We start from the raw sequence: 72,089 nt of genomic DNA on the forward strand, positions 1-72,089 counted from the left end.
GATGAATGTGCTGCCTATGAATGGTTTTCAATCTCTTTGTAGCTCCCTAGATATCTCACGGTCCTTGGCAAAGACTGTTAGTCTTCCTTAGACTAGGAAAACTGCTACATTGCCTTAAAAAGTATACAGACTCGGGTAGATGTGCCTACTAGCTAAGATGGCCGCATCCCACATTGGAGAGCGTAGATTCAATACCTGACTCTGGCGCTGGACTCCAGCTTCCTGCCAAGGTAGATTCTGGAAAGCAGTTGTGCTGGCTCAAATAGTTGGGCTCCTGCTACCCACCTGGGAGATCTGGATTGAGCTGTGGCTACCAGCTTTTATTTGGGTTTTGTGGGCATTTGCGAAGTGAACCAGCAGTGGAAGCTCTCTCTCTCTTTCTCTGCCCCATCTCTATTTCTGTGGCATGCTCGCTTGCTCGCTCTCTCTCTCTCATACATAAATTAGAAGACTTGTAGGGAAATGGAATTAAGTATTCTTAGAATTATATCTATAAACTACATGGAAAAAAATCTTCAAGTGTAAAAGAAAAGATGAAGTTTAAATTAAAAAAAAAAAAACTAATTGTCTTTTAGGTTTTACAGATTCCAAATAGCCATCACCCTAGTTATTCCTAATTGGTTAATTTCCATTTGGTGATTTTGCTGTAGCTGTGTGTGAATGACCACAAAAAGTCTGATCATAGGTTCTTATCATCACTGTTTTACTTTCCTTCAAGTTCTGGTTTTCAGTCTTTGTCCTTTTACCAGTTTTAAAATTAGGTGAAGAGGGCTAGTGTCTGTCTCCAGCTGTTTTTGAATCATTAATTCTATTTTTACTACAGTAGGTTTCCTATTCATTACAGAATAAAAATGAATATGCCTGGGGTACTTCATGCTCTCCAAGGCTTCTAAATGTTTTTTAGAAAGCACTCCCTGTAATTCCGCCCACTAAACATGTTCTCTGAGCTAACTTGTGTCTGGCGATGACATGCGTATATTGCTAAAATCAAGGCACTTCCTACTTTAGACAAGTTTCATTTAGTCAGGTCAAAATTTTTGAGTCTTTCTAAAACTGGTCAACAATATAGACTATACTGTGAACCATACAACAAAGTTATTCTGTACTTTTACTGAGAGACTTATTTCCTTCCTAAGTCTCATATACTGTTATATTACTCACCTAGAAACAATTAAAATTCTTATGGAAAAACCTGGCTTTTCACTAGTAAAATGAGGAGGAAAAAATATAAGGCAGTTAGAATTAATAGGGAAGTAATGCTGGAGTTGAAGGGAAGTTTTATAAACTTTATAGTAGGAGTCAAAAATTCAAGTCTTTCTAGGAATTGACCACTAACTTAAAGGTGTCTCACAGTCCAGAAAAAAGATATTGGAGGCTGGAGGGCAAAGTTGCACGGAGATCAAATGCACTGTGTAAGTCACTCAGGTTCAACATTTAAGAACACAACAAAAAGCAGCAAAATATACAGGTTGGACAAATAACATCTCTGTGTCAGATATGGGCTGTGGACCATCTGCTTAGAAACTTGGTTAGTGACCAGATTAACAAGGAGTGGAGACGGCTTCTGAGAAAGATAACCAACTCCTACTTGACTTTCCATTCATTTGCATTTGTCTTTGAGGTTGGCCATTTCATTACCTAACTTGTCAGGTTCTTCCTTGGTTGACCATAAAGCTATTTACAGAGCACAATATACATCCTAATGTCATATATTCATTCAGCGGTCCTTGAACTAGATGGAAATTTGGCCCCATGCCAATGCTTGCATTTCTCCTTTCTTCATCACATTTTTTATAACCTACTCTTGTAAGCTCTTTTGTCCTGTAATATTTAATCAACACAATTTTGAAAAAAGAATCATGTATATGTGAACAGTCGTGCACCACATAGCAACATCTTTGTCAACTATGGACCAAATATACAACAGTAGTCCCATTGGCTTGTAATGAAACTGAAAAATTCATATCATCTAGTGATACTGCACTCATTGTAATGTGATAGCACAACCACTCCTCATTTGTCTGTAGTGTGTTGCTGGGCAGGTGGAAGTCTAGCACAAGAATTACATATAGTACATAATACTTGATAATGATAACAGTGACTATCAATGGTTTATATATTTCATGTACTTTCCATCACTGTTTTTCAGTGTATTCCTTTTGCTGATTAAGAAAAAGAGTATGCTCTAAAACAGTAAGCAATTGGGCCGGCACTGTAGTGCAGTGGGTTAAAGCCCTGGCCTGAAGCGCCGGCATCCCATATGGACACCGGTTCTATCCCAGTTGCTCCTCTTCCGACCCAGCTCTCTGCTGTGGCCTGGGACAGCAGTAGAAGGTGGCCCAAGTCCTTGGGCCCCTGAACCCGTGTGGGAGACCCAGAAGAAGCTCCTAGCTTCGAATCTGCCAGTTCCAGCCATTGCTGCCATCTGGGGAGTGAACCAGCAGATGGAAGACCTCTCTCTCTGTCTCTGCCTCTCTCTGTCTTTCAAATAAATAAAATAAAAACTTTATTAAAAAATAAATAAGTGATTTTACATGATCAGCAGTCACACTGGTGCATCTTTATCAGGTGTCACTTCATTCTCTCGAGAGGCCAAGTGGAATGACTGACTTGTACCATCAAGGTTTGTGTAAGTAAACTCTACGATATTCCTGCAGTGGCAAAATTGAGTAACAGTGCAGTTTTCAGAATGTATCCCCATCACTGAGTAACACATGACTCCACATGTGCCCATAGGTATATCAAGTTTTCACATATAATGCCTCTTTTTATAGCCATTCATGGATATCAAAGACATTGACTCTTTTTTTAAAAAAAATTATTTTATTTATTTGAAAGACAGAGTTATAGAAAGGCAGAGGCAGAAAGAGAGAGAGAGAGAGAGAGGTCTTCCATCTGCTGGTTCATTCTCCAAATGGCTGCAATGTGCCAATCTGCAGCCAGGAGCCTGGAGCTTCTTCCAGGTCTCCCATGCAGGTACAGGGGCCCAAGGACTTTTGCCATCTTCCACTGCTTTCCCAGTCCATAGCAGAGAGCTGGATCAGAAGAGGAGCAGCCAGGACTCAAACTGGCACCCATATAGGATGCTGGCACTGCAGGCAGCGGCTTTACCTGCTACGCCACAGCTCCGGTCCCAACATTGACTCTTTCCCAGTCATTTTTCCTTTTATTTGTGCATGGAATTTTCCAACAGACAAGAAAGCCATGAATCTGGAAAACCTCTCTTTAATAGACAAGAAGTGGTCAAAAATTTTTTTTCTTTAGCATGGGTTTGAAACTAGACCTAGAACATTGGAGACAGTTTTAATCATCAATTAAATGGTGGATTCTGTAACAATGAGATGTGTTTCTTTGATGGATGAGTAAAAAAGTTTCCTGGGGCAGACTTTTGGCATAGCAGTTAATATGCCACTGGGGAGTCTGCATCCCACATCAGGAAGACTGAGTTCTAGTCCTGGCTCTGCCTCTGATTCAAGCTTCTTGCTCATCTGCAAGGTTGTGGCTCAAGTAGTTGGGTCCACACTAATAAGATCCAGACTGAGGTGCCGACTTCTGGCTGTGGTGTGGCCTAATCTCAACCATTCCAGGCATCTGGGTTAGAAACCAGCAGATGAAAGAGCTCCCTGTGTCTGTCTCTTTCAAATAAAAATTTTTTAAGAAAATTGAAATCCCCCTGCAGTGGTTCCCTTCTTTCCGTTAGCACCCCCATTGCTTAGGGTATCAGTATTGTGAATGTTAGCTTCTGCTTCCTTAGCAGTATACTCAAGATGTCACACTCTAGCCTCACATTTTGCTTTTCCTTTAACCCTACGCTATCAGAACTATCTGTGTGAAAGAACAAGTCCCACGTTCTTTTCCACTGGGTCCTATTTTCCATTCTTCTGGATCCCATCTGTGAATGATTGTTGGTGGCTGCATGTCCTATCCATGCTCATGTTCAAGCTGATGAGGTAGAGATACGCTTCTTGGCAGTCCTCAAATCAGATTTATTTAGGTAACTGACTCTTAAACAAAGGATTACCTCCATGAAATGTACAGTGCAGCATAAGAAAAATGTACATTGCAACATGAAAAAAATGTTTTCCCCCAATCAAATAAAACCTAGAGCAGCAGTTTTCAAAATAAAGTCTTCACAGGAGCTGGGTTAATAAGCCAATGCTTGTGACTCTGGCATCCCGTATTGGAGTGCCGGTTCAAGTCTTGATTTGTCTGCTTCTGATCCAGCTCCCTGCTATTGCACCTGGGAAGGCAACAGGTGATGGCCCATGTACTTGGGCCCCTGTCACCAACATGAGACACTCAGATGGAGTTTCTGGTTCCTGGCTTCAATCTGGTCCAGCCCCAGCCATTGTGGCCATTTGGGGAGTGAACCAGCAGAATGGAAGATCTCTGTCTCTCTTTCTTGTTCTGCCTTTCAAATAAGAAAATAAACTTTTAAAAAATACAGTCTTCAGCCAAGCAATATTAGCATCACCTGGGGGCTTGATAAGAATACAAATTTTGGGGCCCAGATACAGACCATAAGAGATGGGGGATGGGTTCTAGCCACCTGTGTTTTTCTAAGCCCTGTAGGCAATTTTGAGATATGTTTAGCTTCCAGAACCATATTAGAATATTTCCCTTTGCAGGCATGCTGGTTTTGTCTGCCAGTTTCTCCAACCAGACTAAATTCCAGATGAGCAGGGAGCTCACTTGCTGGTTCAAATGAACCCTCTAGCCTCTAACATTAATGCCCATCACATAGTGGATGTTCAGTACATGTTTGTTGACTGTATAAGTGAATCCATTGCTTAATGGCTAAATGTGCACATCTGTAGAGGCACATGATGCTTACACAGAATAAGTTTGCTGGTGGGACGGTGCAGGGTTAATCTTGCTGCCTTTACTACTTGAGTTTAAACCATTGTACCACCTTCAATCAAGTCTATAACCTTTGGCAAGTTGCTTAACCTCTCCTCTGGCCTGGATTTTCTCATCTGTAACATGGCTTGATACTAGTACATCAACCTCATAGGCTTGAGTTTTATTTATTTATTTATTTAAAGATTTATTTATTTATTTGAAAGGCAGAGTCACACAGAGAGGAGAGGCAGAGAAAGAGAGAGAAAGATCTTCCATCCGTTGGTTCAATCCCCAAATGGCCGCAACAGCCGGAGCTGCACTGATCCAAAACCAGGAGCCAGGAGCTGCTTCTGGGTACCCACGTGGAGAAGCAACTGCTTTCCCAGGCCATAGCAGAGAGCTGGATCAAAAGTGGAGCAGCCAGGTCTTAAACCAGCGCCCAAATGGGATGCCAGCACCACAGGCAGAGGCTTTGCCCGCTATGCCATAGCGCTGGCCCCTATTCACTTATTTTTTAAGATGAATAAGTTGTGGTGGTGGTGTCTGTTTTGCTTTTTTACTGCTACAGTGCCTTGCTTCCTAAATGGCAGTCAGTCCATTCTCTACCCAAAGCTGCAGGGTGGAGAACTCACAAAGTCTGGAGAAAGTGTGCCTTGCCCCTTTTGTAGCATAAATTGAGGATCAGGTGAGGCCCGCAGACTTCAGCTCAATTCCTAATTTTATTACTGTCCTCATCTTAATTGTCTGCATCAGTTATTACTGCTGTTAATATGTACAGTCTCAGATAACGCACAATGGGACTACTCAGGTGCACGCTTTCATCTGGTTTGCATAAACAGTGTCTGTGATCTGGCATGATTTCCATGGTGAGGCCTCTTTCCGATCTTTTCTGGCTTCTTGACTCAGGCCGGTATTTCTATTACCTTTACTAAGATCTCAACCCGTTGTCATGGTTAAACTATTAAAATACACAAACAAGCTGAGGTTTTTTTTTTTTTTTTACTTCTGCCACATGCAGTAATGTGCTATTTATTATCTCTTTCTGACTAATTCTCATTTTGTTTGTAATACTCAGCATTTTCCTTTCTGTGGAGAGCTGTAGATTTGGCAGAAGTTCAAGCTAAGGCTGAAAATACTTCTTAGAAACTATTTTAATCCCAAACAGTTAACGTTTGGAGAACAGGTTGAAACATATGTAATATAGACGCCAAAATGTAGGCAATTATCTACAAAGGGCAAAAGGGGACAGAGAATAAGGGCCAAGCTGTTCTGAGATTGAGGGTAAAGAACTGAAGAAATTGCCTTCTTTGGTTTTTCCAAGGGTCCTAATGTCAGCTAAAGAATGAAATGATAAGACAAATGGAAGAGCTTGATAACACCCAAATGGGTTTATTCACATGGTGAAAGCCTGACTGTTGGAGCTCTTCCTGTTTGCTGACAACCATTCAGAACATGATAACAAGATCCAGAATATGATGTCTAAAAACTCTAAGTATACCATGTGCAAAGTGTGTGGCAAGGCAGAGGAGAACACATAAAATTTTAGGCTCAAAAATAATGGCCTTTCAGAGGTTCTTAGTCTTGGCTTGAACCTTTGAAAAATACAGCGTGTGGCTCCTATCTAATGTTCTTGCAGTTACTTGTAGATGTGGATGTCCCAGGATTAGACCACTCTCTGTTTAAAAAAAGGCATTTATGCTGTTTTTGCAGTATTGTATGCCTCTGGTGTTTGTTTCTGTAGTTTCATCCGTCATTTAACCCCAAGTCTTCATGTCCACACATTCCTCAGCAAAGGGGACTACATGAGGGGACTTCAGAAAGTTTGTGAATAATACTCATTCTGCAAACACCATGCATGGATTTCAATTTCTTTTTTGTACCCAAATCAACTTAGCTTTTTTTAAAAAAAATTTTAAAGATTTTATTTATTTATTTGTGAGGTAAAGTTACAGACAGTGAGAGGGAGAGACAGAGAAAGGTCTTCCTTCCGTTGGTTCACTCCCCACATGGCTGCAACGGCTGTAGCTGGGCCAATCCGAAGCCAGGAGCTTCCTCTGGGTCTCCCACGTGGGTGCAGGGGCCCAAGCACTTGGGTCATATTCCACTGCCCACCCAGGTCATAGCAGAAAGCTAGATTGGAAGAGGAGCAGCCAGGACTAGAACTGGCGCACATATGGGATGCCGGCACTGCAAGTGGAGGATTAACCCATTGTGCCACAGCACCAGCCCCTCAACTTACTTTTAAATTCCTTTGTTCCTTGAGCTTTTGAAAGTATCCTAGTGTATTTTTGCATCAGCATGAGGCAATATTAATTATTATGCAATGTCTACAAGGCAGCTGTTATACACTGTGGTTTTTCAGAAGGGAAATACACTGTCACACATATAACACCACATGCAGGACCAGGTGGGGGGACATAGGAGTGAAGGAGGTGGAACTCCTTGCTTGGTATTACAGAGAAGTTATGACAAGCTGTGAAGACTTCCATGGGTTTGTGTAGCATTCAGATCTTTCCTTTAGGACCAACTTCTATGAAAGAACACTACGCCTGGAATTTGCCCTGTCAAAGCCAGACATATTTTTTTAATTGAATCTTGCTTTGAGAGTAGTGAATTTCTTTTTTTTTTTTTTCCTCATCTGTAATTTGCTTTTTATGTGACAGGAGAAGCATTCTGTTTTTCTTCTTTGGAGAATTGTCATATTCCTGTAAAAACAATCAACGTTGGGCCATTTATCTCCTGCTCCATCAAACTGTGATGTGGGATCTAAGTATGTGTATGTTCGCAATATAGATTTTTCATTGCTATATTTTACAGTCATATTATTGGCGAGTGGCCTTCATTTGTTTTCCAGAACATTTCTAGCCCGATGACAACTCTTTAGTCTTTGTTTGTTAACTGTGTCCTGCCTGTCTACCTTTTCATGCAATAATTGCTTTCAGGGAATAAAACAGAAATGGAATATTGCTTTCTTTAATATTTTTTAAATCAAATACACCATAGCACAACCATGTGTGAAAATACGTTTCGGCTTCCATCAAATTCTACCATGGCTTCTTTGAGGATTCATAATCCTTTCACATGGGTGTGTTTCTACAGCTAATGTAATATTGTTGGGCAAAAACTAGGTAATATTTTTTGTTCTGATTCAGGTAGAAAAGAAAAAAAAACTTATGGAGGAAAATAATTTAATATTTCACTTCTCAATTTTTGTAATTTGCAGAACAAGTGCTTTTGAAATGGAAAATATGGTTGGGAAGCTTTTCTTAGTGGAAAAGGTGGAAGGAAAAGCTATACTCACTTCTTGTATCAATGGAATCTAATTCTCTACCTACAGGAGCACAGACCCTACTCACGATGCAAACTGAGTAGTTCATTTCAAAGGCCTCTTTTCTTTGGTTCATACTGGTTCATTCTGGAAAAAGAAGTTTGTGTCTCGTGTGTGTGTGTGTGTATTTTAAGACTTATTTATTTGAAAGGGAGAGCATCAGAGAGAAAGAGAGGGAGAGAGATAGAGAATTCAAAGGTAGAAGCCAGGAATATCACTAGGGTCTCTCACATCCATGGCAGGGGCTGAAGCATTTGGACCATTATCTGTTGCTTTTCCATTATCAGCTCCCTCCCCAGGCACATTAGCAGGGAGCTGCATCAGAAGCAGAGTAACTGCGACTCAAGCCTGCACTCTGATACAGGATGCCACCATTGGAAGCAACAGCTTAACCTGCTGCATCACAACACCAGCACCTCAGCTGTGTTTTGCCAGCAATTGTGATCCTCATTTCTTCTGCTTATCATTGTCAACCACATACCACCCTCCTCCCCACTGGTTCCCCAAAATTCCACTAACCCATAGCTATTGCAGGTACAAGGGCCTAGCAGGTGGGGCTGCAGGCTGTGATGTGGGCTGCAAGGTAGAATAGAACACAGAGCAACTAGAATTTTGTTAAGAGACTTCACTAGTGTTCAGAATGCTCTGACAACTGCTTTGTCTTAGTGAGTTCAGCCTCTAGAACCACATACAATAACTTGGGTGGCTTACAAAGAACAAATTCAGTTTTACTTTTCTGGAGGCTACAAATGTGAGATCAGGGTGCCAGCATGGTAAGGATTCTCATTAGGTTGCAGATGGCTGATTTCTCATTATATGATCATATTGTATAAAGTGTAAAGGAGTTTGCTGAGGCCTCTTTTATAAGGGCACTAACCCCATTCATGGGGGCTCTGTCCTCATGGCCTAATCACCCCCACAGGCCCTACTTTTTATACCATCACATTGAGGAGTAAGGATTGCAGTGTACGAATGGAGCGGTGTTGGAGGAAACAAACATTTGGCCCTTCACATTCCCTACCTGGTCCCTTATAATTCAAACTCTTCTCACAAGCAAAATACATTCATTCTTTTACAGCAGCCCCCAAATTATTATCCTAGCATCAACTCTAAAGTGTAAAATCCAAAGTCTCATCCAAATACGACATGGGTGAGACTCATCCTTAGGGAAAATTGTTTTCCATTTGTGAATCTCTGAAATGAACTGAGTTTTGTCTTTCTAAAACACAGTGACGGGACAGGCATGTGACAACAATCCAATTCAGAAAGCGAGAAACCAGAAAGAAGGGAGGAATATTGGTTGTAAGCACAACAAGATCATGGTAAGGCAAAGCCTGTGAGATCTTAAGCCTTGAGAATTATCTTATGTGGGTTTTTTTTTCCCATGCAGAGTTAGACAGTGAGAGAGAGAGAGAGAGACAGAGTTATAGACAGTGAAAGAGAGACAGAGAGAAAGATCTTCCTTCTGTTGGTTCACTCCCCTAATGGCCGCCACGGCTGGCACTACGCCGATCTGAAGCCAGGAGATGGGTACTTCCTCCCGGTCTCCCATGTGGGTGCAGGGATCCAAGCATTTGGGCCATCCTCTGCTACCCTCCAGGGCCACAGCAGAGAGCTGGACTGGAAGAGGAGCAACCGGGACTAGTACCTGGCGCCCCAACTGGGACTAGAACCTGGGGTGCAGGCGCTGCAGGCAGAGGATTAGCCAACTGAGCCGCAGCGCTGGCCTAGAATTATCTTTTGTGGTTTGATGTGGTATCTTCAGGACCTATGGGGTGACAGTGTTACCCCCATAGTCTGGGGTGCCCATGTTGTGCCTCCTGAGGTGACCCTGCCCATGCGAAGTTCTACCAGGTCATACTTCCAAAAGAAATTTCTTAGGGGCTAGTTAGACTCCGAGATTCTGAACTTCCAGGGTAGTGCTAGAGCTCTTTCCTGTGAATTCCTCTAATTCTCTAAGATTCTTGACAAGAAACTAAGGACACACCCAAATGTGAGAATTGAGGAGAGTTTAGTGAAAGTCATAGACAAGTACAAGGGAATAAACTATGTACAGCCAATTTTGGTATAACACTTGTTTTGAAAATATAGATTTGTTCCTATGCTAGTGAAGAATTCAGGAACTATTGGTGCAGAATTTTGCAGTTGCTTGTGTGGCAAAAAATTCTACCTAGTTGAACTGGGCATTGTAGGAATGTATAAAAAGCACACGACTCAAGCATCTACCCTCTGGCTCAGTTCATGAGTGTTATGAACCATGCATATCCACATCAGATACTACAACTTTCCTTCTGATTTCAGATGACTTCCTATCGTAGCTTCACAGTAACTCATAAGGAGCACCTCTTCCACATCCATTTTTTGTTTTGTTTTGTTTTGTTTGTTTTAATTTGTTAAACAGAGAGACAGATGCACAGACAGAGCTCCTACCTGCTGGTTCATCCTCCAGAATGCCCCCCCCCAATACCCGTGGCTGAGCCAGGGCTGAAGTTAGGACCTGGCTAACTGGACCCACAGGAGGGTGACAGGAGCACAACACCTTGGCATCACTGCTACTCTCCAAAGTATGCATTCATAGGGAGCTGGACTAGGGAGTGGAGCCAAGACCTGAACCCAGATACTCTGAAGTGGGACACAGGTGTCTTAACCAATGTCTTAGCCTCTAAGCCAAATGACTGTTCCTGTGCACTGCTTTTATTAGATTCCCATCCTTTAAAATTTTGTATATCTATACCTTTTGTATTTGTTTTCTACCCTCTTTTTGTCTGCCAGGGTTGGGGAACCTTTTTTTCTACCAACGACCATTTATATATTTATAATATCATTTGTGGGCCATACAAAATTACCAGCTTGAAAATTAGCTTGCTATAGAGATTAGTGAATTTTAAGTCCTACTTGCAGTTGTCTTGGCAGAGCCAGACCAAACGATTTCATGGGCTTTCTATGGCTTGTGGGCTAGACGGTCCCCTCCCCTGCTGCCGTTGTTTTTCATTGCCTGATTTTGCATGGCATCATGATGTTCAAGAACGCTCAAATCATGTGGTAGCAGAACTGCCTGTATGTTGGAGCACTGTGGCTAGCTAGCATCAGCAGGGAACTATCACCATTCACAGGCTGGAAGGACAAGAGCAGAGGAGTGTCACTGGAACCTCCAGGGAGAGAAGGCTCCTGTGGGAGAAGGAAGCCCGGCTTCCAGCAGTGCAGTGGCACTAGCCAGTGGCCCAGCACGCAGACAGCCTGGGAACAAACACGCCACAGCCTTTGGCTGGCACCTCCTGCTGGCAGAACCGAGCTGGAAGTCAGCAGATGCAGGAGTGTGCTTAAGGCAGTCTATAGCGATCAGGCGAACGTGAGGCAGAACAAATACAGAGAGGTACTTTTGCCCACTGCCATTGGATAAATTATTTTTAAGGAATTATTTTTATGTTATTATATAGATCAGCTTTATTTATTTATTTATTTTTGTTTGCAAATCCATAGTATCCATTCTGGTGATAGGGGTGGCAGTGAGTCAGGTATGGCCATGGGAAAATAAAGTGTATTACACTTGCACTCATAGGTCCTACAGGTAGGAGGTCCTACAGATAGGAGGTATAGGGCATAGAGCACCATGGGAAAGATGTCAGGGTGGTGGTCAGAAGATGGGAACACATGAAGGGTGAGAGGAGTGCTAAGACCACTGCCTTTATTGGGGTTACCAAAGAAAGGCAAAGCAGGGCAGAGTGAACCATTAAGGACAGGCTCTTTTGAATAATTGCAGTGGGCTCTAAGTTCTGGGAGTGGTCACTGGTTCCCTGGTTTTTTTGTTTGTTTGTTTAAGATTTATTTATTGATTTGAAAGGCAGAGTTACAGAGAGACAGAGATAGAAAGAAAGAGAGAAAGGGAGAGAGAGAGAGAGCCGGTGCTGCGGCTCACTAGGCTAATCCTCCGCCTTGCGGCGCCGGCACACTGGGTTCCAGTCCGGTCAGGGCGCCGGATTCTGTCCCAGTTGCCCCTCTTCCAGGCCAGCTCTCTGCTGTGGCCTGGGAGTGCAGTGGAGGATGGCCCAAGTCCTTGGGCCCTGCACCCCATGGGAGATCAGGATAAGTACCTGGCTCCTGGCTCCGTGGCGGCCATTGGAGGGTGAACCAACGGCAAAGGAAGACCTTTCTCTCTGTCTCTCTCTCTCTCACTGTCCACTCTGCCTGTCAAGAAAAAAAAAAAAGAGAGAGAGAGAGGTCTTCCATCCACTGGTTCACTCCCCAGATGGCCACAACGGCTGGAGTTGTGCCAATCTGAAGCCAGGAGCTTCTTCTGGGTCTCCCAGGAGGGTGGAGGGGCCCAAGGACTTGGGCCATCTTCTGCTGCTTTCCCAGGCCATAGCAGAGAGCTGGATCAGAAGTGAAGCAGCTGGGTCTCAAACCGGTGCCCATACGGGATGCCGGCACTGCAGGCGGCAGCTTTACCCACTATACCACAGTGCTGGCCCCGTGTTCCCTGGTTTTTGGTACTGGGATGACTAAGGGGAAGACTGCCTGCTGGGTGTGGCGGCCGTGGAGAGGAGGGCTGGCTCTGGTTTACTTAGTTTGCATACCACAAACAAGCTCCCTTGAGAACTGGGTAGCACTGGGAGGATTGTTCTCTCCATAGCTGAAAAAGTTTTCTAAAGCTTCTAAGACATCATGAGATCCATAAATAATATGTATATATATGTATATATATACACACACATAATATAAGGAGACATGTTAAGGTGTTTTTCGAAACAAAATGCAATTCACTGCCAAAAAGAGAATCTGTACTCTTCCAAATATAATCAATTCAAACTCTAGTCAGTTTTTAAAAATCACATATCTTCCCCACTTCTCATTATGTGTTCACATGTATCTGTATTCATGGCACCGCTTTCTAGGGGCAAATATGTTTTTACCTTTAATATACTTGGATAGTGATGAAAAATATCAGCATTTTGCCCAAATTGGTTGGTTATTGTTAAATGATTGCTTACCTTTTGTGCTTGGTTACTACAGGGAGAAGATAGCTCTAGAACTTCTACTCTACAGAAAACATGAAAATAATGTTTTGAGTCTGTGTGTGTGTGTGTATGTGTGTGTGTGAATGAATGTGTATGTGATGCATGTCTCCTTTTTAGCCACACCATGGAGGAAGAGAGAAATACCAAGGAGATGGTATAGCCCACTTGCCTAGACACCTCCCCTTGGATAGGGAGATTAGTTTTTTTTTTTTTTTTTATTGTCATATTACAAAGGATTTTCTTCTCATGTTCCGATAGTGGGCTGGAAAGAAGCTTGAACTGACCATGTGTGGGTGCTACCTCCCAGGGGTCCCCACTTGATCTGAATCTCAGGAGAGACCATGAGATCACAGTCTGAAGGGCAATTACACAAAGGAATGTGGAAACTTAAAAGGATCAATTCATTATTGATTAGGATTTGTCTTCTCTGCCCAGAAACAGCATGCAAATAAGAGAAGACATACAGAGGTATATCTGGCAGTCATGCAGGCTTGAGATGTTTGGATAAGAAAAAACATAGAGGCTTGAGCCTTACAAATAGGCATAATATATATATATATATATATATATATATATATATATATATATACACACACACACTTTTTTGACAGGCAGAGTGGACAGTGAGAGAGACAGAGAGAAAGGTCTTCCTTTTCCGTTGGTTCACCCCCCAGTGGCCGCTGCAGCCGGCGCACCACGCTGATCCGAAGGCAGGAGCCAGGTACTTATCCTGATCTCCCATGGGGTGCAGGGCCCAAGGACTTGGACCATCCTCCACTGCACTCCCAGGCCACAGCAGAGAGCTGGCCTGGAAGAGGGGCAACTGAATCTGGGACAGAATCCGGCGCCCCGACCAGACTGGAACCCGGTGTGCCGGCGCCGCAGGCGGAGGATTAGCCTATTGAGCCATGGCGCCGGCCTAAAATATGTATTTTTAGAAACAATTTTCCCCAGTTTCCTCTTTCTTTTGGAAAGAAGAAGATTCAAGTCTTGTTCTTTCTTAAACTTACTCCAGCACTGGCCATAATTCACTGTTTTGTGCTAACACAAAGTATAGAGCTCATACAGGTTCACTTATGACCAAGGAAGGTAATTTGAAGATATTAATACTAGCAATAGGGGTAAAGGAGATGAAGATTTAGATTGTATTGGAGGCTCATGGATTTCTATAAGTCCATATGCCATAAAATCCACCCCTTTAAAGTGTACATTGTTTATGATATTTACAAACTTGTATGACTATTACTACTAATTTCACATTATCATCACCCCCAGGAGAAACTCAGGACCCATGAGCAGTTCATTCTGTATTTTCCCAGCCCCTGTCAATCATCTGTCTTCTTCTGTTCTATGTATTTGACTATTTTGCACATTTCATATAGATTTGTGTGACCTTCTATCTATGGCTCTTTTCACTTAGCGTACTGCTTCAGAGTTTCATCCGTGTTGAAGCATGTTTCAGTACTTCAGCCTTTTTAATTGCCAAATAATATTCCACTATATGGATCCATATTTCATTTATCTGTGAATCAATTGATAGATATTTAGGTACTTCCAGTCTTAGGTTATTATGAGTAATGCTGCCATGAATATTTGTATCGAGTTTTTGTGTGTGTGTTCTTTTTAAATATTTATTTATTTGAAAGGCAGAGTTACAGAGAGAAAGAGAGACAGAGGGAGAGAGGGAGAGACACACAGAGATCTTTCATCCACTGGTTTACTCCCCCTATGTCCACTGAGCTGGACAGATCCAAAGCCAGGAGCTTCTTTTGGGTCTTCCACATGGATGGCAGGGTCCCAGGGACTTGGGCCATCTTCCACTGCTTTCCCAGGTGCATTAGCAGGGAGTTGGACTAGAAGTAGAGCATCTGGGACTCGAACCGATGTCCATATGGAATGCTGGATTCACAATACCACAGCACCAGCCCAGTATACATGTATGTTCATTCTCATCATTGTATAGCAAATAGTGGAATTTCTGTACTATATGGTAATTCGATGTATAGCCCTTTGATAAATGCCAGACTACTTTCACAAATGCAAAGTTCTACATTCTCACCAACAGTCTATGCCGTTTTGAGTTTCTCCATATCCTTACTTACATTTGTCAGGATCTATCTTTTTTATTAAAACCATTTTATAGGTATGAAATCATAACTCATGGCTTTCATTTGCATTGTCCTTGTCACTAAGAATTTTGAGCATCTGTTTGTGTGCTTGTTGGTCACATGTTCATCCTTTTCAGAAAAATGTTCAGATTCTTGCCTCATTGTTTAAATTGGGCTGTCGTTTTATTGTTTCATTTTAGAGAGATTTATATACTCTAGCTACAAATCCCTTAAAAACAGCTAATGTGTGAATAAGACAGGATTTGCAGATGTTGTCATTCTGTGGATTGTCTTTTCACTTTCTGAATGGTACTCATCAAAGACCAAAAGATTTTAGATTTGATGTGGTCCACTGTATTTATTTTCTACTTGTGCTTTTGATGTCATATTTAAGTCACCTTTGCATCATCTAAGATTTGAAGATTCGCCTATAGTTTTATAATTTAATAAAATACTTATAGTAATAGTTTTATAGTTTCATCTTTGTTTTTTAAGTCTGTGATCCATTCTAAGTTCATTTTTTGTGGAAGGTGTGAGGAAGGGCTCATGCTTCATCTGTTGCATGTGAATATCAAGTTTTCATAATCTGTTGAAAAGACTATTCCTTTCCTGTTGTGGACTATTTGTTTTGTCCTTATTTTTTGGGACCTCATTGAAAATCAAGTGACTAAACATAAGATTCTGGACTCTCAGTAATATTCCAGGCTCATAGGCTTTTATAAATATGCAGGCCCTTTCAGCTTGGCAATGTGGGAATCACACACTCAAATGATAGTCAGGGGTGTGCAGGTAGATAACATAAATGAAAGAAGTGGGCAGGGCATTCTTGGACAACCTTGACTTCATGCAGTGGGTTGCCTGATAGAAATACTGGATGAAGTTTATCATATCTTCTGATTTTTCAAAAGAAGGCAGAAAATGATGTTTAAAGAAAAATGCCTAAGCATAAAACGAATTCATTTCAGCAGATTTTAACTAGCCAAAGAAAACATACTTGGCCCATCAATCACTACTTTTTGATCTGTGATAAATGCTTTAAGTCTTCATTTTGTAGATAAGGTTACTAGGGCTTAGAGTTTAGGTGGTTAATCCTGGGTTGGAAAAAAGTACCTCCCAGTTCAATAGGACTAATAGGCTGACATCCTGAGAATTCACTGTTTTTCCCACGAAATTTTCTTCTTAGCATCACCAGAGATAGTGCTTTCTTGTGATATGTTAAAGAACAGCATTGAGACCTAAGCAAGTGTGCTCCTTAGGGAATTATGTCAGTAACAGTTCTTCACTGTCATCATTAAAAAGAGGTTACTAATCTAATTTTCAGATTTATAGTAGAAAACCTTTGTTTCCAAAAGTAAACAAAGCAATACAAAAACAAACAAAAAACAAAACAAAACCAAGTTTTCTCTAGAACACACACACTCACACACACACACACCCTCTCCACCCAGCAATGAACAAAGCATGTTTTTTAGTTCTTAGCGTCTTCCTCCAGTTGGCATGGTTATAAATAAACACACATGGAAAGGTTAGAACTCACTATTCCCAGTTTTCTCTGCTATGTTTTGTGTTCAACGCCTTTGTCAAGAGCAGACATTTCCTTCCCTGAGACCCTCTCATGGCATATTTTCCTATTCCAGTGACCCCTCCTGGAAGGAAGTTCTCAACTCCTGTGACAGAACCTATTCGTGAGCTATTTGTTTTCTGGAATACAAATGTACCCATTTCTCAGCTCTTTCACATTTGATTCAATCAGCTAATATGTGATAAACACAAACATAGTGTGTGGAATAACGACGGGACTACTCAAACAAATACGAAGTGTGGCAATGCAAGAGATAAACATATTAAGCATAAAGAATAGAGCAGCATCTTCTAAGCAAGACTTTCCTTTGTGTGAACATTTGTACATGCAGGATGAGGGAACAGCAGCCTCCAAAACTAAAATGAGCACCAAGACTCAGAGCTAATGGGCTTTGTCTCTGCTACGCTGTCAGGCCAGTGATTAATGAAAAAACTTGGTCACCCTGAATCCTTTACCTGGTTAGCATCAGGCATCCACATGTTTGAGAATTAGATAAAGCAATTGGGTAAGGAATGGACTTTTACTTCTCATTCAGAATAACCATTATAAAGTAATACGGCTAATCATGAGATAAATTTATTTCCAAGTGGTAGAGGAGCAGCCTGTAAACATTTTCGTAATTATCTTAATGCCAGGTACTTTCACTGCTTGTTGTTATTCTTAATTTTTGTCTTACCTTACCAGAGGACCACAGTGTTCTTGAACATTTGAGAGAAGATGGTATGTTATCTGAAAGCAGTTGCCAAGATGAGATTAAATGAATGAGGATCTAATTAGATGGGGCAGGAGACAGTGAAATTGAGTGAGTGAAGGGGAGGTCAAACAAGTCTGGCTGAATTAGGTATGAATGAAGATTGAGGGGAAGCATCTTAAACTGCTGTGCTCTCCAAGGGCTAGGTGGCTGCAGAATCCTTCAGCCAAAGCTGTCTGTTAAAGGAGTCTCTCAAGGATGGGACTACTTTAATATTGCCACATGTCCACTCATGGTCTGGTAATGGCTTGATCTGGGTGCAAATGTGGTGGTAGAACTCAGTTGCAGCTGCTGGCCTTCAATAAATTACACTCCCTGTAGTTGGAAGTCTGTGGGGCACAGACTCATGTTAGACAAAAATTGTTCTTTTGTTAGGATATAGTTCTACTGTAATAAGAGACCTCTAAATACAGTGACTTGAACAAATTAAAATTTTTTGTCTTTAAAATTGGAAGCTCAAGTTGGGTATTGGGTCCCAGGCTCCTTCTGTCTTGTTGCTCTGTATCCTAGGATTGTTATTGTTCACACAATCGGTAGTGGTCCAGTATGCATCCAGTGACTGAATAGAAGAGAGAGAGGAAGGTCCTACTTTTCCATTAATGCCCTTAGCTACAGGTTGGATACCAGCTGTCCACCATATATTACCTGCCAGAACTCAGCTGTTTAAGTTTCTTGTGGCTGCTGCAACAAATTACCATAAATTTAATAGCTTAAAACAATAGTTTTATTCTCTTGCTATTCTCTTTCACTCTCACTGAGGGAAGTCAAGGTATCAGCTGGACTGTCCTGCTAGAGACTCTAGGAGACATTCCTTTTTTTGCTGTTTCCAGCTTCTGATGGCTCCCTACATTCTTTGCCTGTAACCACATCTGACTGGTTTCTACCTCTACAGTCACATTGCTTTTTCCTGTCCAGTATGTAATCTCCCTCTGCCTCCTCCTGATAAAGGCATTTGTGTTTGCAGTTAGAGCCCACTCTAATCCAGGATAATCTCCCCACCTCCGGACCCTCAGCTCAGTTGCATCTGCAAAGATGCTGCTCCCATATATAGTAAAATTCTTACCCATCAGGGATTGAAGCCTGAATATCCTTGGAGGCCATAATCCAGTCTATGGCAGAACTCATATGGCCACATTTAGATACAAAGTTAGTTTTTGTTGGACAGCTAAGTACCTATTCTAAGTTAAAGAGTTCTATTACTCAAAATAGAAAAGGAGGATGGTTATTGGGTAGTAATATTTTTATATAGAAGTTTCAGAAGTTTGAATCTTGGGGTAAAAAACTTCCTATCATCAATTACAAATTCTGCATTTTTGTATACTTTTGAACTCCAAGAGAAGTTGGAGTAGAAGTTTATTGCTTTTTTCTGCCTACCTTTATCACCATTTTCTGTTTTTCTGGTGAGAGTATCATGATTTTCCTCTGGGCAAACACCCCCTCCTAAATGTCAGTCCTTGTAATATGTGATGAGAGAAGTCTAGACTTGTTGGTTCATATTTCCTGTTGTTTCAGGGTTGGGCCTGAGATCTCTAACAGAAGACCATGGGTCTTGTGTGGGAACCACTGGGAAAGGGAAGTCCTCTTTCTACTGGCATGGCAGAAAAGATCAACATAAACTGGAAATGCTGATAACTATCTTTACATAGAATGTGAAATCCTGCCTGAACTTGGAGGCAACCTATAAGACAAAAGGAACTAAGCAGTGTGGAGAAACGTGTTCTTGGTGACATCATTTAAGCACCTGTATCCAGCTACATTTGAACACAATATACTCCTGGACTTTTTATGTGAGCCAGTAAGTGGTCCTGCCCTACACTGCTTTCACTTGTTCTTTTGCCAATTGGATTAAGTTCTGACACTTGTAATCAAGAGGTCCATCTTTTGAAAATTTGGGTGATTTGCTAAAGGAAATACATCAAATAATAGGCAAAGTCAAGGCTGGAATTAAAGTATTCCTTTTAAGCTACTCAATTATGCTGCCTTTCCTGTATTGCACATAATGATTGTTGACCCGTTTCTTCTGATTCCGCTATAAAGTGGAAGTTCCTTAGTCACTTCAGTCAATCTTGATTTTTAAAGATGACTTTAGTTTTTATGTGATTTCCTCTCATCTGGCCTACAAGTTCCAACAGATTATCAAAGAAACATCATTGACAAATAGGATTTGTGATAACACTGAATACCATACTTTTGTTTGTTTGTTTGGATTTGTTTGAAGATGAGGAGGGAGTTGCTAAAAAGCCAACAAGAAGTGTGGAAGAGGTTGATGCCCTTTTTTATTGTTGTTTCCAGCAGATTTATAATGCAATAAAAAATTTGTTTTGCAATCATTTAGCCCATGTGGTCGATATTAGACTTCTCAGTCAAAACCGTTCATGTCTTTGAGAGGCTCTGAAGCTTTTCCTTTAAGTGAAGGATGCTGTGAAAATGTTGAACTCAACCTTCCCCCGGAATTTCTTTCAAGACTGTCCTTATGAGTAGTTCAATTTTAAGAAATTCCAGATGAATTGTGCAAACCAAGATGAAAGATGAAGCACATACACAGCTGTGCCCAAGAATTATGCAGAAGTATGCAAATTCTAACCCCAGTGATGATGGAAATGTTCACCTTATGTTGCAGTAATAACAATCACCACTCTGATCTGATGGCGAGCCAGGAGGCACAAAGGGCACCTGGAGTCAAGAATTAATAATAAGAGGGATTTTTTTTCTTCTGCTGCTGCAGAACCTCAGCTTATTTGAATGCCTTATTGTGCAGTGTAGTTTGACATGGAAACTAATATTAACAACGACATGTTCGTGGCACAGATACTTATCATTGAATGTAAACCCGTTTTAAAGAATTTAGAGACTTAAACAGAGTCCTGATTTATTTTTATGAAAGCTGAATACTTGAACTTAATAAACCTATGACTGTATGAGAAGTTACTGGTAAGTGTGGGTCTATGCTTTCTATGTTGGCAGGGAAAAAGTATAAAACTAAGGAGCTTGAGGAAATGGTGATAAGAAGGTTCCAGTACAATAGGCAAGTGCTATAAAGTGCTGGAAATAAAATAGGTGTCATTCATTGAGTCCTCACTGTATGCCAGGCACAATGAAGCTTTTAGAGTTATATCATTCCACCTTAGACTTACAGCTTAGGCAAGACATAGGTTTCCCTGAGAATTCAAAATGAGAAGAGGCAGGGCAACACTCACTCATGGAAATGAGAGTTCTTCAACCCTTTATGACAGAGGTGGGGGTTGGCACTGTGGTGTAGTGGGCAAAGCAGCGTCCTGCAGTGCAAGCATTCCATATGGGTGCCAGTTCAAGCCCCAGCTGCTCCACTTCCCATCCTGCTGCCTGTTAATGTGCCTGGGGAAGCAGTGGAAGATGGCCCAAGTCCTTAGGCCCCTGCTCCTAAGTGGGAGACCTTGAAGAAGCTCCAGATTTATGACTTTGGATTGCCCAGCTCCAGCCATAGAGGCCATCTGGGGAGTGAACCAGCAGATGGAAGATATCCCTCTTTCTCTGCCTCTGCCTCTCTGTAACTCTACCTTTCAAATAAATCTTTAAAAAAAGACAGGGATGGGGAACATCTGGCCCTCAGGCCATATAAGGCTTGGGAAATTACTTGGTCTGGCCCTGCCAGGCAACCTTAGGCATAACTCAAAATTTGGTAAATCTATAGCAGGCTAATTTTAAATTATTAATTTTATATTGCCCAGGAATGATGGTATAAATATCCAAATGGCCCATGGCAGAAAAATTTTCCTGGATAAGACACTGGTAGTCTCAAACCTCAGCCTGTGATGTTACCATGCCACAATCTAGGATAGTATATTTCTCTCTTGTCTAATCAAATTTTGGTAGACTGTGGAGTAGTTTCTTCTTTTCAAATCTTATTTTCTTTCCTTTTGATTTCCTTTAGGTTTATAAAATTAATGTTTATTTTGCAAACAGTATGTAAATGCAGTCATTTATAAAAAAAATAGAATGCCACATGGTAAGTCTGGAGGTACATCTGTTACTAACCTTATTATCTCATTGCTTTTCTGCTGGACCTCCAGGATGACTGATCTCCAGAACTCAACGTGGCCATCTTTGACACTGATTTTTCAGACTGGGAAAAGTTCGGGGAAGCTGTCCAGTGAGACTCTAACTGGGTTGTGCCTCTTTGCTTGTTGGTCTACCATCTGTGACACAATCCATTCATTTCAAAATCCAGCATTTCCATCTCCTGATATCATGTTGACTTCCTGCCAGGAGGTGTTGAGAAAGAAGGAACGACAGGGTAGTTTCATTCCCTTTAAAGCTGAGCACTAAAAGGTGCAGGTATAATGTCTACTCACATCCCTGCTCTGCAAAGTGGGATCATATGGCTGTATCCCTCGAGTGTTGGTATATATTTTGATAGGTATATATTTTGATAAGTGTATGTTTTTGATATGTAATGTGATTAGATCCGCAGTATCCCTTCTATTGCTCTCCTTTTCTCTCTCCCTGTTTCCTTCTTTCTCTTTTCTTACTCTGTTTTTTTTTTCAGTAATGAATTCTTCTATCCATTAGTTCGTATGTCAGTTGCCTACAGCAACCAGACCTATACCTTGCCACATTGATAGTAGGGACTTAAGTGCTTGAGCCTTTACCTGCTGCCTCTGAGGGTGTGAATTTGCAAGAAGATGAACTAAAGATGCAGTAGCCAGGACTCAAACCAGGCGTTCTAATGTGGGATTCAGGCTTCCTAGCCAGCAACTTAACCTCTGTGCCAAATATCCTTTCCAATAATAATGTCTTTGAATGGCTTCATAGACATTTTGCTTATTAAAAAATCTGACTATTGGGCATGTGTTTGGTGTAGTAATTTAGTTGCCAGTTGTCTATGTCCCTTAGTACCTGTCCTGTCCTGCCTCTAGCTCCTCATTCCAGCTTCCTGTGAGAGCAGACTCCGAGAGGCAATGGTGATGGCTCAAGGAGTTAGGCTCCTGCCACCTATGTTAGAGACCTCCATTGAGTTTCTGTCTCCTAGCTTTGTCCCTGGGCCAGCCTCAGCCATCAGAGACATGCAAGAAGTAAACCATTGTATGGGATATCTGCTAGTCTGTCTGTCTCTCCCACTCTGTCTCATGTCCTCTAAATAGTGAATAAGCTAAAATAAAATGAATATTGACTTTTTTTAAAAAAAGGAAACTTCTTTTTAGTCTATGGAGGAATCAGATTAATCCACTTATAAAAATAGTGTCCAGCATTTACAAAGCACTTTCCATGTGGCTATCAGTATACCAAAAGCTAACTGTGTAGATTTTCTCAAATAGACCTCAAAAAATATGACATCAACAACTATTCTTAATTGGTTGGTGAGAAATTTAAGACTCAGAAAAATTAAGGAACTAGCAAGGGCACCTAGTATATAACTAGCACAACGAATAAAGAAGCTAAAAAGCAGGTTTGGGTCCTTAAATCAGAGTGGAGTGGTCTCTTAAGGATAATTCCTCCTATATTGCTTGCATTAGAAAACAAGATAGGTTGGGAATGAAGAGACTTACATTCTGATCTACACCCTATACTCAGAGTGTTAGTTGTGAGTTTGTTTGCTCATGAACAAATAAGTTTTAAGTGCCTAACCGATGCAGGACCACTACAGGGAATGCTGGAAGAGTACACAGTCCTGTCCCTTGGGAATTTAGTCTTCCAAGGAGGGAAGAGGGTGTCATAGTGACTATTGTAGGTGCTGGAGAAAAATCTGTTCAAGTTCTCAAGTCTTAGTTGTGATCTGTGGTTTTCTTTATGTACAAAATCTAGTGTGAGTATTTTATTCTTAATGGTTAATACTTCTTTACCTTGGCATTTGACAGAATGGAAAATTCCCAAGACACTTCCTATGGGCTATATTAAGTGTTGAAGACAAATGCATTGGTGATTCTGCTCAAGGTACTTAATTATCACCTAAGCATTTTTTTGAAGCGTAGATGTTAGCAGATATATTTTTGAGATAGAATTGAATATGAAAATCTTCAGGTTAAAGCACACTTTTATTATTTAGTAACTTCCATTTTTATAACAGTGAAAATGGGGTTATTTAGGTTTTTGACACTGGTGATGTTCTTTAAAATGACTATGACAGTGAATTTTATTCTAAAATCATCCTTTGATACCAAAAACAGCTTTCTGTTTTGTCTGTAACATTTGAGTTACTTATCTGTCTGTAGACAGAGCAAATTATTTGATTGCTTTAACCTAGTTAAGTCAATCCCAGTCATGGTGCATCTTATGCACTGGGGAGGGGGAGTACTATTTCTGTCCTCAAGTAAGTACCCATTATGAGGTTAGCTCATCCACTTGGCCAAAACGATTTCATGAGCTTGCTCTGAACACAGTGTTACTTTGCCAGGTCAGTATCAGGCCACAGCCTGATTTTTTCTCCGGTCCAGAGGTTCTGACCAGGCCTGAAATCATATTCATAAGTTACAGACATTATAAATTGTATTCTAGATCAATGAATCTCATGCAGGAGTGGTTTTCCCCTCCAGCCAATGTTGGGCAGTGTCTGGAGGCATCTTTAGTTGTTGCAGGTGCAGTGGGGGGATGTTCCTGGCATCTTATGGGTAGAGGTCAGGGATGCTGCCAAACACCCTGCATTGCAAAGTGCAGCCCCACTACAAAGAATTAAGCCACCCCGAATGTCACACTGTTGAGTTGAGAAACTTGTTTTAGAAGGAAAGACAGCACATTCAGTTACTATTTTTTTCTTTGTTAGTATAAGTAGTCTTCCCTCAGATCCCCATAAGAATTGGTTTCACGATCCCCAGGGATCCCCCAGTCTGAGAAGATTCAAGTCCCTTATATAAAACGATGTTGTATTTGCATATATTAAACATATCCCCCATATAATTTAAATAATTTCTGGAGTACTTATAATATCTAATAAAGTGGAAAAACTATATGCACACTGTTATACTGTGTTGTCGAAAAAGCAATTACAAAAAATATTCTGTACAGATTTGTTGCAGAAACATTTTTTCTGATACTTTCTATCCATATTTGGTTGATTCCATGAATACAGAATCCATGGGTATGGCAGGGTGGAGGTGGGGCTGGCCATACATTGAATATGTAAGAATATTTAAGACATTTGAATTTAAGGTTCAAGTTGCATAGTCCAGTCCACAGATATCCCAAGACAGATTACATCTATGAGAATGGCTTTCCTAATTTATTTAACCTGCCACGGCCTTTGGTTATGACAGGGACACCAACCCCAGAACCAGCCCTTAAGTTGATAGGGAGAAAAATTCTCCTAGACCCTCACTCTTCCTCCTCCTTTTTGCTTTTCTTTATTGACCCTATGTCCATTTAACGCAGCTCTGTCCAAAAGAATCTTCCATAGATATGAAAACTTACCTACATGAGCTTTCTACAGTGGTAACTGCTTGCTATACAGAGCTATTACACACTTGGAATGTACCTGGGACATCTGTGAACTTATAACAAATAGCTACCTGTGGCTGCTGGCTACCATATTAGACAGGGCAGATTTTATGTCTTCATACTCACCTCTCTGGGTCAGATCTCTTTTCAGATTTGACATCAGGCATAAATTGTCATAATTGTTCTCTTTCCTGCATTTTGCATCTGGATCTTTGGAGAGGTATATTTGGGCCATGAGAGGAAATATGGGGGAAGAGACTCCCATGTGATTTGGCCTCCTAAAAGATATCTATGAAAACAAACAAACAAAAAGAAAAACAGATATTTCAACTCCAAAAGTTGTACTATGAGAATTAATGGTAAAACTACTACTCAAACAGTACTCTATACTTTGTGTGTCTTTATGGGTGCAGTCTGTTGAAATCTTTACTTAGGATATACTAAGTTGATCTTCTGTATATAAAGATCAGGCCCAAACACTTGGGCCATCTTATGGTGTTTTCCCAGGCATATCCCCACCTCATTGTATGTACATACTCCACTGGGACAGCTAATCTTTTCTTTAAAAACATTTCAGAGATAAACTTCATTATAATTCTGGTAAAATGGCCTCAAATTTCCAATTAAAAGGGTGGAAACTAATGTCACTTTCCTAGATACCATCTAAAATTCTCCTTCCAGGAGTATTCATTTACATGCAGATAGAACATTCATTAACGTTAGTCTCATCTATTATTAAGGTAGGTTTGGTGGGATCTTAACATCTTGTTGGCAATTCAATCCTTGATTTAGGAAATTGAAACTTTAAGTCTTCTGAAAAGTCTTTTAATTCAAATATTTCATTAAGTCTGATAGCTTTACACCATCTTGTGCTGAGAAACTCATTTTAGGTTGGTAAGTAATGAGAGGACTGCCTTATATGCCTTTTTTACCTCAGCACATCTGGTACTGAGCATCCATTTGTTCAAGAAACATTGATCATTCGTATGCATGACTTTGGCGATACTAGGGTAAATGAACTAGCGTAAATGAAAGGTAAAGCTTATACCTTCTTGGGTGATATATTTAGTATACAAAAGTATAAATTTAAAAGTTACCAAATGGAAAGTATTTAGCTTAGCAGTTAAAATGCCACCGAAGACATTGCATCTCATATCTGAGTGCCTAGTTTCAAATCCTGGCTCTGGCTCCAGGCTCCTGACTCCAGGTGCTTGACACTGAAGACCCTGGGAAGCAACAGTGATTGCTCAAGTCACAGTGTTCCTGTCACCCAGGTTGAGACCTGGATTGTATTCCCAGCACCTGACTTTGGTGCCCCAGCTCCACTGGAGGTATTTGGGAAGTGAACAAAAGGTGGGAGTTCTCTCTCTCTCTTTCTCTCACTCTCACTCTCGCTCTCGCTCTCACTCTTGTTCTCTCTTTCTCTGTTTCTCTATTTCTCAAATGCATTAATTTTTTAAAAGTTTACAAAAGCATGAAGAATCTAGTAGGACGACTGCTAGGCTAAAAGAATTCCAAAGAGGTGTTAGTTCATCTTAGTCTAGGAGCCAGTGATACTCACCTACAGAGAGATGATTAAGTGGAAATCTGGGGAAATAATGGCAAAAATTCACTCTAAGTAGAAGGAATGCACAGGTTTAGGAATACATGAGCAAAGTCTGGGGATTGGGAAGAGCTGAAAACACTTTCTAAGGTACAACATAGGAGGGAAATTAGTAAAAAAAAAATTCCTCTAACATTCCTTGGAACAATTTTAAGTGTACTTCATTAAGGGCAGAGGTCCTACATGGGGAGCAGGTGCACAGTGACTCCCGTTGTTGATTTAACAGTTGACACTCGTATTTATGACATCAGTAATTACCCGAGGCTCTTGTCATGAGCTGCCAAGGCTATGGAAGCCTCTTGAGTTCACCAGCTTCGATCTTATTCAGACAAGGTCATAGTCAAAGTGGAAGTTCTCTCCTCCCTTCAGAGAAAGGTACCTCCTTCTTTGATGGCCCCGTTCTTTCTACTGGGATCTCACTCGCAGAGATCTTTCATTTAGTGTGTGTGTTTTTTTTTTGTTTGTTTTTTTGTTTTTTGCCACGATGTCTTGACTTTCCATGCCTGCGAAACTCTCATGGGCTTTTTAGTCAGATCTGAATGCCTTAGGGGCTGATTCTGAGGCCAGAGTGCTGTTTAGGGCTTTTGCCATTCTATGAGTCTGCTGTGTATCCTGCTTCCCATGTAGGATCATTTTCTCCTTTTTAATTCTATCAGTTATTTGCAGACACTGGTCCCATCCATGCAATCCCCTTGACACTCAATCCCATCCCCCTGATCAACCATGAACCTAAACTCATCACTCCAACTAGTAAGATGGCATTGGCACATGCCACATTGATGGGGTTGAATTGGAATCCCCTGGCACGTCTCTAGCTCTACCATTAGGGGTAAGTCCGAGTGAGTTTGTGCCAAATTGTACATCTCCTCCCTCTCTTATTCCCACTCCCACATTCAACAGGGATCTTCTTGTGTTTTTAAGATTTATTTTTATTTATCTGAAAGGCACAGTTAGAGAGTAAGAGAGAGACAGAGACAGAGAATATCTTCTATCCACTGGTTCACTCCCCAAATGACAACAAAGGCTAGGGCTGGGCCAGGCTGGAGCCAGGAGCTTCTTCCAGGTCTCCCATGTAAGGTGCAGGGGCCCAAGCACATGGGCTATCTTCCGCTGCTTTCTGGGGTGCATTAGCAGGGAGTGGTTTGAAAGTGGAGCAAGGGGGACTAGAACCAGCATTCATCAATGAAATCTTCTAAAGCCCTGGATCTTGCCCTGCCAGAAGCCCACTGATCTCTTTCCTTTTTAAACAGAAGCAGTTTCTGTGACTTGCAACCAGATAGTATGTTGAATAAAACACAATGGGAAGGATTTGAATTATTAAGAAGTGTATACAGTATTTTTAGATCGCCTTTGACAACAAACATTAACAGATAAGTGATGAATGTACTAAATAAGAATTAGTGCATAAATAAATAACCCTTTATAGCTCCATAACTCCCCATAGTTCACCAAACACTTTGGCAGATGGTTCAGAGTCACTGTATGAAATGGGCAGTGACTATCAGTCTCCACTTAAGGTACAGATTTGTGGAGAGACTTCTCCAAATCCATGTAAGTGATATCATCACCCTGATACTTAAGACATTCTCATTGGCTCCCAATGGCCTTGCCCAGGAGCCTCCACAGGTCAAAGGTTTTAGGTCATTATGAACATCTAACTGAAAGATATTTTTGCTAGTAAGTAAATAATGCACATTAAGAAGACTTCTAGTGTGTGTATACATATCCATGTGTTTTGGTGCAAGACAAACAATGCAAGAAAACTGATCTGATAATCTAGACAATATTCAGGTACAGATGCTATTATAAAAAAATCCTGGCAAAAACTTCCAAACAAAAATATTATTGGTCCTTTTAAAGAGGTGCTTAACTAGCAGTTTTCAGCTTTGATCTTGTGATCCAAGGTAAACTCAACAACTTTTCTCAAAGAACAAACATCCCAAGACCTTCAAATTAAACCTTCGGTTTCCAAAGGCTGAGCCAAGAAGTCTGACATAGTAAACCATCTTCTGCTCCATTTGCCTAATGGGCAGGGATGAAGGCCCAAGATAACCTGGCAGAACTTGAACCCATGGTTCCAGGAAGTCTAAATGAGCCACAGATTATGCTTGGCCATGGATCATTACCTCTGGCAGAGAAAAGGCACAACTTCAAGCCTGTTTACATGACAGTGCTTTGTAAGATAAGGGATTAAAATCCCCTATAAGAACAGAGATTCTTCGTGTCTGCTCAGTGCAACAGGTAGGTCACTTGAAAACACTGCTGAAAAAGGCCTTTGTTTTGGAAACTCTCCAGGGGGAAGGAACAAGGGACTCACTTATCCATGACTCACCCCCACCCAACCCCCCAAAAGGAAAAGTAAATGGTGAGCAAGGTATTCTCTACTTTCCTGGTAGTAAGGTCTAGACAGAGAGTCAGCCTCACACTGCTGGTAGAAACGGTTAAGAGGCGTAATTTTCTCCTCCCTCAGGCTGTGCGGTGAGGTAGGAGAACCACAGAAAAAAGGCTCACAGCTGCTGTCCACGGCTCAGATCATCATTTCCTGTTTGTCCTTAGGCAGATTGCCTCACCAGTTTGGGGAGCCTTGATTAAGAGTGTCTCAATTTACCCATCTGAAATAATAGCTGTTTCATCAAGGATATTGTGGAGTTTAATGAAAGCCTCGGAAGGGTAATGAGATCCTCAGATAAGACCCTGTGTAAACACTAAGTGGTGTATGTCTGCATATATACACACTGCATACACACCCAGGGTAGGCCCACAAGCTGAAATCTCTGGCAAAATTCTTTCCTTCTCCTTTGAGACAGAAAGAAGGATATTCAGAAGCCGAAAGTCTGCCACAAAGGGAGAGGAAGTAGTCAAATCACAGCCAACATATATTCACTAAGCTCCTAACAAGGGCCAGGCCCTGTGTGGGGTTCTGGATACATACAGGTAAACAATATAAGCAAAATTCCAGCTTTCATATAGCTCACATTCTGGAGGAGGGTGGCAGAGAACAAAACTATGAATATATGGTAATGTAGAATACTGATGTGGGCTATGAAAGCAATGAGGCAGAGTCTGGGTGTGGAGTTGGGCGGTACGTGGCTGTTTCAGAAACAGTTCTACAATAGAAGCAGCCTGTTAGGGAGCGATAGGACAGGTGTCACTGGACAGGATGTGCTGTGCCTAAAACATTCGAACTCATACAGAGAGCACACTGGAGATGACATCCGAGATGACGATGTGACCAACTCTGTGGATCCTGTCTCTAGAGAACAACCACAACTGATGACAATCATTTTTACAAAACTGAATTCTCTGTAAATTGTCCTAATGGCATATAACAGATAAATACATATTGATTCAAAAAAGGCTACTAAATATTGCTAAGAACAGTGAATGTCTGTAGCACTTGAGCCAAGGACCGCTCTCATTTCTTCCCATCACTGGTTCAATGTGACAGACACTGCACCCTGAGCAGATGGGGCCCAGAATTTGGGACACTTTCTTCTGCAAGATCCTAGTCAAGGGCCAGGAAGTGGGAGACTCCTAGCATTTTTGAGTCCTGTGAGCTCCATGTTCAGAGGCTTAGTTCCCTACAAGACTGACTAAGAGACCAGAAGCCACATTTCTGTTCTTAGTCCCTGTCCAGAAGAAAGGTCTGCTGTGGCTAGAGCAGAGTTGAGTCTCTGCTTTTTGAGCGTTCACATCCCACTTGCTCCAGATCACATACACCCATATCTGTGTGAGCTGGAGCAGCATAGAAAATCAAGCAGACAGAGGTGACTGACCTGAAAGTGCCTTGCTCATAAAGCAGCAGTGTTAAACTCCCAGGGAAGTGGGCCACTGCCCTAACCCCAGCTGTAGAGCAATGGTGCAGTTATTTTACCAAGTGGAATGGTATTAGGGCATGATAATAGAAAGTTCTCAAGCTCTCTCCAAAGGGAATGACTTTATTTGGAGAATGTGGGAAAGAAGTTTAATCCAATAAGTACTCTCAAAAACATGGAGAATTTGATGGCAAAAGGAGACTAGGGGTAGTAACGTGAGCATGAGAGCAGTAAGCTAAACCATAAGCCAGGTAGTTATCAGAGAGAAGCAGGGAAAAAGATGCTGAAAGAGCTTAACTTGGGTTAGACTCAACCTAAAAGACTAGACCCACGTTCTACCTTGCAGAGGGTCTGAATTTATTTGTATCAAACTGCAGAGTAATTGATGCCCCAGGACATTGCCAGAAACAATAGAGCAATAAGTTGGCAATTAGTGCAGCTGAATAGCTGGATGTGAGGCAAAAAGTTCAGGGAAAGAGACAAAGAGAATCCAGGATGACTGGGCACTGCCCAAGCTTCTTAATAAAGAACAACAGGGCTGGCGCCGTGGCTCAATAGGCTAATCCTCCACCTTGCGGCGCCGGCACACTGGGTTCTAGTCCCGGTTGGGGCGCCGGATTCTGTCCCGGTTGCCCCTCTTCCAGGCCAGCTCTCTGCTATGGCCAGGGAGTGCAGTGGAGGATGGCCCAAGTCCTTGGGCCCTGCACCCCATGGGAGACCAGGAAAAGCACCTGGCTCCTGGCTCCTGCCATCGGATCAGCGCGGTGCGCCGGCTGCAGCGGCGGCCATTGGAGGGTGAACCAACGGCAAGGGAAGACCTTTCTCTCTCTGTCTCTCTCTCTCACTGTCCACTCTGCCTGTCAAAAAAAAAAAAAAAAAAAAAAAAAAAAAAAAGAACAACAAAATTTACTAAATGAAAGCATGAAAAAGAGGCTATTATTGCTAATGTTATCATAATAAAAATGCTTACAATTTATTTGGTGAACAGTTCTATGCAAATAACTTAAGTAACCCAATGAAATAGATACTTATCTAGAAAGATACAAACTATGCAGTGACTCAAGATGAAATAGGAGATCTGATTAGATCTGAAACAAGAGGCTGGATTTGTAAGTGTTAAAGTTCCTACATAAAGGCCCAGGACCAGATGGCTTCAGTGGTGACTTTTACCAAAATTTAAAGAACTAATTATATCAACTTATCACCAAATTCACCCAAAAAATTTTAAAAAGGAATAGTTTCTAATTCAGTCTGTGAAACCAACATTAGCCTCCTACCAAAATCTGGCATGATACACAAGAAAACAAAACTAAAGCCCAATATCTCTGATAAATTTAAACACAAAATCTCAATAAAAAAAAAAAAAACTAAATCCAGTAACATATAAAAGGGAGTATATGCCACAGCAATTATAATTTATGAAAAAATAATATTAATTAAGCCCATGTTGTGGGCTTTTGGGGAATGGGCTATTGTATGGAAGCACTCTCTCTAACTCAAAAAAATTGATAGTATTTCTCTATGTTAGCAGTGAACAAACTGAAGATGACTTTATCAGATGAGTTCCATTTATAATAACTTCAAAAAAAGTAAAAGATTAAGAAATAAAATTAGTGAAAAGACAAAATATATGCCTTGAAAGCTATACACATTTTTAAGGAAATTAAAGATTATCTAAATAAATGGAAAATCATCCCATGTTCACATATTGGATGGATTAAAATTGTTAAGCTGTCAATACATCCAAAATTGATGCATATATATATATATATATATTTTTTTTTTTTTGACAGGCAGAGTGGACAGTGAGAGAGAGAGACAGAGAGAAAGGTCTTCCTTTGCCGTTGGTTCACTCTCCAATGGCTGCTGCGGCTGGCGCGCTGAGGCCGGCGCACCGCGCTGATCCAATGGCAGGAGCCAGGTGCTTTTCCTGGTCTCCCATGGGGTGCAGGGCCCAAGGACTTGGGCCATCCTCCACTGCACTCCCTGGCCATAGCAGAGAGCTGGCGTGGAAGAGGGGCAACCAGGACAGAATCCGGCGCCCTGACCGGGACTAGAACCTGGTGTGCTGGCGCCGCAAGGCGGAGGATTAGCCTAGTGAGCTGCGGCACCGGCTGATGCATATATTTAATTCAATCATTTTTTCAAATCCAAACTGATTTTTTTCATACATTGATGAGATGATCCTCATGTTTACACAAAAATTCCAAGGAACCAGAATAACAAAAACATCCTTGAAAAGGTAGACAAATATTGGAGGACTCCTACTTACCCATCTAAAATCTTACCACAAAGCCAGAAATCCACACAAGGTGGTAATGTTATAACTATATATATATGTATATATGTATATATATATGTATATAACTATATATATGTATATCAATGAGATTGAAATGAGAATCTAGAATTGTATCCTCACATTTAGAGTTAATTGACTTTCTACAAGAACACAAGAAGAATTAAGTGGTACTAAGAATTTCAGCATAAAATGGTAGCTACATTTTCAGCAAATGTTGCTAGGAAACTTCATATTCATATGCAAAAGAATAAAGTTGGGCCCTCTCCTCACCGCATACAAAATTAAATAAAAATGAGTGACAGATATAAAAGTAAGCACTAACACTATGCTTTAATTCTTAAGACATGAGAGTAAATATCTGAGTTTACTAGGCAGTGGATTCTTAGATATGACACCAAAAGCATAATCAACAACAACAAAAAAACCAGATAATTTGGAGTTCATCGTAATTAAAAACTTGTGTGCTTAAAACATGTTGTTGGGGCCGGTGCTGTGGCATAGTGGCCTAAATCTCCACCTGCATCGCCAGCATCCCATATGGGCACTGGTTTGTATCTCAGCTGCTCATCTTCCATTCGAGCTCTTTCTATGGCCTGGGAAAGCAGTCCCAAGTCCTTGGACCCCTGCACCTATGTGGGGAGACCTGGAAGAAGCTTCTGGCTCATGGCATTGGACTGGCCCAACTCAGGCCATTGTGGCCATTTGGGGAGTGAACCACAGAAGAAGACCTTTGTGTCTGACTCTCCCTCTTTCTGTCTGTAACTGCCTCTCAAATAAATAAATAAAATTTTAAAAATCTTTTTAAAACTTATTGTCCAGAAAGTGAAAAGATGGCCCACAGAATGGGGAGAAAATATTTGCAAGTCTTACATTTAAGAAGCTACTTGTAGCTAGATTGTACTTAGAACCCTTACAACTCAACAGTAAAATGACAACAAAATTAAATCATGGGTAAGGAGATGAATAGATGTCCCTCCAAATATAGACCTATAGCCAATAAACATGGGCGAGGATGCTCAGCATCTTCGGCCATCAGGAAATGCAGTTGCAATCTATAATGAGACATCACTTAATACCCATAGAGGGCTATAATAAAAAAACAAACAATAGCAAGTGTTGAGGATGTGGAGAAGCCAGAATCCTCCTCTACCACTGATGGAAAAAAAAATTTTGAAGCCATATGGAAAAGTAATCTGACAGTTCCTTGAAAGTGTAAACTTACTATATAATCCCACAACTCCACTTCTATATGCATATTGAAGAAGAATGAGAACATATATCCACATGACACATGTATATAGATGTTCATAGCTTGTGGCCAAAAAGAAGAAAAAAGCCAAATCTCCATCATCTGGTGAATGCGCACATTAAATGTGTTAGATCCATACAGTGAACTATTGTTAGGTCATTAAAAAGCAGATAATGTGCTACGGCATAGATAAATCTTGAAACCATTGTTTTAAATGAAAAAATCCATTCAAAAATGACTACACATACCACATGTTATATGATTCTGTTTATGTGAAACATCTGAAATAGTTAAATATATAGACAGAAATTATATTAGCACTTCAGGATTTGGTTGATGGAGAGATGGGGAATGACCATTCATTGATGCAGGGTTTCTTTTCCGAGGAACTAGAATGTTTTAAAATTGATGATAGTGATTGTTACACAGATTTGTGACTATCTGAGAAAAACTTGACTTTTATCCTGTAAATGGATTAGTTGTATAATATGTGAATTAAATCCCAATAGACTATGTTTCTAAAAGAAAAATAAGGAAATGGTAACTGCAACAAGAAACATGCCTGAGTTATATTCAACTCACACATCACCAATATATGGAGCCTCAGATAGATTTTAAGATTCTCTTTAGGGGTCGGCGCCATGATGCCTCCTCCGTCTGCGGCGCCGGCATCCCTTATGGGCGCCAGTTCTGGTCCCGGTTGCTCCTCTTCCAGTCCAGCTCTCTGCCTTGGCCTGGGAAGGCAGTGGAGGGTGGCCCAAGTGCTTGGACCCCTGCACCTGCATGGGAGACCAGGAGGAAGCAATTGGTTCCTAGCTTCGGATTGGCATAGCTCCGGCTATTGCGGCCATTTGGGGAGTGAACCAACGGAAAGAAGATCTTTCTCTCTGTCTCTCTCTCTCACGGTATGTAACTCTACCTGTCAATTAAATAAATAAAAATCTTAAAAAAAAAGATTCTCTTTAATTTCAGGAGGTTTATTTTATAACAGAGAAGCCTGAGCAAGAGAAAAAGGAGTTGATATTCAGTAGACAGGACCAAGAGGTGACTAAGAGGTGATGGTATATATTTCACCAACTGACCTTATGAGGAAATGTACAATGAACATTACACTTAACTCACCAAGTAGAGAACAAATCAGCTGCTAATCTCGAACTTAATGCTGAATGGTCTGAAGACTGACATTTTTACACAGATGAGGACACCCAATCACTTATTTTTTTTTTTAAAGATTTCTTTATTTGAAAGGCAGAGTTATGGGTGGGGCGGGGGAGAGAGGTCTTCCATTTGATTCACTCCCCAAATGGCCGCAATAGCTGGAGCTGCACCGATCCAAAGCCAGGAGCCAGGAGCCAGCAGTTTCTGGGTCTCCCATTTGGGGGAGTGAACCAGTATACGGAAGATCTCTTTCTCTCTTTCTTTGTCCCTTCCACTCTTGGTGTAACTCTTTCAAATAAATAAATAAATATTTTTCGAAAAAAAATGGTTTGCCAGACAAAAACCACTTGGGTCTAAATCTAAAAGGGTCTTAAAGGAAGATTTGGTAAAATAAATAAAGTTGATAAATAAATAAAATAAAAATACTATCTGTGCAACCAAGGAGTAGTACACAGGAGAAGTACAAGGAGTTATAGGATGATACATAACTAAAGAAGCTAAGTTTGCCCAACTGGCTCTTAAGGGAGCTCCATCACCATTTCTGCTCCCTCCTGTCCCTCCCCACGAAATAGCTCGAGACTGGCCTTTTTGAAGTTGGTCTTTTAAACAACTGTCTGCTGTCTTTAAAAAGTTTTAAATGGCTGTCTCAGTAAAAGTGAAATCAATATTCTTTCAGCCTGGGCTTTTAGCAGATAATGTCTCCCCATAAATCACGGGCATAATGACACCGGAATAATTCATCATCTTATTACATTTACATATGATGCGCCACATTGTTCTGGCGAAGGTTATCTCCCCTGCCTGGGACTCCATCCAGAAACAAATAAAAGACCAGGGAACCTGATTATTTCATGGTCCGTTTATAGAAGCTGTTGTGGATCCATTTGCTGACCGTCAGCTACTTTTGCTTTACAGTCCTTATGTGTACACACAGCCTTCCAGCTCAAGAAGTTCAATAACCTTTAAAACTTTATTTGTGGAAGAGGCGCCTGTCTGGGTTGAAGATGCTTTCTGTACTCTCGGGTTGTTTTGACATCTATGTCGGGTCCAAGGTCATCAGTTTAGTCATCAAGTATTTATCAGTCACCTGTTGTGGGTCAAGTATGGCATGGATGCTGAAGATACACATGAAAAAGGAGAGAGATCTGTCCTGTTCTCATTGTCTGTGACATCACACGAGGGAAGGTGATCAAAGAACTGTTTGCAGATGACTACGCCATGGTTTTTGTCATAAGTACGAGGATGAGAGATGAAGGTGTCAGGAGTAAGGACACTCCTACTTAGATGGGGCAGAGATCACGGTTGACATGGTAGTTATGCTTGCGTTACAACCTAAAGGGTAAAAGACAATATGCCTGTACAATAAATGCTTGATGCAGGAATGGATAGATCAACAGCAAACATCAACAACCTGCCTCCCCCAAATGCGAGAAGTAGTTCAGAGAATGGTGATGAGGACCTGTAGTTCACACAGACAGAACCAAGTGCTATGAAAACCTGGTGTAAATATGTTTCATTATCTAATCACCAGTGATGCTTATCGTTTCTACCAGCTGCTGGAACTCTGCCCTGAGTAAGTGCGTATGTGCTTCCTGAAGAGACAAATACATCCAAGTGACAATCTCAGGGCTACCTCTTATGGTTAACTTTGTCTAAGCTTTCCTTGAGTGTGTGAGTTTCCTGACTCTTAATTTCCTCAACAATAAAATAAGAAAAAACCCCGGGGCCGGCTCTATGGTGCAGTGTGTTAACGCCCTGGCCTGAAATGCTGGCATCCCATATGGGCCCTGGTTTGAGTCCCAGCTGCTCTACTTCCGATCCAGCTCTCTGCTATGGCCCAGGAAAGCAGTAGAAGATGGCCCAAGTCCTTGGGCTCCTGCACCCACGTGGGAGACCCAGAAGAAGCTCCTGGCTCTGGGTTTCAGATCAGCACATCTCCCGCTGTTGCGACCATTTGGGGAGTGAACCATCGGATGGAAGATATCTCTCTCTCTCTCTCTCTCTCTCTCTGCCTCTCCTCTCTCTGTGTAACTCTGACTTTCAAATAAATAACAAATCTTTTAAAAAAAAGAAAAAAACCCATTAAATGTGTCATGACAACTAAAAGAGATCATGGATGCCAAAGCAAAAAAATGTGGGGATTAAGAAGCTAGGCTGAGAGAGGTAGCCCAAGACCTGGATGGAGCTCTGGCACCTGGCTGTGGCCTGGTTCTGTCCCTGCTATTGTGACCATTTGAGGAGTAAACCAGTGCATAGAAGATAGTGGGCTCTCTCTCTGTCTCTCTGTAACTCTGCCTTTCAAATAAATAAGTAAATCCTTAAAGAAGCAGCAGCAGCAGCGGCAGCAGCAGCTAGGCTGAGTCCCTTGGCAGATTAGGGTATTGTTTTTGTTTATTTGTTTTACATTTTTTTAACTTTAATCAGCACTTACCCAGTACTTATCCACATTATGTGTCTACAGATTTTTAAGTGATGCCAGATATGTAGAGCTTGTTTGGTGGATGTGGTCCAGGATGTTCCTTGCTCCTTTGGCCAGACAGCTTTGTTGAACTTGCTATCAGTGTGTACATCTGGAGACCCCTCTCCTTCACAGCAGTCTTCTGGATCGCTTTGAGTGCCTGGGGCACATTTCCAGAGGCCCACTCCACGGATGTGCTTGTGAATGTAGATGGTGCACTCTGGAGTCACTTCTGTGTTGATGGCAGAACTGCCCTTCTCACCACCTTTCCTTGCAGGAGCCGTCCTACAAGGCCCAAATTGGAAAGGAAGCAGAAGATTAGGCATGAGTTCTTGCTGGGCCACTACTGCATCATGCGAACATGGGCAAGCTGCAGTTATGTTTTAATGGAACACATGTATGCCTAAAATACACCACTCTTTGCAAAGCTGGGCAATGAAAGCCACAGAGATTATGAATGAAATTTGAATGGTACACAACACACAAAAGCATCATCACTGATACATTTTCACACAAGATAGGAAACTGATAAGCCTAAAAAATTGCTGAGAATACACAGATAGGACAATGAATATGGAACTGTACCTCCAAAAGACCTGGTATTTGCTTGTGGATATGGGTTTGGGAAGGGCTAGAGCTTATGAGTTACTGGAAAGTGCCAGGAGAGGATTGTTAGGAATGGGAGGGAAATCCACAGCACCTGATGTGGATGGTGTGACTGATAGCAATGCCCTGAACTCAGGTGGATGGCAGATGGTGGTTACAGGAGGGTGGGAGGTTTTGTGTATCCCCTGTGGTCCAGTTCAGCCAGATGTAGTTTTCCATACTCATCTAGAATTTCTTGTAGTGAGGACTGAACGTAAGCAAACACTGAAGCCACAAAATTCACATTATATATGAATTGTTCACTGCTATTTCAACCATGTTAGAACAAACCAGCCTTATAGCAGAACCAGGTATATGTACCTGGCTCTGTCTCAGATCTCTCATCTGCAAATGGGGATGATTGTGGCACTAGCCTGATAAGGCCGTTGTGATCCTGACTACACAAGGTGGTTCCATGTAAAATGTTTGGTATTAGGTGGATCTGATGTATAGTTTTAGTGCCTTTCCCCTGGGTATTTAACATTCCATGTTATGTTAAATTTTATTTGGTTTTTTTTTAGGAAAAGATGATTATCTTTTTTTAAGACATGTGTTTTTTGAAAGATTTATGCAGAGAGAGAGAGAGAGAGAGAGAGTGAGAGAGAGATATCTTCCACCTGCTGGTTCACTCCCCAGATGGCGGCAATCACCAGGGCTGGGCCAGGCCAAAGCCAAGAATCAAGAGTTTCATTTCGGTCTCCCACATGGGTGACAGGGGCCCAAACACTTGGGCTATCCTCCACTGCTTTTCCCAGGCCATTAGCAGGGAGATGGATGGCAAGTGGAGCAGCAGGTGCACAATGTGGTGCCCAAGCGGGATGCCAGCATCGCAGGCAGAGGCTTTACCTCCTACATCACTGGCCCCAAGATGTGTATCTTGTTCAATCTGTTGCACAGAGCCTGACCGAGGCTCACACTCCCACATGGTCATTCTGCACACAAGGGTTTCTACACTTTGTTTCCCATGCATGCCTAAGTGAAAGGACTGAAGGCCTTTTCTCCCCAAGGAGGAGACAGAGAGAGAAAAGGCTCAACAAGCCTCTAGTTTGGGGAAGGGACAAGAACTACAAGATCAGTGGTCCCCTGCCTACCTGGAGAGTCATCCTCTATTCGTCATGTCCTTGGATACAGCTGTTCTTGCCCATGGAGTGGAGTTACATTAGTTCTCTTTAGCTAATTTCCACTTCTTGGTGACCTTCCAGGTTCAGCCATAGTAACAGAGGTTTCCTCATCAGTGATCATAGTTGGCCCAGCCTGCGGTGCAACCTAGATAGGTAGTTTCCTCCTTCATATACCTTTCTTTTGGGTGTCTGCAGACTGGCTAAGAACATATGTGTGAGGGCCAGGACATGACTCACTGGGTTTAGCTTGATGAGCTGGAGAACAAAGGAGCCAGGATTTGCATGAGGTGTAAGAGACTTGTTTGCAGAAGTTTCATGAGACATTGGTGCAGGTGGCTGTGTGGGCTTCTCTGGTGGTGTTTGCTTCCAGCTGAATCTCTTACAACCTTCTGAGTCACTTAACTCTGTCTCTTCTCTTTTCATGTGTGTCTACCCACACCTGTGTGCAGTGCTACGGCCTCCTTGACCTCCAAGCCTGAATGCCTCCTTTTCCTTGACATACCCCACTTTGCTTCCAAGAGTGACCTCTACCCCACACCTCTATGGCCACTGCTGTCATCACACCTGGTTCTTAACTCATCCCTTGTATACTCACTATTATCCCCTTGACCCTTCATGCTGTATTGTCCCTGGGACCTCCAGCTGTCTGATCATTGTGTTTCATTATACCTGTATCTACCACCCCAACTAGGAAGAGAAGGGCAGCATGGTTAAGAGCACAGATTTTAAAGGCCGACAGATCTGGGCTGGAATTCTACCTGTTCTGCTTCCAAGGGTAAATATACTTTACTTCGGTAAGCTTTCATTTTCTTATCTGCCAAATGAGAATAGGAGTACCTGCTTCTTTGGAGTCGCTATGAAGATTACATGAAATAATATCTAAGAGATAGTATCTGTGAAACACAGTGACTACAGCACTTGATGGATTCAATACTCCATTAATGTAGCTCTTGTGATGATTACGTTTAAATTGTGAACAGTAGCAGTGGCCTCGCAGAGCTAAATCCACATACTAGGACATGTACAAATACTTAACAAATCAATGAATTGTGGCTTATCATTAATGTTGAGGGTTCCACTTTTATGTTTTCATATGAATGCTTCATTTTTTAGATATATTTTGCTAAGTTATCCACCTCTCAACTGTGCCAGGTTCAAGAAGGGGAGTGGGAGATTGGAGTAAATAAGATATCGTTATCTCCCTGGAGTTCAAATTCAGCAGCACAAATGCAGTTCAGGGAATTTCCCAGTCTTGACTCCCCCTCTGTCCCATGATATCATCTCCTGATGGTATGTCATCCTTTTGGCATGACTTGACTTTATTTCAGCTGTATATTGGAACAAATCAGGGAATGAATTTGAGATTGTGTCTAGCAAAATGATGTATCACATAGGCAAAACACTAATGGGCTAATAGGTAAATGGCACAAGCAGAAGCCATGAAATAAATTAGACAGCATCACTAAATGTTAAGTACCACAATAACTCCATTCCTTGTGTCTTGTCTCATTTTCATGCAGTTTGTGGTATGTAGGATTGGATGGTTGGACTTAGAGACTGCCTTCTCATTTTGACTTTCTATTTATTAATTTTTATTTATTTGGGGGAGAGAGAGAAGCCAAAGCAGAGTCCAGAAATCAGTCATATCTTCCACGTGGCTGGCAGGGACCCAGTTACCTGAACCATCACTGTTGCTTTTCAGAGTGCATATTAGCAAGAAGCTGGCATAGGAAGCAGAGCTAAGACTCAGATCCAGGTGCTCTGATACGAGATGTCAACACCTCGACTGGCATCTTAACCTTTGTGCCACAGGCCCATCCCTGCCTTCTAATTTTGTTTGGATGCTCCATTTAATGTAAAAGCCTAATCACATTCAGGAAAGATACATAAATGGTTTCATGGTAAAGGAATTGGCATCATTGATTGTATGTTTATTATACAGAACAGGAATCATTTAGGAATTATACAGGAATCAAAGTAAATTTCAGGGGACATCACCTACTACTTTTTTTTTTTTTTTTTTTTTTTTTTTTTTTTTTTTTTTAGCAAATGCCCTCAATTAATTCTGACTCAGGTTGTACATACAGACCACAGTTTGAGAAATGCTGTGTTAGAAAAGATAGATGGATTGGTTTCTGAGTGTCATAGAAATATGTTCAAAATGGGTATGAGCAGGACCACTGGCTGTTATGGATGGGGATTGGTGTATGTTTGTGCTGTGGGAATAACATTCAGGTTAAATAATGACTTGGAATCTTGAGGTACAGGCTGACCTGCTCTACATATGTATTTTACTATGTCCAAAGAGTGTGAAATCTATTTCTCCAAGTTTTTGTCTTTATTAGGTCAACCTTGGCCTACAAGTGCCTTCACAGAATGTGTTAATGGAGACACTGAAAAGATTGCTTTTAAGCAGTTTACAGTTGGTTTGAAAGGATAAGTCTCATTCCTATGAAAGTTACAAATTTTCATGTGAGTTAGTAGGTGGCTAATTGCTTATGTGGTCCTTAGAAATAATGACATTAGAATTCAGAAGTAGGAAACATGTGGTCCAGCTGGTCGGGCTAGTGGCAGACCATGTCAAAGGTGAGGGACATAATTCTAAACAGGACAAAGGCTTTATCTAGAAAGAGAGCACAGGGCACACCTTGTGGGGACCACAGGCCAAAACGCCTAAGAAAGCAAAGGAAAGTTTTGGCTTGGTTTGGACATTGTTTCTCAATTGGAGCACAACACAACCAGCAAAAGGCTTTTCAGAAACAGGGGAGGTGGTCTCAGTTGTCCTGGTGAGGGGATAATATCGGTGGGTGGGGTCTGGGGGTGGTAGGCATTTATGAGATGGACATACCAAATGTGAAATTTTCCCATGTCCTGAATGATTTTAAGATGTCCTGCTTGTAATTTCTTTAATTGAAAATATGTTGACAATTATGTTGTAGAACCTGGACAGCCTGATATAGAGATAGGAGATAGATGATAAATGATAGATTGAGCTTTAATATTATCATATTTTCCATGATTGCAATTACAGATGGTAGGTTAGAGTTGATTCCCTTCAGACTTTTGCCAAGCAGTTCCATTTCAGAAAATCTCACCAATGTTGAACTTTTGAGTTTGAGTATCAGCTTGAGTTTGTGGCTGTTAGATTTGTGGTAATTATATGTGTGTTTGAGAGTGCTTCAAAAATTCACAGAAAAGGGAAATGAAAGATAAGTTTACTTTGATACAGAAAAATGTTGAAAGCCATGCATAGTTTTTCGTTATGGTCATTTCCCATGTGCTCTCTGAGAACCCTTCATATATATGAATATACTTACTTAGTTCTCATTTCAAAATATTAAATGAAAAGTGAGCAAGCCATCAGTTTTCTAACTTTCCTAAAATCCATAATGATTTGATGGAAGTAGATGCACACATCTGTACATCTTCTGGTGTAATCATGCCCAAACACTTGGTTTTTAAATGTGTCATTATGTATTGATTTTCTTTATTTCTCTTCCATATTATAGTGAGACTACAATGGTAATATTTCTAAATTGTTGGTTATATTGTCTACTATTTGTGATATAAATGGGATATAGCCCTTGATAAGCATAAAAACTCCTGGACTAAGACATGAAGCCCAACAAAAACGATAGGTTTTCTTAAACCCACTGGTAGTGGGGGCTGAGCTGGGTCTCAAGTAGGGTGAATCTTTGTTGAATTTAGATATCCCCTCTATGGTGTCAAGATATTGGGTTTGCTCTAATACATCCATTTTTCACTTCTTGTATCAATAGGTATGTAAACATATTTTAATATTTTAAATGATATTTTAATAACATTTTGTATTTTAAAATATTTAATATTTTTGATAATATTGAAATGATCCATGCCTTATATAGATGTCTATGGAAAAACAGATTTGGCCAGCAAATGGCTGTTGTCTGGCTTCTTTTGTCAGTATTCATGATGAATCTAAATATTTTGCTCATGTTTTGAAGACACAGCATCAGAGCCCTCTCCACTGAGGAGGATTATCTGAATAAGCCCTGTTCATGATAAGGAAAGACCACAATGCAGCAGGCTTCCCATTCCTCCAATCCCCCCTTTAAATTCTTAAGCTCCACAGAGAAGTTGCTTTCTTTTCTTTTTCGTTTTACAAACTAAGCAATGCTTGCTCCATGACACATGAGACTGATGCTTCCCAGAACTGCATGCTTCTCCAGAAATGATCCCTCAGGCAAGTCTGAGATCCACTTAAACCAAACTTTGGCAAGAGGGAGCCATCTCATGTTTCCTCGTGCATACAATGAAATGGCAAGGCATGGGAGTAAAGTGCAGTCCTTGTGGTTGTTAGAGAATGGATGTAGGGGTAAATCCTAGGCCTGGTTTTCCAATATCAGAAAATGGCTGGATGATTTACAGAGGTTTATAAGATTCTACCAGAAGAAAATAAGCCTGTTTGTTTCACTTAGCAAACAGGTATTATTTTATGGGCTACTTTAAGAAACGAGGGAACAGCAGCCTTGAAATCCCCAGGGATGGGTTACAGAAACACAAGCTGTGCTTTGCTGTGAGGTACTTAATAAAAGGATCTTGTAGACTCAGTCCAAAAGATCTCCCTGTCATTATTTGAGATGAGGTTCTAACTTGAGGGGTAGATAACAAGGAAACAGCAAATGTGGTGCTCACTTTATGCTGGGATTGCAGCCAGATGCCCTGCTTGCTGTTCTTGATCCTATGATACTCTTTCAGGTGTTTATACCACAAATGGTATGCTAAATAAATAAATAGATAAAGCTTATTTGTGGTAAGGACATGGCTTCGACGGGTCTGAAGAAGCACTCGGCCATTTTTACCTACAAAATGGTTCTTGTCATGTAACATGCTCAGGAATTTCAATCCAAGAATTATTTTAGGATGGTTGCCTGCTGCTTAGTAATCAAATGAACTGACTTTTTTTAATTTTGGTTTTCTAGGAAGTTCTTTTGGCACCAGGTAGAAATTGGTGAAAAGTGTTGATGGGGTGATATTCAACAGCATGGTTGTGTTTGAGAAATTGGATTTTGCTTGCTAATAGGTTTGAGTTTGAAACTAGGGTCTCCACTCATGAGTGAGGTATTTTCACAGACATTGTAAGAGCAACAGCAGAATAGGTATTTGTCTTAGCAGTTAAAATGTAGCCAATAAGCACTATCTATGATGCAGCAGGTTAAGCTGCTGCCTGCAGTGCCAATATCTCATATGGATTCTGCTTTAACTCCTGGCTGCTCCCCTTTCTATCCAGCTCCCTGCTAATGCCCTGGGAAAGCAGCAGAAGATGGCCCAAGTCCCTGTGCCCTGCCACCTATGTGGGAGATGGGATGATGCACCTGGGCCCTAGCTTCTCTCTGACCCAGCCCCAGGCCATCTTTTAGTGGATGAAAGATTCTCTCTCTCTCTCTCTCTCTCTCTCTCTTTTTCTCTTTCTCTCTTTCTCTCTCCCCCTCTCTTTGTGTAACTCTGTCTTTCAAAAAAAATAATATATATATATATATATTTAAATGCTGGCAACCCATATGGGAGTGCCTATGAGTCCACAGCCAGGGAGGCATTGGGTGATGGCTCAAGTCTCCCTGCCAGCTGTGTTGAGTTCTAACACCTGGTTTCTGCCTCGCTCCTCACCATTGTGGGCATATGGGGAAATGCACCAATTAATGGGAACTCTCTCTTTCTCTGTCAATCTGTGTGTGTTGGGGGGGGGGGGGCGGGAGGTTTCTCTGCCTGTCAAATAAATACATTAAAAATGTAAATATTAGGCTAGCATTATAGCACAGGAAATTAAGCAACTGCCTGCAACACTGCATCCTATATCAGAATACCACTGATCCAGCACCCTGCTAATGCATCTGAGGAAGCAGCAGGAGGTGATCCAAGTACCTGGGCCCTTGCTATTCATGTGGGAGACCTGGATCGAGTTTTAGGCTCTTGGCTTTGGCCCGGCCCAGCCCAGTGATCTGAGGAGTAAACCAGTAGATTGAAGATCTCTTTCTCTGTTGCCCTGAGTCTGTAACTCTGCCTTTCAAATAAATAAAATAAAACTTAAAAATTAAAAAAATACCATTAGAAAAGAAGAAAAAATAGATCAACTGCCATGGCAACCTTTTATTATGAGAATTTTAAATATAAATAAATTAAAGAAAATACAGTAGTGTAAAGAGGCCCTGTATACCCATCGCCCAGCTTTAAAAAACTGTGAACATTTTGAGCAAATTACTAAATCACATTCTCAACAATAAACTGGGAATGATGATAATTCTCATATCCAAGAAAGTTATAAGAAGTAGAAAGCAACCGCAGGACCTTTGTTGGCAGCATTCTTGATAAGATGGTAATCCTTTCTTTAATTCCTTCTGTTAAAAATGTTGTAAAATATATTGGGATTCTTTTAAAACTGGTATTTTTAAATAAAAGTGTATTTGAAAGTAAAAAAAAAAAAAAGAAGTAGAAAGCAATGATCTATAGGACCTTCAACTACAGAGGCTGACATAATGATTGCTCCAAAGAGTTGATTCAGTTTTAAGCCTGGAATATCCTCAGTTTGCAGATCTGACGATCTATGCTGAATGCCAACTAGGATCGTCACGGTTTTTACCACTTCACAGTGCGTTCAGATCCTCAGCACGAAACGATTAGACCGTCTACATTAAAAGTAGACCCCAAATGGGGCAGGAATGTGAAGTTCAGCTAACCCGGTTTGTTTGTGTCTCTCCTTGAGAATCCCAACTGACCCTGGAAGGAGAACTTCCTTCGGAAGATGATATTTTCCATGAGGAGGTCCACAGCTGGAACCCCTTATCTGGAGGAAAGTTGTCCTTCTGCTCAGCTCTGTAGGCCACCAGCTCTGGAGGACTCACAGTTCGCAACAGCCCTGCCATTTCCTCATGGCTGTTCTCAGAGGCCTTCATGGCAATGCGAGGAAGCATTCTTGTGGTGTCAGAAATAGCTGTTGTTCTTGGGTTAGACTGAGAATGTTTTTGCTGAGCTTCGGGATTCAGAGTGATTAATTTACAGAAAGCACTTGAGGGTCACTGAGATGGGTCGCCCCCGCTAGGAGAGGCACTGGGGAGAGCTGGGTTTAGAGGATGAAAACCAATCCATGCTGCTTCACCGAGCAACCAGTGCTAGAATGAGAAAGGTCACTCTTGATTGTCAGCATTATTATGACCTTTGAAGAGTCGGTGGGCAGGGAAAGTGAGATGTAAAATTTTAGAAATCTGGAACTTTTTTTTTTTTTTTTTGGAGGTAAATCAGGTTAATTTTCAAAAGGGAATTCTGCCCTAGCTCATGCTTTTAGGCCTTGGTTCTGCACTTCACACTGTGTGAATTTGGACAGATTTCGCAACCTTTCCTAGCTTCATCTCATACAAAATGCAGATACTAGCCTCCTTCTCATGAGGATACTTTTTTCCCAGGGTAGAAGAAATAGAACAGGTAAAATGCATGGACATTGCTTTTATAAATCTTTTTTTTTAAGATTTATTTATTTATCTGAGAGTCAGAGTTACACAGAGAGGAGAGGCAGAGAGAGAGAAGAGAGGTCTTCCATCCGTTGGTTCACTCCCCAATTGGCCACAATGGCAGGAGCTTTGCCAATCTGAAGCTAGGAGTCAGGAGCTTCTTCTAGGTCTCCCACGTGGGTGCGGGGGCCCAAGGACTTGGGTCATCTTCTACTGCTTTCCCAGGCCATAGCAGAGAGCTGTATCAGAAGTGGAGCAGACAGGACTCGAACCCGTGCCCATATGGGATGCCGGCACGTCAGGCCAGGGCATTAACCCTCTGCGCCACAGCACCGGCCCCTGGACATTGCTTTTAAATACTAGCTAAAGGCTTTCATCATCATCATCATCATTATTGCTATTATTTTAATGAGTTGATTAGGGATGTTCCTAAATGGAGATGTTTTCATAAATGACATTTTTGCCATTGTTAATATGGCAAAAGGCAGATGATAAACTTCATGTGGAAATCTTGATGGAAGGATTATATGATTTTATTATCAGAAGCAGAGAAACCATGCAAAAAACACAGCTCTTCCTTCTCCATGGCATACAACCTGTCGATTCTTCATCTGCTTTCAGCTATGACTCAAATCTATCTGGCAGGATAACAGTTTGAAAGCAGCAGTAACATCTGTTTCTTTTGGTTTTGATCCTAGCCTGGGCCCTTTTACTAAGTATTTGGAACTGATTTGTGGGATTAGTGAATGAATCAATACGTGGATGGTGTCCATTTTCAATAAAAACTTGCGAGTTTTTAATTTTAAGAAGCAAATTCAACAAGCTCTTTTTCTGGTGGAGTACAATATTGATAGAAGGCACAATCATGCTGGAGGAGTTTAAAAGCAGGATGTATTTGAAAGATCTTTAAAGAGCCTACTATAGATAAACCCAATAAATACTCAGGATTTTAGAATAACTTTTGGAAAACAATACTTTCTTGTATGCCTGTGTCTGATCCATCTTTTTTGTGGTATGTTGGCCACTATTGTCATGATTATTCTGATGTAAAAATTGCCCTACGTGTTTGGCATGGTGCTGAATTAGTAATCCTTCAAAGCACATTTTCAGGTATGTATTCGTATGCTTATTTTAACTGTAAAAAATGAGCCTTGGAGAGATTGGACCTCTTGTTCAAGGTCACACAGGTGGAAAGTTGCAAAAGCAAGATTTGTGCCTAATCTACCTGGCTCTCACTCCTGAACATTAAGCTTGCTGTTGAGCAGAGAGTAATCTGAGCCAGAAAAAAAAAAATTTTGTCCTACGTAGACTTTCAGACAGACTCCACACACAGGTACAGGACTTGGGAGATTGTTATGCATTTTCTTTTCTTTCCACTCACTTCGTCAGCAAATATTCCCATGATTGCCCATTCTCCAAACATAATTAGCCAGTGAGAGAAAGAAGAACAGGACCTGGGAATTTTTTTTTAAAGATTTTAAAATTATTTATTTGAGAGGTAGAGTCATAGACAGAGAGAAGGAGACAAACAGAAAGATTTTCCATCTGCTGGTTCATTCCCTAAATGGCCAAAACAGTTGGAGCTGGGCCAATCTGAAGCCAGAAGCCAGGAGCTTCTTCTGGGTCTCCCACAGGGGTGCAAGGACCCAAGCACTTGGGCCATCTTCTACTGCTTTCCCAGGCCATAGCAGAGAGTTGGATCAGAAGAGGAGCTGCTGGGACATGAACCGGCCCCCATATGGGATGCCAGCACCGCAGGTGGAGACTTAGCTCACAGTGCTACAGTGCCAGCCCTGTGGACCTAGGTATTTTTAGTCTTGAGATTTCATTTTAAAAAATGACACAAGATCTTTCTGGTTAAGAGCAGGTACATTTTTTCCAACTATTTTGTGTGATATAACACATAAAAAATGGATATGGTGTTGAACAAAAATGAAATGGGGCCAGAAGTCAAATTGGAGTGGTAAGAGAGGGAATAGGAGGTCAGAAAGAGAGAGAGAATTCCTGGTCCAGTTGACCATGATGGGAAGGGGAAATTAAGTGTTTGGGCTATAACTGGAGAGAGAGAGAAAGACCAAAAATAATACTTAATGGAGATTGAACATGAAACATCCTCCTCCCCACCCCACTTTCAGCTGGAGCTTACTCCCACCTCCCCTCTCTCCCTTTGCTAAATTATCTCTCTTCCTTGCCACATTCATATTCCTACATCCAATAGTTCTGCCTAAGTGTTCTTATTTGACTTCAGAGCAGCAGTTGTATTGTCTTCTAACTGCCTTCTCCCTTCCCTTGGCTTCCAGGCATCTACATCTCAGATTTGTACCCTAGTGTTCTTTGTCTTTCTTCTATGTGGGCTCATCTCCTCTTAACCAGACATTAAATGCTGGAGGTCCCAGGCTCTCTCCTCTTACTCTACTTTTTCTCTCTGGTGATCTCATCCACCTCCATGGTTCCATATCACATGTGTGCTTAGATGACTCACTGGTATTATCTCCAGTCTTGATCTCACCACTTAACTCCAGACCCACATATCAACTGTCAACTGTCTACTTTCCATCTTTTGAATCCCTTGAAGGTTCCTCCCACTCAGCAGGTCAAGACTGAGCTCATAATCCTCTCCCCCAGGCCTTGTCTTCTTCCACTGTCTCGCACAGCAAACTCCACCAGCATCTGTGTAGTTACTCAAGTGAAAGCCAAGGAACCGCTCTCTCTTGTAGTCCTGGTATTCATCATCAAGCCCTATTGGTTTCACCCTCCAAATCTCTCTTAAGTCCATGTGCTTTTGTTTCTGCTGCCATCACCCTAGTCCAAACTGCCATCGTCGCTTTCCTAAACCCTGCAACTTACCTTCTCACTCATGTAGCCGTGCTGACCTAAATGCAGACGTCTCTCCATTCTGCAGCTACAGGGATTTGTTTTTCATGATATAATTGTCACTCCCACAGCTAGTGTTCAATTACTTTTACTTCTTCTTAGAATACAGCCAGGATGCCATCGTGTGACCTATCAGGCCCTCCATAGTCTAGGACAGTGATTCTAAAAGTATGGTCTAGAAATGTGTCACTATCACCCAGTAGTGATGCCAAAAGCTTGGGTCACCCTTAAGACCTACTGAATCATTGAGTCTAGGGATGGAATGCAGAAACTTGTTGTAATGAGCCCTCCAGGTAATTCTGATGGGTATAAACAAGCTTTAAAATCTCTGGTTTGCAGCTTCCCTATCTTTATTTATTTATTTATTTGAAAGAGTTAGAGAGAGAGAGAGAGAAAGAGATAATGAGAGAGATCTTCCACACACTGGTTCACCCCCAAGATTGCCTCAGTGGCCAGGAACATGAATCAACATCCGTACAGGATGCTGGCATGGCAGGCAGTGCCTTAACCTGCTATACCACAACACTGGCCCTGAGTCTCTCTGCCTTTCTGGTTGTCTATGCCTTCTTGCTGTTACCAGTCCAATCTCCTATAGGTTTCTTTCATTCTCTCACATAGCATAGGTATGCTGCTACCACAGGACCTTTGCACGGTTCTTCCTTGCTGCTTGAATGCTTCCTGCTCTTCTCCTTCCTTAGTTAATGTCTGCTCTCCCTTTGGGTCTGGTCTTAGCTCAGGAAAGCTGCCTAGGATAAATTCCTCAGAATACCATAGATTGCTTCTTTTCTTAAAAAATATTTGGAAGGCAGAAGTATAGAGAGGGAGAGGAAGAGACAAAGAGTTATCCTCTCTCTGCTGTTTCACTCCTGAAATGGCCACAGTGGCGGGGTGAATCAGAGCCAGGCTGAAGCCAGGAACCTGGAACTCCATACAGATTTTCCCACATAGGCAGTAGAGGCCCAAGCACATGGACCATCTCCTGCTGTTTTCCCAGCTGCATTAGCAGGGAGCTGGCTCAGAAGCAGAGCAGCCAGGACTCGACCTGAGCTCATAGGGGATTCTTGCATCACAAGCTGCGGCTTAAATGGTTGTGCCACAATCCTGGCCACATATGGTGCTTCTTTGTAGCACTTAAAATAGCTGGGTTTATTTTTTATTTGTATGGTTATTGAACAATATCTCTCTTACTAAACTATAAAGTACAAAAGAATTACACAGTATCTACTACCGGAATAGTACACAAACTCAGATATTTGTTGAGTGAATACATGCATGAATAAAGAAACTCCTTTATAGTATTTGATAACTGCTGTTGAGAGCACAGACGAAACTGAAGTCCTCATGGACCATTCCCATGAGGGGTCATGTTATAAAAGAGATACATAGTTCACAGAATCATTGAGGCAATTCATGGACAAATGAAGCACAGGGTCAGGCACGCAAGTCTTTCATAAATCTTAGCTCTGTGGATCATTATCATTACAACGCCATTGCTACTATCATTGTTGCAGTTTCCATAATCTCTGTCAAGCATAACAGTGAGGGTGAATGGAAGCAGAGAATGTAATTCCTAAAAAAGAATGTACATCTTAAAATTATAAGATAAAAAACAAATAGCTGTGCACTTTTTCTTTGTTTCAAAAACTATTCGTCACCTAAAATACGTACTGCAGAAAATTATTAGTCCTGCCATTGGTTTCTAATGCCACATTTATTTATTCAGCAAATACTTAGGGAATACCCTCATGTAGTATGCTAGGATTTGCGAGATGCAGTAGTTACCTAGATAGGCCTGGGCAATCATGGAGTTGACAGTCAAGTAGAGGCAAAGGTAGGGACAGTCCAGTAGGGAACTCTCTCACAATGGCAGTAGGTGATACAGAGGTACACGATGCGAGATCCTATGTGTTTATGAAACTGGCAGAGCAATCCGAAGCAGGGAGGGGTTGTTCCACCGCAAATCCCATCTGTGGCTTTTAGGTCAGAGCCACCAGAGCACACACTCAACCAACCTCCTGTGTGCATAGTGGCATGTGATGCCAACCAAATAGGTGAGTGAATGCCCTTGCTCCCACAGCAATGAAACTGCTCTCTGCTTGTGTTTATTCTGTGTTGTTCCTACCCACAGGGTTTCCATGAAAACAAGCTGAAAGGCAGACAAAAGGGGGAGGCCAGCTGGGAAGCTTGCATTGTTAACATGTCTCACAGGTGCTTTCTATGCATGGTTAAGGTTTGAGAACTATTCCTTTTTAGCGCCCTCTGCTTGATTTTCCTTTGGTTGGTTCTGATGCCTTTACCACCCTCAGCACCTGGGGCAAGGCACCTTTTCAAGGCATTTGGGAAGCATTCCCTTCTCTTTATTTGTTCTCAGTTTGATCCTGGTCTCAATCTTCAAACTGCATCAAATATTCATTGCTATTTCCAAAAGCTGGGGTTGGAGAGATCTAACGTTTCCGAAAGCAAGCCTTGCCTTACTGTGGGTGATCCAGTGAGTCTTTCAGCGAGACTGACTCTAAATCATCAGGCTCAATTAGTTTCTTTCAAAGAAATACCCAGGTGTTATTTGACCTTCAAACATATGGACTGCTGGAGTAAATGAAAGTCTCGCCTGTTCCCATAATGCCAAGGGACTAGATGGTGTAATTCTTTCTCATATTCTCTGAGTTTTGTGGAGGGATTATTAGGTTTGCGTTAAACAAGTTATTTATTTAGTAATATGCTCAGTGGTGAGCTGCAGTTGCCTTTGTCAAGAGAAGTCAGGTGTGTGCTGTCACTAAGCACCACTGAAATAGTACAAGATTTACAGAAAAATTGGGCCATGGGGGTGGAGCTTCAGCTTTGAGCTGGGTGGGGAAGAGGGAGAGAGGGAAGAAAACTCAAATACATAGAAAAATCTGTGCCCTTGGTTAGCAAGTGATCCTTGATTTTGGGGCTCTAAGGACCCAAATGACTTTTTCTTTTTGCATTTTTCTATTTGTGTTGCTGGGGTTACTGCTATCCTTTAAGTTTTATTTTTCATGACAGTATCCTATGAAGTTGTTTGGTTTTTGTTTAGGTTGCTGGTTCTCCAAAAAATGCTAAGCATGTTGCACAGTAGCCTATAATTTTGCAGCCTAAACATTTTTTAAGAATTGGAGCCACTTTGAAAATAGTCCTGTGGCCAAGAGTGTGGTTTTTGGAGTTAGAAAGTTAAGTTTTCAAATCAAGGCCCCTTTTGCCTGTTAGTTGATGTGATATCGGGCAAGTTAATTTTCTGAGCCCTGGTTTTCTCCGGGATAACGTTGAGCTTCACAAAGTATGTTTAAATAAGAATCTTAACATAAATCCAACCAAGAAAGGCTCTTGAGGTCAAATATCTTTTGGGCTATTTTACTCTGTTTTGGATCTGATGATGGTTATTTTCAGATTTAAAATCTCTGAGAAGTTGTGCAGGAAGCAAACCTGTTTAACCCAAAATGTGAAAATGTATTTAAGTTCAAGAACCTTTGTTTTTTGTTTTTTGGTGGAAAATGAGGGCCATGTTTTATGAAATCCAAATTACTTGATTGGATGATTATAACAGTTAAATAAGAATACAAATGCCTCCCACAGTGTCTAACCCACCTAAGCGCTAACAGAAGCAAAGATTGTTATAGTATAATTAGTATTAATGAAAATTTTTTGTTTCCAAAATAAAAATGAATTTGAAATACTGGGCTTTGACCACACTCATTCTAGTATTTTACTAGTTGGAATTTTATGGATTTCAATTGTAAGTGGTAGCTAATATAATCGAACTTCAAAAAGCTTGCAGAAAATGGAATCCTGTGTAGTTGTGATTTATTGATTATCTACCGTGTGCCAGTCCATTAGTTATTTTAAGAGTCTCACCCCAGCTACTCAGCAAGGAAGGTGTTACTCTTCTATTTATACATGTGGAAACTGACTCTCAATGGTAACAACAAGTGCAATGCCCAAAGTTAGGAAAATTCTCAACTATGGAGCTGGGAGTGTAGCTTTAAGTTGTTTGAACCACAGCCTTTTGGTGCCCCCAGTTAAGATTCTATAAATCCTCAGGGGCATGTGAGGGCAATAGTGACCTGAGAGTAATTTGCATTAAGCTTACTTAACATCAACCCTTGGCCAACGTAAGATATCACAGGTCAGCTGGCACCATGGCTCACTTGGTTAATCCTCTGCCTGTGGCACCAGCATCCCATATGGGCACCAGGTTCTAGTCCCGGTTGCTCCTCTTCCAGTCCAGCTGTCTGCTGTGGCCCAGGAGGGAAATGGAGGATGGCCCAAGTGCTTAGGCTCCTGCACCTGCATGGGAGACCAGGAGGAAGCACCTGGCTCCTGGCTTTGGATTGGCAAGGCGCCATCCGTAGCAGCCATATGGGGAGTGAACCAATGGAAGGAAGACCTTTCTCTCTCTCTCTCTCTCTCTCTCTCTCTCTCTCTCTCTCTCTCACTGTCTATAACTCTAAGCTGTCAAATAAAAAAAAAAAAGATCACAGGACTAATTACATTGGGAAGGTCATACTCTACTACATGGAAAGTCTTCCCTTGGTGGAATTTACCTTGTTCTCACATTTCAAAGGCTTGCACGTTTGGTTCCCTTTGTCCAGAACATTATTGCTGTGTTTTCTAATTTGTCTCCCACTCATCCTCAGGTCCTGGGTAGTGTGATTCTTAAGGAAGCCATTCCTAATTCTCAAAGTCAGACCTAACGCATCTCCCATGTGCTCCCTTAATGCTTTCCTTTTGCCTTTTCATTGGCCCTGTCCTATGCTGTTGCATGTTTCCCTTGTCTGTCGCTGACATCAACATGTGGACAGTGGCCAACTGTATCCCCAGCACATAAAACATTATATTGTGTAGTATCCACAGCACAGAACACATTGTACTGTGTAGATACCTACTAATGAATGAGTGATGTCAATTCAAAAACCCTATGGGAAAATTATTTATGCTTTAGGTTAATAAAGAGTGGGGAAAATACATACATTTATTTAATATATGTCATCTATTTGATATATGTGAGTCTAAAATCTTGGTTTTGAGAAATTTTTGGCAATAAGGATGTTGGAAACCATGCATAAAACAATGCCTTCTACTAAATTGTAAGGAACCCTTTGTACTGTGGTGGACATAGGTGAAAGAGGCAACCTGCTTTGGAATGGTTATTGAAGATATCCGTGGAAAAGTGCATGGCAATGTAGGTTTTCAATCTTACTTTTGAATGGGACTTGGAGTTGTGGGGAGAATTTGTGTGAATCAGTTCATGGAAACCAGTTCTCCTGAATACCATGGAACCATGACAGCTCCTGTGGAGTGCTGTCTCTTTGTAAAGCTATGTTACCCTTGTTGTTTCTCATTCTCAAGGTACATGTTCAAAATTTGGTTGGTATTTCCATGACTGATGTGAGAAATTTTGCCACTTACCAAAGACACAGCTATAAAGTTGTGGAGCAAGAATTTAGATACAGTTCTTTCTGACTCCAAAGTCCATTTTGTCCCACGGTGGCCACTTTATCTTCTGTTGGTTGTCTTCTTCAGGGGAATCACACTGACAGTGTAATTGATTCCAGACATTATTGAGTAAGTTCCCTCCAGAAAGCAACTTTCGCAGTTAAAAATGTTTAGTGTCTCTCAACTAAAACTGAAGGCACATAATGCTTAAAAGCCTTGTATGTGTCACATATTCATGTTACTCTGTCACCTTTCTCAATGCCAAGAAGAAATAATCCTTAGTATCAGAATGCCCGATTCATTGATTAAGTCTGAATCCATGCTTAGCCTTTAAAATCTAATTCCCTTATGTTCCATTTCTTTCATTGAGAATACCTGGTGCTAGTCTTGTTCTAGTTTGATGTTAGTTATGGTTTTGTGTGTAGGGACTCATCCTATTTTAAAGGACTGCCAATTTCAAGGTTGGTGGGTTACTTTTTGCAAAAATTCCATACCTGGATTCTACAGTGCAGTTTATTTTCATCTCACCTGATTAGTGGCACAACTGGAAAGCAAGGGGGAGGTGGGAAATTGCTTGCCTTGAGTACATCTTTGCAAAGTGGCAGCTTTTTTATCATATATTATGGCTAGGCAATGATGAAAGAGTTTTTAGTTACAATGCTAAGTGATTGGGGATCTGCAAAAAAGAAAGGGGCTAACCTGTTCGATACCTGGTTGAAACATCAATGATCAGATGATGGGAAACCAGAAAGTAATTGCCAAAGTCTGCCACCATCAGTGATGTACATTCCTCAACACAAATGCTGTGTCTTACCTCTATGCTTAGGTCCCCTAACGTTGGAACCTGGTGATGTAGTTCGCCTGCCTGGTGCAGCTGGTTATGACAATTAGAGGGCTAATGGGTAGCAAGTACTTGGCACAAGGCATGACACCCAGTTCTGGAGCAGTAAGGGGTGATTTTTATTCTGTCTGTATTAATGTCATGAAATGATCTGTTGTAATTTGGCTTCTACATTCTAAGCTTTAATTGGGTGTGTGAAGCTCCTTTTGATTACATGCACGCTAGTTCCTGAAGGACTGGGCCTTCCCAAGCCTGTTTGTGAAACAAGTAATGGGGATGTTCTATCACAGGGCCTCTGGAAGAAGTTTAAGATTTATTTATTTGCGTATCAATTTTTTTTTTATTTGAAAGGCAGAATGGCAGAGAAAGAAACACAGAGATCTCTCAGTCTCCTGCAACAATCCCAGCCAAGTAACTCCATCTCAGTCTCCCCCGAGGGTGACAGGGATCCAAAGTGTTTGGGCCATCATCTGCCTTCCCAGGCAAATCACAGGAGTCTGGATGAAAAGCAGAGCAGCCAGAACTTGAACCAGCATGTCAACATGGGATACGGCATCCCGAGCAGCTATTCAACGCACTGTGATTCAATGCCCATCTCAGAGCTTCTCGAAGGTTTGTCTGAAATACTTGCATGAAATTGACGTGGGATACCTCACTCCTACAATACCTACTTTTCAGAAGGTGATTCTACAGTTCCAGTAAGCTCCTCAGATGATTGTTCTGAGTATATTTTTAGCCTTAAAAAGACCCCTATAAGAGGCTCGGATTCATAAAAGGAAGGTATTGGGAGATCATATAGTCATTCTATTCCCTACATTTGACAGGTGAGGAAACTGAGGCATGGCTCAGTACAATAGCTATTGACTCATGGAAGAAGTGAGGATGGACTCTTCAGATCTCCTCCAGACTTCTCCGCCATAAATCATCTTGCACACTGTAGTGGACATTCCCTTTTTCTACCTAGAGCCAAGGGTATGGATTTGTTTTTTAAGCCTGAGTTTTATAAAGAAATGATAATTTATTTAGTACCATGTTGCAGTGAGTTAAGCCACCACCTGTGATGTTGCCAGCATTCCATATGAGTGCCTGTTTTTGAGTCCCAGCTGCTGAACTTCTGGTCCAGCACCCTGCTAATGCACCTGGGAGAGCAGCAGAAGATGGCCCAAGTGTTTTGGCCTCTGCCACTCTTGTGGGAGATCTGGATGGAGTTCTAACCGCCTGACTTCAGTCTGGCTCAGCCCCAGCTGTTGGCAGCCATTTGGAGAGAGAAGCAGCAGATGGAAGATTTCTCTGTCTCTTCTCTTTCTCTCTTACTAACTCTACTTTTAAATAAATGAATCCTGAAAAATAGAAAAAGAGAAAAAGAAAATCTTGTAATTCCCTTTGTAGCTTACACCCCTGTATGTGGTTGCCATAGCCTTTCCAAAATCTGTCATCCCTCCCTCTCCTCCTTCCTTTTCAGTCTCCTCTTTAAATACTCTCAACTCTTCTCATTTTGCCATTTGAACCGTATTCTTTCTCTCAAGGTATGCGCATGGTCCCTAATCTCTTTTTTTCCCTAGCAAAGCTGTCTTCATCGTTTAGGTTTCGGTTATCAGATTTTGTTCTCCCACCCACGAGCAGGTGTCTCATACCTTCTGGATGTGCATTACGGACACTTTCACATGCCTACCTGACACCCAGTCAGCTCTTTCTAAGTGGACTGAAGTTGTACCACAGTTGTCTGGATGCCTTTGTCCCCAATAATCTTTTATACTCTAAGGGACAGAGGACAGCTTATTATTGCAGCATACATAGTGCGTAGTACCTGAAACCCAGGAGACACTCAATAAGCTATATACTAAATAAATGGCAGGATAATCTTGATGTTCACTTGCCAGTTATTCAAGAAAATAATGGTCTGCTTGGTGTAACATTGGTAAATGGTAGGAGGTGAAATGGATTAGGGCAAGTTGGGGTCCACAATGAAAGGCTTTGACTCTGACTTGAATATGTTGGCCCACACCCAGTCAATGATAACAATCCACCTGAGGAACACTGATGAGGAAATGGGAGGAAGATGCCATAGCACATCAAAGAGCGTGGGTGTAAGAGAGAGCAGAGGTTAGAAACCATGTGACAATGACAGTGTCACAAGGGTCATCTACACGAAAGGCAGTGTGAGGGTCAGGAGCAGGTTGCTGGGTGTAAGAATGAGAAAAGAATCAATACTAAAAAATCTGCATTAAAGAATCAAGAACACTCGATAGAAGAAGAGAATCAAATATCCTGGAGATAACTTTGCTTCTTGCATGGAGTCACTTACTGTTTCAGCATCAATTGAAGTTTTGAGACAGCGGAGTACGCCAGTAATGAAACAGTCATGTTTCTTGCTGTCCTTTAAGTGACAGGGATGGGCAATAGATAAGCAAGCAAGCAAACCAAAGAAGGGAACTTATCCATATAAGCAGGAAACAAGCTTCGTGGGTGAAATTTAATTCATGTAAAAGCACATGGCATAGTACTTGACATACTAGAAAAGCTGAGTAACCATAACCAAATCCTCTGCCTTGCTATACCCCTCATGAAAATAATTTCCTTTTATAAAAATACTTATTTTCCTCTGTTTGGAAGGAAGAGTAACCGAAAAGAGACACAGATAGAGATTGAGATGTTGCATCTCCTGGTTCATTCCCCAGATGCCTGCAACAGCCAAGACAGGACCATGCCCAAGCCAAGAGTCTGGAGCTACATCTGGGTCTCCCATGTGGATGACAGTGTTCCCAACATTTGAATCTTTTATGTTTCACAGATGTTCAGTGAATCACTATAATGCTGTTCTATACTCACTGCCTATTACATATCAAGTTCTGGATCACGGGCTTCAATGTCTTACCTTCTACTTACATACATTTTGCAAGACAGTTACAGTGATCTTCTTTCGGATAAGGAAGTAGATGCTAAAGGAAGTTACTCCCCAGAGTTGGTAAGCAGAATATCCTAGGTGTTAAATTCCCAAATTCCATTCTCCTTCCATTATCACATCACGGTGTTGTCACTTAGGGTTATAGAAGTCTGCTTTGAGGTGGATCTGGAAGGCTCTTTAGACTTTGGCTATTCATTCAACTAGCTTTGAGGTGGATCTGGAAGGCTCTTTAGACTTTGGCTATTCATTCAACTAACGGAAATTACTAACAAGGATTAAGGGGCAAATGTAAGCAATTACATATGGCTCAGTTTCCCACACCCAGGTTGGGCCAACTGTGTGTTCTTTCCTTGCATTCCAGTGAACATCTCTGAACTGAGAGGAAATACGAATAGCGACTTCTTCATGCAGAGTGTTTATTCCTGGATGTCTAGAGCTATTAGGCCATCGAGAGAGCATCTACAATAATGTTGAAGTCAGATTAATCACAGTGTTAGGGTAGAGGGGAAGGCTTTGCAGACACTGTGGAGGTTCTACCTTTGCTGCTTGCTTGATTATGAAATTAAACAGCTCACTTAAGGCACGCTAAGCCACATGCTCCTTCACTAGTGGCAGGTTTGCATTTAGCTTTGTCTGAGACACTTTTAGTTGTCACAGCTTTGGGGGTGTTCCTGGCTTCTTGTGAGTAGAGGCCTAGGATGCTGCACCTGGGACAGCCCCTGAGCAAAATGTGAACAATGCCAAGGCAGACACCCCGATGTGTCTCTGGGAACTCTCGGAATATCCTCAGGAAAACACAGAGCTATATGACACCCAGATGAAAATAAATCTGGGGCATCAACTGGCCATTTCATCTTTTCATCTGAGTATTTTGTAGTTGTGAAAAAGACTCTCCCATTCATCCATTTGGGGTGTGGTATTGCCTGGAAGATTCGTCAGTTGTCACAGGGTTTCACAAAGTTGAATTTGCCTCGGATGGTGAGCTTTGCTTCTTTGTTTTCAGGAGTGTCTGACCATACAACATCACTTTGGGAAAGGGTTTATTTGTTTTTATGTATTTTTCTTTGTAACTTAAAAGCGTGCTGAATTATTAAACCAGTTGTTTTCCAGGCCTGCAAATGTTTTCAGCATGTTGCCCTTGAGTTTTCCTGAGTCAGCACATAGCATTGCATCTTGGACGACCTTAGTTAGAGCCATTTCCTTTTGATGCCGGGATTTTTCTCTCAGACTGCGATATAGGGGTGCTCACCCTGACAAAAGAGAGCATCCATTTCTCCCAGATCTCCACCTTCAAGGTCTGGGTGGGAATTCTGCTGAGGGCAAAGACATATGCAGCACAATTTCAGGGTTAAGAGAACAAAGAAGAGACGCTCAAGCAGTTTCATATTTTTCCCCTGATGCATTGGTCCTTTGCTTTCCTCCTAGCTGGGAATCAGACCATAGGTAAATCCTTCACCCCCCAGCGGAGCACTTTGAATTACAACTACAGAATTCTTTGTCTGCTTTGGAGTCAAATGCTTTTAGAAGAAGCAGTGGGAAGGAGAAAAGAAAGAGAAAAACCACCCGAGTCACTTTGATGAAAACCAGTCAAAATATGGCCTTCTTGTGGCTGCTGCAGCTCTCCTGGCTGCTCCCCCAACACAGACGGAGTCTTCAGTCAGGCCTTGCTCCCAGCACTGATTGAACTAGATTTCTGTGGCAACGGCTTGAAAGCTGCACCACTCATTTCCTGAGTATATTATTGAAAATTATCAGACCTGTTTTCTTCATTACCAGGAAACTGAAAAATGACTTTGAAAAAAGGCTGAGAGGCTTTGTGCAGTGGGTGCGGGCTGGCTTTTGCACAAATGTCCTCAGAACTCCCCAGTGCATGGCGCACGGAGTCAGGCCTTGGTGGTGGGGGAGGCATCCTTCATAAAGACTCTGGGAATTTCTGCTGAAACCCACCGGCCCCCCGAGGAGGGATGGCCATTCATTTAGTAACACGCTATGGCCTGCTCTTAAGCAGCAAGTGTGTGCATTCTTGATATTTATTGTAAGTACTATTTACTGATAGAGAGGCCAGAGGAAGAATCCCCCCGCTCCTTGATGTCAAAACATCTGAATTCGGTGTAATGAGATCAGGAAATTACACCCTCTGAGAACTGAAAAGGATACAGCTCATCAGACTCTGTTGCACAGACCCAGAGAGGCTGCTAAGATACCCAAACTATGCCTAAATGGGAGTGGGGGGAGGGGTGTGGAGGGGGTGTCTGGCCAGAGGTCTTTGTGCTGTAATACACATGGCAGCTGAGGTCTTGCTGATGTTAACTGCTCTCTTTGTTGTTTCCATCTAAGACTAGACTGCCCAGCTCTTATTTCTTCCAATATTCCTAACAGTTCATTTATAACCCATGTCCCCTTCTTCCCGCTCTGACTTTGAAGAACGTGAATTCACTTAGGCTTTGATTAGTGGTAATTATTTACCTGTCAGACTGCAGCTGGACCACATCGCCCAAGCTCAGGCCCACAGCCTTGCTCCCAGTGACTGCTTCCAGGCAATTAAAGCAGAGAAGCACCTGTGTAAATATGCAATATTTAGTGATAAGAAAATGATTAGACAACAGACCCTGAGCTGAACTGGTGAGAAACAGTGAGTGTGTCCTCCCTGGAGGGCCTTTTCCCAGGCCTTTGAGCATCTCTGATCTCAAGAACAAGGTCACACCATTTCCCCACCCTCCTACACCTTGTTTGTTTGGAAAACACAGAGAATCTGCTATCACTCGATTTGTCTTCCCTTGGACATCAAAATTATATAAGCTGGAAGAGAAGTTGCAGTGGGGTGAAATGCTTGTCATTCATTAGCATTTTCCACCCAAAAGCTCTCAGTGGATACACTGACAACTGAGACTCATCCTATAGGTTGCTATCTGTCCTTATTTGTATTTAGAAGCTCTGTGGTGGGATTCAGAGTGGGACCCCAGGAAGAATAAGAGTTTTGTAATCGCATAAACCAGGGATTCAGTCCTCAAGTCACCGCCTAGTAGCTGTGTGATCTTTAACATACTTGGAGCTTCAAGTTCCAAATCTGTGAAAAGCACATAAGTGCTAACCTTACACGCCATGGCCACAGTACATGTCAAGTGCTACATTCAGTGCCTGCTAAGTAGACATTCACTATGACTCTGTTTCATAATAATAAGCTAGAAAAATATCTACTATCTTTGCCAAAATTCAGGGAGCCACCGTCTTAAATCTTTGGTGAGTTTTAAAAGTTGCATTCTGGGAGAGAACGCATTTCAGCAATATGAAGAACCACCTTGAAATAATTCTACAACTGCTTTCTTTTAAAGGTCCCCTGGCATCGACCTGAGACTTGCTGCTTCTTTAACACAAATTCAAGTAAGCTAAGCAGAAGAAAGCTCTGTCCAGGTCTGCAGTTGGACATAGAAAAGCCCTGAATGTACCTATGCAGTGATTCAGTTTCAGTTGTTTTGAGCAACTGGGACTTTGACCTGAAGGATGTCAGTGGGTGGGGCTGGTGGACCCCTCCTGCTGCATTCTGTTTGTGCTTATGGACATCATCATAGGCAAAGCTCAGACTCTGCCTTCACTTCCTCTTAACCTCTGTGACTCCAGACAAGCGCTTCACTTGCCTCACTTTGTTGAACTGAAAAATAGATGATAACCAATGATTAGGACTATGTAGAATTCAGTGTGTTCTATGTCCGGGACTCAACAGTGATTTGATCAGAGAAATAACTAATAAACATGAGTTGTTATTGTGCTTGCTATTATTACTGAGACCAATGCATGCAGTTAACAATAGTTGGTCCTCTGAAAAGAGCCAGTGAGCATAGCAGGGCATTCAAACACTCAGTCAAATATCCCCAAGTTAAAAATTCACTGTTAAAAACTTTATCATTGGGCCAGCGCTGTGGCATAGCTGATAAAGCCACCGCCTACAGTGCCAGAATTCCATATGAGTGCTGGTTCAAGTCCCAGCTGCTTCACTTCTGATCCAGCTCTCTGCTATGGCCTGGGAAAAAAGTAGAAGATGACCCAAGTAATTGGGCCCGTGCACCTGCACCTGAAGAATTTCCTGGCTCCTGGCTTTGGATCAGCGCAGCTTCAACCATTGTGGCCATCTGGGGAGTCAACCAGTGGATGGAAGACCTCTCTCTCTTTCTCTGCCTCTCTCTCTCTGTAACTCTGCCTTTCAATAAATAAATCTTTAAAACAAAAACAAAAACACTCTTGCGTTTCAGGCATGGAAAGTGAAGACAATGTGGCCAAAAAAAAAAAAAAAGTCCTACATGAAGGATCTCTGTGAGTGAGACCCCAGTGGAAAGAAGGGGCCATCAAAGAAGGATGTAGTTTTCTTTGAAAGGAGGAGAGAATTTCCACTTTGATTATGGCCCTGTCTAAATAGTGACAGAGTTTGTGGACTCAAAAGGCTTCCATAGCCTTGGCAGCTCATGACGAGCCTCGGGTAATCCCTGACGTCATAAATAAAAGTGTCAGTTGTTAAATTAACAACAGGAGTCACTGTGCACTTACTTCCCATGCAGGACTTCTGTCCTCAATCTGTTGTATTATGAGAATTAACTGTAAAATTTGTTCTCAGTTTTTTTGTGTATGTATGTAAATTGTTGAAATCTTTGCTTAGTACAGAGTTAGTCTTCTGTGCATAAATTAATTGAAAATGAATCTTAATGGAGATTGGGACTGGGAATGGGAGAGGGAGGAGGATATGGGGTGGGAGTGGAGGTGGGAGGACGGGTATGGTGGGAAGAATCACTGTATTCCTAAAGTTGTATTTGTGAAATTTGTATTCAATAAATAAAGGGTTTCTTTGGGAAAAAATGTTCTTTTTTTTTTTTTTAATCTTTGGACAGGCAGAGTGGACACTGAGAGAGAGAGAGACAGAAAAGTCTTCCTTTTCCGTTGGTTCACCCCTCAATGGCCACTGAGGCTGGCGTGCTGCAGGCCAGCCCACCGTGCTGATCTGAAGCCAGGAACCAGGTGCTTCTCCTGGTCTCCCATGCGGGTGCAGGGCCCAGGGACCTGGGCCATCCTCCACTGCACTCCCAGGCCACAGCAGAGAGCTGGACTGGAAGAGGAGGGACCAGGACAGAATCTGGCGCCCCGACAGGGACTAGAACCCAGTGTGCCAGTGCCGCAGGCGGAGGTTTAGCCTATTGAGCCACGGTGCCAGCCAAAACTTTATTCTCTCTCATGAAAGTCATTCTTAGTTTCATGCAGTTTGAATGCAATATTTTATTTGTTTTTCTGAATAAGACAAGGAAAATTGTGACAGTTTTTTATGGAATGTGTACTCAGTAATTTGACCAGGTGGGTCCACTCACATTTGGATGTTGAGTTTATAATGAAATTAGACACCAGTTTTAAAAACTTTTGGTATTTACTCTCTGACCTCAGGTGGATAGACTTGAAGGATAGGCAAAGGAATAAGCAATAAGAAGTCATAAAATAGTCAACATTCATTTACTGTCACTTTTTAAATATTTTGAAACAACAGGAATGAATATTTAAGGATATAAACATATCTCATTCTGCTGATCTAAGCATCCGAGTTGCCCCAAATTACCTGATCATTTTGTAACTTCTGTGTCATCTTTGCTCAACTTTGACAAGTTTCACTACTCTCAGCACACCAAAATTTTGTTTCACTACTCTCAACACACCAAAATTTTGTTAAACCACAGGGTAGACTATGAAGTCATGTGAGCTAATACCCATTTGTGGGAGACTGTGAAAGGAGTTGTAAATGCAAAATTGAAAGACAAGAAGGATTATTCTAATTGGAACGCATCTTTTCTTTCACTTCCTAATCCTTTAAGCAAACTGATCAGTACTAAATGAAAAGATGTGGTGGCATGATTTGCTTTGAAACTGAAAAAGCACTTTGCCTTGATGAAGCTTCCTACACATCTGAAAGATAAATTTGCTCTGAAATCCCCATTTGATTCCATTGAACCCCCTGAACAATAAAGTCTCCTTGCATTGTTTAACAGCTATCCATTCCCAAGGGTGTTAACGACTCATTGTGCTGGCTTGAGTTCTAATGTGCTCCTTCCCTGAGGTCTTATCACTTATCTAGTCTGTTGATTAACTCTGTGCTGTGATAGACTATGGTCCAGTCCAGTAGGCTGTATGATAAGCATCTCAACTACATCACTGTTACATCCAAGCTGATACATAGAAGTGTGTGTATTGGATTTTTAAAATATTTTCTCAGTCCATACTTTCAGAGTCATAGTTCACACACCCAAATGTCTTTTCCATGAATACATCAGTGAATGATTTTCTGCATTTGTGATATTTTTCATAAACATTGGTCCTGTTTTTCTGGGAAATACAAAAAAACCTATTCCAGGCCCACATTTTAGACACATTAATCTTAAATATCTTTAGATCTAGTTTAAATATTCTGCTCATGCCTCTTACACCTGACTTCCTGGTCAATTCCCACTTAAATTTCTGCAGCTGTAAACTCCAAGACAGCTATTGATTCTGCGTCTCCTTGCTAAAGGTTGCTAACTTCATCAACAGTAATGCTATAAATTACATCTCTTAGGATTCTCTGATTCGTTATCGTTAGCTCACCATATACTTTTGGTTTCTGACTATTTAAGGCTGACCTCCATTTTGCTTGCCACTCTTAGAAGATGATAGTACTGAATTATTCCTGGATACTGTTACCAACTTGACACACTTGCAGCTTCTGGATCATGAACTGAAATCTGAAATCTGAGGCTTTGGCTACAAGACCCACTCTGTGGTCTGAGAGACTTCAGGTGGTGAGAAGTCACGCTGCAAGCTTCTTCCTGGCTCCTTTCAACCAACACATGGCATTCAGGAGCACAGATTGGGATTAACATCCAAATCTATAAAAGATACTTAGTTTAAGTATTATGTCATTAAGGTAAGCCAGAGATTATAGATCCCTAAGTCACAGTTGGTATGTTTACAAGCCTCTCAAGGGTGTGCCACCTAATTGGGAATAGTCTGGGAAGTTTTCTTAATGTACAGTGGAAGGTATATGTTGTCATGACAACAGCCATTAGTTACTGTCATGGTCCGCATTGATCATACACATGGTAGATGATGGGTGACCGAAACTTAGCAGGAGTAGGAAAGGAGATGCACAGAATAACATAAAACTGAAACAGGAAAAAAAGATGTGGGTTCACTCATATACCATGAACCTTATTAAAATATAATCTATGTATAAGAAAGTAAATGTACCTACTTTATGTGCCCAATTCAATGCATTTCAATTTATGCATAAACCCACATTGATCATCACCCAAATAAAGACACAGGAAATTTACAATACCCCAGTAACCTCCCATTCCAACCCCAATTACATCACATTATATATAAATTCAAATTAGACTGTCGCTCCCCCTCTTCGTGGAGGAACGACACTAAGCCCTGCCTAGGTTTCCTATCCGAGTCACGGCACCATTATGTCGCTCCCCCTCTTCACGGAGGAACGACACAGGACCCTGCGCTGTTCTTTTGTCTGCTCGGCCCTCCCCGGGTTTGCTGCTGGTTCTTCCCGGGTTGGCTACCGTCCCTCCACCTCCATGGAGGGGCGGGCCCCCTGCCACTTTCCCCACTTCCGCAGGGGAGCGGCACACCGCCGGCTGGCTCTCTCAGGGGCTGCACAGGTGTTCCTTCAGATAGATGTTCCTCGTGCATGTTGTCTCTCTCCTCCTTTATAGTCCTCTTCCACCAATCCCAACTCTGCTACCCACACGCCGAGTACGCTGCTCTCCTCCAATCAGGAGCAGGTCCTGCTGTTTATTGGTTGAACTGGAGGCAGCTGTGTAGAAGCTGTTTCCTCCTCTCCCAGCACCATATTGTGGGAGAGCAGATGCATAGAATAAGTCTTAATTCCAGTAACTTAGTCTAGTCCGAGTTGCTCCCAGTTGCTCCCCACATTAGACTACCTATTCTGAATCTTCAAATGAAGTTACATGCTGTGTACTCTTGTGTCTGGTTGCTTTCACTCTGTGAAACAGTTTTGGGATTCATTATAGTTTGTATTTCAACAAACACTCATGTACAAGTAGAGAATTAGGCAGTGTAGACTTACATTTTTATTAGATTCATACCTAGAAGAGGAATTATTGGGTTATACGGTCAGAAGGGGGGTGCTTCAAAAAGTTCAAGGAAAAAAGGGAATTAAAGTGCACGTTTATTGTGAAACAAAAATTTTGAAATCCATGGAGTTTTTTCATAATATTGACTTTCCATAAGCACATTGAAGAGCCTCTGTATGCATGGATTTCAAAAACTTGTGTGCTAAAGTGAACTTGTCTTTTAATTTCATTTTCCATGATCTTTTGGAAGGACCTTCATATATCTTTAACTTTTTTTTTTTTGACAGGCAGAGTTAGTGAGAGAGAGAGACAGAGAGAGAGTAATAGACAGTGAGAGAGAGTCAAAGAGAAAGGTCTTCCTTCCGTTGGTTCATTCCCCATATGGCTGCCACAGCTGGCGCTGCGCGCCGATCTGAAGCCAGGAGTCTGGTGCTTCCTCCCGGTCTCCCATGCGGGTGCAGGGACCCAAGCACTTGGGCCATCCTCCACTGCTCTCCCAGGACACAGCAGAGAGCTGGACTGGAAGAGGAGCAACCAGGACTAGTACCCAGCGTCCCCCAACTGGGACCAGAACCCGGGGTGCCAGCACCGCAGGCAGAGGATTAGCCAAGTGAGCCACGGTACTGGCCCTGTATCTTTAACTTTTTAAGGCCAAATTGTGTTCTAAGATGTCTATGCCATTTTACATTGCCACCACCACCAGCAAGTGACATTGCTGATTATTCCACATCCTTTTCAAACTTCAGTAATGTGAACCTTGTTGGATTTCTAGCCATGTTAGTGGTATTTTACTGTAGTTTAAAAATTCTATTTCTATAGTAATATGATACTGAATATCTTTTAGTGTTCATTGGCCATACAAATTTCTTAAGTGAAGTATATGTTCAAATTTTTCCCTATTTTTTAAGTAAATGTCTATTTTTATTACTGAGTTAGTTATTTTTATATTTAGATACCATTCTAGGATGTTTATGTACTGAGAATACTTTCTTGTGATCTTTGACTTTACATCTTATTTTCTAATCATGCTTTTCTTTTCTTTTTTTTTTTTTTTTTTTTTTCTGACAGGCAGAATTAGAGACAGAGAGAAAGGTCCTCCTTTTTCCGTTGGTTCACGCCTCAAGTGGCCACTACATCTGGTGTGTTGCAGCCGGTGCACCGCGCTGATCCGAAGCCAGGAGCCAGGTGCTTCTCCTGGTCTCCCATGTGGATGCAGGACCCAAGCACTTGGGCTATCCTCCACTGCACTCCCGGGCCACAGCAGAGAGCTGGACTGGAAAAGGAGCAACCGGGACAGAATCCGGTGCCCCAACCGGGACTAGAACCCGGTGTGCCAGTGCTGCAGGCGGAGGATTAGCCTAGTGAGCTGCGGTGCCGGCCTAATCATGCTTTTCTTTTTCTTTTTTTTTTTTTTTTGGAATTAATAAAATTTATTTTACATATGAAGACATTAATGGTAAACATGTACTGAACTAAAGCCACACTGGTGGAGAATTAAACATCAAATTTCAATCCTCAGGTTGTGTTGACTGCACACTTTAGAGTCTTAGATAGGGTCATAAGCACAGAAGCCTCCAGGGACCAAGAAAGTGGCATATCAGTAGATGAGACCAGGGCAAGAATGCTGCTCAGTGATATTGTTTTCCTGTTCTGGGTAAATAGTTTGGAGCCAAGGAGCCTCTGATGGATGCAGAATATTTTTCCCACATAAGAACTGTCTCTGCGCCTGGCTCCAGAAATGCAGATCCAGAGTTTTAACTTTGTTCCATTTCTTTTTTTTTTTTTTTTTTTTTTTTCGGAAAGCTATCCTTTATTTTTTTTTTTATCTTTTATTTAATGAATATAAATTTCCAAAGTACGACTCATGTGTTACAATGGCTTCCCCCCCCATACCGTCCCTCCCACCCACAACCCTCCCCTTTCCCACTCCCTCTCCCCTTCCATTCACATCAAGAATTCATTTTCGATTATCTTAATATACAGAAGATCAGCTTAGTATACATTAAGTAAGGATTTCAACAGTTTGCTCCCACACAGAAACATAAAGTGAAAAATAATAGATGATTTTTTTTAAATGATGATGAAATCAGATCAGACCTATTGTCATGTTTAATCCCAGTGAGAGTCAAGTTGGGAATTGATAATTTCTTTCTTTTTTTTTTTTTTTTTACAGAAGATCAGTTTAGTGTACATTAAGTAAAGATTTCAGTCGTTTGCACCCCCATAGAAACACAAAGTGAAATATACTGTTTGAGTACTCATTATAGCATTAAGCCTCAGTGTACAGCACGTTAAGGACAGAGATCCTACATGAGGAGTAAGTGCACAGTGACTCCTGTTGTTGACTTTACCAATTGACACTCCTGTTTATGGCATCAGTAATCTCCCTATGCACCAGTTATGAGTTTCCAAGGCTATGGAAGCCCCTTGAGTTCTCCGACTCTTATCTTGTTTAGACACGGTCATAGTCAAAGTGGAGGTTCTCTCCTCCCTTCAGAGAAAGGCACCTCCCTCTTTGAAGACCTGTTCTTTCCACTGGGATCTCACTCACAGAGATCTTTTTGCCAGAGTGTCTTGGCTTTCCATGCCTGAAATACTCTCATGGGCTTTTCAGCCATAATCATGCTTTTCAATAACAAGTTTTTGCCTGTGATGAAGTCCAGCTTACAAGTTTTTAAGGCTCTGTAATGATTGGTACTTTTTGTGTCCTAAGAAATCTTTGTCTACCCAAGGTCATAAAGTTTGATTTTATCTTGATATTTATGATCTGTCTGTTATAGGTAGGAGTTGAAGCTGATTTTTTTGGTACAGGCATGTGATTACTAAGGCACCACTGGTTGACAACTCTATCCTTTTCTTCTGTTCAAACTCTTTGACCTTTTCTTCTGCAACATCAAACTACCATTGCAACCATCTAGCAGATTTTTCACTTCAGATACTATGTTTGCCTATTTTTGAAGTTTGATTCTTTTTTTTTTACAGTCTTTTCTTTTATTGCATTCTTGCTTGCTTTCTCAAGAAAATAATTGAACTACTTTTGATAGTTGTTTTAAAGTCCTTGTCTGCTAATGCCATTATCTCTGTCACTTCTGGTTTAATTCTGCTAATTTTCCCTCTGATTTTGAGGAAGAAGGAATTTTTTTTACCAGATACTGGGCATCAATAATGTAATATTTTTGAATGTCTGGATTGTGTTGTGTTCTTTTAAAGAGTGTTGTGCTTTGTCCTGCCAAGCATACAATTTCATTTGGTTTAGTTTAATCTTTTTGTGATTGGATTTTAAGATTTGTAGGCCAGGTAATAATTGTGTATCACTACTGAGACATGGATAATTCTGGAATGTCTACTGAATGATGCACAGATTCAGTGTTTTTTCCTCCACTCTGGCTGACTTGGAGCTTGAATATGTTGCAGCCGAACATGAGATCTAAGTAGCTCATTAGTTATTGTTCTTTCCCAGTAGCTGTTATTTGGCTTCTGAAATCTTACCCTGCATAGCTTAATAGTAAGCCACAACCTCAAACGTAGCCTTGTGCATATTTGTTGAGGTCGTTCTCTACATAGTGCCTTCTGAAAGCATTGGTGTCATGTGTGTTATCCAGTTTTCTCATTGTTTAGAATTGATGGTATGTGGCTAATAACACATGACCATAGATGGAGTAAGTTTTAGAGAAAAGAGGTTTATTTGAATCCTGCTTCTGGTGCAAGGGTCAGTGGTCATATGTGATGATGGCCTTCTTTGCTGGGAGAGTTCTGAAGTGGCACAGGACACCACATGGCTTGAGGAGGTGGTATTTGTGTATCCTCTGGTCTTCCTGTTTCTACAGTCGCCAGTAGTCAGTCCTGGGAGTTCCATCCTGTTTTTAATCATCATCACCTCCCAAAAGTCCTATATCTAAACACCATAAATTAAATTTTCAGTCTCATTTAAACATTTTTTTGTTGTTTTTTAGTTTCCACCCTTAGAATACCTAATCATTGGAATTAAGTTCCAACATGAGTTTTAGTAGCGAGAAAACATAATTTAACTGATGGGTAATAGACTCTTCAACAGAAGTGAATCCATCATGGTCAGAAACAAAACGAGTATATTCTGTAGAAATACAATAAAAATAGTTAGGGTTCCGCAAACAGAAATATAATGCTAAAGTCACCTGAATGCCATGATGACTTCAAAGTATGCTTTAATCCCTTTGAGAGCACTCATCAAAATCAGATTTTGGAGGTCAGCACTGTGGCATAGTAGGCTAAGCCTCCACATGTGGTGCCAGCATCCCATGTGGGCACTGGTTTGAGTCCTGGCTGTTCAACTTCTGATCCAGCTCTCTGCTTATGGCCTGGGAAAGCAGTGGAAGATGGCCCAAGAAGCTCCTGGCTCCTGGCTCCAGATCAGCCCAGGTTTGGCAGTTGTGGCCACTGGGGAGTGAACCAGCAGATGGAAGTCCTCCCTCCTTCTCTCTCTCTCTCTCTGCCTCTCAAATAAATAAATAAATAAATAAAATCTTAGAAAATATAAGAAAAAAATAAGTTTTGATGATGTATGCCATCAGTACTGATGAAGATGACTGGTTGCCAAAAGGCATTTGGTTGTGTCCCATCTTTCTGATTTTGGCCATATCTGTGTACCTCCTGCATTCTAATTGACTTAAAATATTTTGTTTATGTTGGCCTGTTTGCAGCATGAATTTATTTGGAAGGTAAATTCTATGATATCAAAATGGAATTGAGAAAGTAACTTTAATTTTCTAGTAAACATTAAGAAATGAAACGTATTTGTGGGCTACAAAAGTTACCAGAGGTCACACAGGCACTGAGTGAAGAAGTAAGTTGAGTGATGGAGCAGACAGACAAATCAAATGAATGTTTTTTATTTGTTGTTTCTAATAGAACCATAAAATAGTTAAATTAGATTTCGTTTAGAAAACATCTAATCCCTGTTGTCTCCCATTTCACAGATGGGGCAGCAGTCTCAGGGATGGATAAGCTTCTTCCCAGGGTCTCACAGCCGGTTGGTTAATTCAACATGTATTTATCAAGGC

At 41.5% G+C, this 72,089-nt stretch overlaps 1 long non-coding RNA gene across 4 annotated transcripts; it reads right to left on the minus strand.

The window, feature by feature from the left end:
• Positions 1-21,639: 21,639 nt before the first annotated feature.
• LOC103349250 (large ribosomal subunit protein eL31-like) lies at positions 21,640-58,540 on the minus strand. 4 transcript variants are annotated; one of them, XR_011379492.1, is made up of 4 exons: positions 58,337-58,540; positions 37,592-37,903; positions 25,160-25,322; positions 21,640-21,864 (listed from the first exon to the last, which is right to left on the minus strand). It is a non-coding gene; the product is annotated as a large ribosomal subunit protein eL31-like (long non-coding RNA). The 4 variants fall into 4 exon arrangements; XR_011379495.1 differs by lacking the exon at positions 58,337-58,540 and adding an exon at positions 34,585-34,781 and having other exon boundaries at positions 37,592-41,941; XR_011379493.1 differs by lacking the exon at positions 21,640-21,864 and adding an exon at positions 26,595-26,620.
• Positions 58,541-72,089: the final 13,549 nt, after the last annotated feature.

This window comes from Oryctolagus cuniculus, chromosome 10, assembly GCF_964237555.1.
Source record: "Oryctolagus cuniculus chromosome 10, mOryCun1.1, whole genome shotgun sequence".
NCBI lineage: Eukaryota > Metazoa > Chordata > Mammalia > Lagomorpha > Leporidae > Oryctolagus > Oryctolagus cuniculus.